Source organism: Electrona antarctica (genome assembly GCF_951216825.1).
Source record: "Electrona antarctica genome assembly, chromosome: 13".
NCBI classification, from domain to species: Eukaryota; Metazoa; Chordata; class Actinopteri; order Myctophiformes; family Myctophidae; genus Electrona; species Electrona antarctica.
In genome coordinates, this window is record NC_136794.1 from 22,731,465 (window position 1) to 22,803,553 (window position 72,089).

At 42.0% G+C, this 72,089-nt stretch overlaps 3 protein-coding genes across 3 annotated transcripts in view; 2 read left to right on the plus strand and 1 right to left on the minus strand.

The window, feature by feature from the left end:
* ttc21b (tetratricopeptide repeat domain 21B) overlaps positions 1-16,241 on the plus strand; it is a 22,544-nt gene extending 6,303 nt beyond the window's left edge. The window contains exons 11-29 of the mRNA XM_079517519.1: positions 424-624; positions 1,977-2,106; positions 2,853-3,010; positions 3,601-3,825; positions 4,276-4,514; positions 5,484-5,556; positions 5,752-5,862; positions 6,591-6,729; positions 8,396-8,502; positions 9,445-9,633; positions 10,210-10,320; positions 10,558-10,639; positions 11,039-11,189; positions 11,687-11,848; positions 12,031-12,226; positions 14,976-15,200; positions 15,354-15,474; positions 15,589-15,656; positions 15,934-16,241. Of these exons, the coding sequence (XP_079373645.1) occupies positions 424-624; positions 1,977-2,106; positions 2,853-3,010; positions 3,601-3,825; positions 4,276-4,514; positions 5,484-5,556; positions 5,752-5,862; positions 6,591-6,729; positions 8,396-8,502; positions 9,445-9,633; positions 10,210-10,320; positions 10,558-10,639; positions 11,039-11,189; positions 11,687-11,848; positions 12,031-12,226; positions 14,976-15,200; positions 15,354-15,474; positions 15,589-15,656; positions 15,934-16,011 (2,766 nt within the window). The 3' untranslated portion in view covers positions 16,012-16,241. The remainder of the gene's footprint in view (positions 1-423; positions 625-1,976; positions 2,107-2,852; positions 3,011-3,600; positions 3,826-4,275; positions 4,515-5,483; positions 5,557-5,751; positions 5,863-6,590; positions 6,730-8,395; positions 8,503-9,444; positions 9,634-10,209; positions 10,321-10,557; positions 10,640-11,038; positions 11,190-11,686; positions 11,849-12,030; positions 12,227-14,975; positions 15,201-15,353; positions 15,475-15,588; positions 15,657-15,933) is intronic.
* A 2,108-nt stretch (positions 16,242-18,349) lies between these two features.
* Positions 18,350-27,586, plus strand: galnt3 (UDP-N-acetyl-alpha-D-galactosamine:polypeptide N-acetylgalactosaminyltransferase 3 (GalNAc-T3)). The gene is made up of 11 exons (XM_079518313.1): positions 18,350-18,466; positions 18,892-19,436; positions 20,340-20,512; positions 21,248-21,397; positions 21,846-22,080; positions 22,231-22,348; positions 22,488-22,688; positions 25,124-25,255; positions 25,831-25,932; positions 26,333-26,485; positions 26,581-27,586. Exons 1-11 carry the CDS (start codon positions 18,464-18,466, stop codon positions 26,692-26,694), a joined length of 1,926 nt encoding a protein of 641 aa, XP_079374439.1. The 5' UTR covers positions 18,350-18,463; the 3' UTR covers positions 26,695-27,586.
* A 1,781-nt stretch (positions 27,587-29,367) lies between these two features.
* csrnp3 (cysteine-serine-rich nuclear protein 3) lies at positions 29,368-49,415 on the minus strand. Its single transcript, XM_079518482.1, has 5 exons — positions 49,279-49,415; positions 40,014-40,182; positions 35,598-35,857; positions 34,970-35,266; positions 29,368-33,122 (listed from the first exon to the last, which is right to left on the minus strand). The coding sequence occupies exons 2-5, from the start codon at positions 40,174-40,176 to the stop codon at positions 31,962-31,964; spliced, it is 1,881 nt and encodes a 626-aa protein (XP_079374608.1). The 5' UTR covers positions 40,177-40,182; positions 49,279-49,415; the 3' UTR covers positions 29,368-31,961.
* Between the last annotated feature and the right edge of the window lie 22,674 nt (positions 49,416-72,089).

Below are 72,089 nucleotides of genomic sequence, written 5' to 3' on the forward strand. Positions count from 1 at the left end.
ATGAGCAACAGCTGGTTCTGTAGGTCTTCAGTGTTATGGCTTTAGCTTTCCTTCCTTGGAGAATTGTCACAGTCACTGTGTGTTGGTGTCCTATCTCTGGTATAAGTACTTCAGTCAACGTCCTACCCTCACCCACCCTTTTGTTCCTCTGTCCATCCCCTGTCCGTCCATTACTGTACTGTACTCCTTTTACCCCTCCAATTTCCAAAGCAGTTACACAAACACACAAATAGAAACAGACAAACAAAAACAGAACAGACACTCTTGCTCTCATACTCTCCCAGCACAAATCGTGCCCTTTTCTCTTAATCCCTGTGTTTCCTTAAACAACCATATTATGATAGATTGCTATTGCTAGATTGCTAGATCTTGAGAAGTACAAGCATTTTTTCTATCTTAACTGGTTCACATTCGCTCTGTTAGGAGCTGTTGTACTTGCGTGCGGTGCTTGCAGTGAAAAGGCGGCGGCCCCAGGAGGACATCGCCAACCTACTGAACGATGCCGTGGACACCCACTTCTCGGCCCTGCAGGGTCTGCCTCTGGGTGTGGAGTACTTTGAGAAACTCAACGCTGACTTCCTCCTGGAGATCACAAAAGAGTACCTGGCACTGTGCCCAGCTAAGGTCTCATTAGACTGTTGTTGTGATGCATCAGTTCTCTATCGATCATTTATTTTAAAAAATCGGATTCCAATCTGGATGTGGCACAGATCTGAATTCAGGCTGGATTTGGCTGCTAGTGTAACATCAGTTTGAACACAGATCTGTAACAGATCCGCTCTGGTCACTTGCAAATCGGATTTGGCTGGATGTGACTGCAGTCTAAATGGGGCATTATACTGTAGGTTCAGGTGCTTTTACAAAAAGTCTGAAGCATGTTTAAGCTACTGTATGATGTGGGATTTTCAGCATGATTCTTTTAAGCACTTAAAAACTCTATCGTCCCTATTCTTGTGCGAACATTCTGTGAAAATGGCCGAGCTACAAGCTCACAACGGCGAAGAGATTTGGTGAATTGGTGTAGAGAGGGTAAAAAAGCACCTAGTAATTATAGAAACCTGGTATATACAGTACTATATAGGGTTTAAATTGATATTTTCATTTGCTGTTTTAATTTATTTTTAAATAATTATTTTAGATTTTTTTTACTCTCTTGCGTGGACACCTGGAGGAGAAGCCTTTCCAGAAAAAAATATTTAGAAAATAAATGAAAACCGTAAATGAAAAACCACAGCCTCTCATGTATTAGAAGGACAGTATCAGTCACCAGAAAAAAGGTTTTTTTTTTTTTATGAATCTATCATGATTAAAATGGAGTTTGAAGTTACAATGGGTTTGTATATTAAGAGGGCGGGGCAACTAAAATGAATATCAAATATCGAAATAGTAAATGAAGCAACTTAAAAACTGTATTGGGGTGTTCACATAAGCCTGACTAGACCAAAAAACAAAGTTTTTTTTAAAAAGTGAAATATCCTGTTAGATCATGTTTGCCAGTAAAGTTACATCTTATCAAAGTCCACTGTGCCCCCCCAACCCCCGACATAGTTTTTATGTCTTCTACAAAGTACTATGGGGAATGATTGATTACATTTTAAAAGTAATTACTGTCTGATAGCATTTATGTTCAGTGGGGATTAGTACGTCGTTGGGGGGTCGGGAAGTAATTTATATCTTCATGCAAGTGCATTGAAGCAGTCTAGAATGCGCCGCGTTGTGAGCTTGTAGATCAGCTATTTTCACTACTTCTTAAACATTTGTTTTATTTATTTATGACATTACTGAAAAATAATTGAATTTAGTTTTTAATTCATGAACATTTGAGCTTTTTTGGGAATGTTTTTTTGAAAATATTTTGAAATAATAATTAAAAACAATAAAGGGACCCATAAAAATGTGTCCGCGACCCAGCGTTTGGGAAACAGTGGTGTAGAACCTCCGCAGTCATCATCATCGGCATCATTTTTCTGTTCCAGCCTCCAGCCCAGGGGCAGCCGCCCGCTCCCCTGCTCCAGCGCTGTGCCTCCGTGTTGGACACCGTGGTCAAGATTGTGCCAGGTCTCCTGCAAGGCGTATTTCTGTTGGCCAAAGTAAAATTTCTGTCTGGTGAGCATTGCATTTAAATGTTAGAGAAAGTGTGTATGGTTTTGTTTTGTGTTTTGTACAGAAGCCAGAATCCTGAAACTGGGGGGAACTAGATCATAAGAACATACTCTGGTTGAGTACCCATGAGCATCCCTCACTCTGGGCAGGTAGCCCAGCAGGTACTTAGGAACAGAGGCATCTAGGATCTTGAAGACCAGACACAATGAGAGCTGAGATACTCTCTCCTCCACTCTTAGCCACCCCAGGCTACTAAAGTGGGCGGAGGTAAAATGTGACCTGGGGTTTCATTTTAGTAGTAACCTCACAAGCTTGTTTTGGGATGTACAGATGCCTCTGTACCATGAAGTACAAGCATAGTCAAAGTGACACTGAATGAGGGCACCAGCCAAGGTCCTCATAGCACTGCTGTTGACATAGCTAGGGTTGTAGGCAGTTGATCGAACTAATGGATTTAATCTTTAATCTCTTTTATTGTATAAAAAAAGATTTCAAACCTTTTCAAAAAGAGCGACAATAGCAGATCTACAAGCAGTTTGTAGATAATTATTTTCGTTTTTCTTGCATGTTGATTGTAAATATGTGATTCTTTTTTTTTCACATCGAATCATTGATATAAAAAAACAAAGACAATTATTAGACAAATGTGAGATTATTTGATTAATAAAAAAGGCAATCTATAGAATAATTGCTAAGACAATAATCAATAGTTGAAGCCCTATTTGAGCTGTAAAGTGGATGTGTTGCAGGTGACATTGATGCTGCTCAGAGCAGTCTCCAACATTGCCTGAACCAATGTCCTTCTCACGCCGATGCTCACCTACTCATGGCCCAGATTCACCTGCAACAAGGAAACTTTAAACAGTGCTCCCAGTCTCTTGAACTCTGCCTCAGCTACAACTTTGAGGTAAGAGAAATCCAAGTGACACTTCATGGCAATATAACAGTGGCTCCCACACACGTCGTGATGTGACGTGTTGTGATCTAGTTAATTTTGAGCATGTAGATTGGCATTTTGGGAACTTTTGATAATTTGTATGGAATAGCACATAAGTGGTTAAACTTTTATTTAGCAAATAAAATATAAGTTTACAGAGAGTGCTAATATAGTTTGCATGGATATGGATACAGGTGTGTTTTGAGATTTTGACAAGTCAAACAGTTTGAAAACTACTGGAATTAGAGTGATAAGAAATCCATAAGATAGTAAACCACTGAGAGAACAGTTTGAAAACCACTGGAAGTGGTTAAACTTATTACGTTATTGCATGGATATGAATACAGGTTACAGGTTTTGACTTGCCCTTTGAGCACTTTGGGCAAGTCAAACAGAACTGTTTGAAAACCACTGGAATTAGAGTGCAGTATTATCTGCAGTGTATGAGTGTCATGTCAACCCAGGAGGTGGATTGAAAACACAAAACTTGTTTTCCTTTCCCTTTTCCTCAGTATTAATTGGCTGTGAAAAAGGGATAATCATGTGTTCTTCCACCCCAGGTTCGAGAACACCCCTTGTACCACCTGATCAAGGCCCAGGCCCAGAAGAAGATGGGTGAACTGCCGGGGGCCATACAGACCTTGCAGATGGTCATGAGTCTCCCAGGGGTCCGTAGAGCTGGATCCTCATCGAAGTCCAAGAGCAAGAAGCTTGAGCTGAGCCACGCCGACTGTGTGTCTGTCTTTTTGGAGTTAGCCGAGGCCCTCTGGCTCAATGGAGAACAGGTACAGTATGAGAGCTGTACCTGATACACAGGCCTGTGGTCAAATAGTACACTCCTAAAATAAAAGCGGGTATCCGACCATATTTATATACATAGATTAGAGGGGCCTGCGCCACAAAACTAAGCTGTACTCATAATAACTACCGGTATAATAAATACCAGACCAGCATCTTGGAATATTCAGACTTCTAGGACACACTGTATCAATAGGACAAGGATAAATAATGTCTTCAGGTCAAGAAAGATCACTCCTCAGTCCTCACATAGCCTAGTGTAAGACAGAAAGGCCATACCTAACAATATAAGAACTGATTCCACAAACCCCCAGAGGTTTAGCTCATACAGGTATGCTGAGTTAAGACCGGTTTAGGCCATGTGTCCACTAGATGTCTTTTTTCAAAAAGCGCTGAGAGGCTCATAAATTGAATTAACACTAAGAATTATATTTCAGCATGAAGCAGCCAAGGTGATGCAGGATGCCATCAACGAGTTCTCAGGCACCCCTGAGGAACTGCGCGTGACCATTGCCAACGCCGATCTGGCCCTGCTGCGCAGTGACACAGAGCTAGCGCTGACTATGCTCAGAAACATCACTCCAGAGCAGCCCTATTACATACAAGCCAAGGAGAAAATGGCAGAGATTTATCTGAATCACAGGAAAGAGAAACGCCTCTATGCCAGCTGTTACAGGTGAGCGGGAATCTTTAAACTCAGGCCCGTCCATTTCATAGTCACTAACAAATGATGCGGACGAGTGTCCGCAGGTCCCGCACAGACATATGATGTCATTGCAGACCTAAAGTGGGCCCTGAGCAGACGTCCTGTCATTGTGTCTATAACTGTTAGCGTACCCTGTGTCACAAAATATGGTTCTGTTTGTAAGTTTAAGTCTGCACACTGCAAAGTAGCTCCTAAAGAATCACATTTTAGCACTCATGCCTATTTCACACCGACTTGTATTTCATGTTGCACCACTAGCATCAACAGGTGACCTTCCCAGGTGGCTAAGCTACCCGGCAGAACCCAACCCCCCCTTCATGTCACCCGTATGTGGTCTCATGTACAGTACCACCTCATCACTTTCCAATGGCATTGTTGTTTCCAATTTGCGTGCAAAAACAATGGGAAATGTTGTCTATAAAATGTGGTTGGTACACTTTTTGAGTATTCTTGAAGTAGGCCACGGATCATCTATGTGTGTACTTGTCTGAATCCTGTTTTCAACACTGCATGCAGCTTTAATCTTACCCGGGGCCCTGGCATAATGCCAGGTGGCAGTCAAATGATACTCGCAGCCATTTATCTTTTCCTAGCGGCTGATCATCCCCTCCACCAGGCCATGCTTTACCTACATCACATCCACAGCCTATAGTATTAAAAGATTGAGAAAGTTCACGATTTTACAGTAAATTTAAGTGAAAAGTTTAACTTGCGATGGTGCCTCTAATGCTGGTAGAAGTGTACAGATAGTCCTCTTCATACTTACAGTATGTTCACAGGCATTCCAACACCGAGACACCACTTAAGTAATCAAGCATCCAGGGAAGATACGTGTCTGTATAATGAAATGGTGCAATGTCATGACTTAACTCATATAGGCCATATTTAGATTGTGGCTATGTGAATGTGGTCAATGCGGTGTGTCATTCTATTCCCCAGAGAAATGGTGGAGAAGCTGCCCAGCCCTCACACATATCTCTTGCTAGGCGATGCTTACATGAACATTCAAGAGGTGAGTGGGAGATTTTGATGAGAGTAGTATAAATGTCTAAATGTAGTATGTTTTTCATAATATTTAGAGTAAGATGAAGCCAACAACATGCTGTGACTTCATCTCCTTACGGGGAAAGGAAGATCCGTTAGAGTTTCTGGTGTTGCAAAAACAAATCACATCAGATTTAAATGAAATAAATTAAATGTCCTTTAGCCGGAGAAGGCCATAGAGATCTATGAGCAAGCTCTGAAGAAGAATCCAATGGATGGTGCTTTAGCCAGCAAGATTGGGAAAGCCCTTGTGAAGACCCACAACTACGTCAAGGTTTGTGATGCATTGCACACCATGTACAGTAAGAGATAAACCTGTTGTAATCCTCCACGACGGAGTAGGAATTTCATGGAGGCCGTGGCTGCCATGCCTCTTCAGTTTGGCCTTATGCCCCTCAAAAACGATATGCTCTAATACGGTTTTTAAAGATCAGAGTCTTTTGTTGAGATTTTGAATTGTTATCGGGCAACAACCATAGGGCAAACAGTGAAAGTGGATCCAAACATATCTTTATTGATTTATTTATGCTGCTATCTACAGTATATGCTGACCGCTTCTGTTATGCACCTTCATGTAGTTAGGTTTTTAATATTGATTTTATTTATGTAGTTAAGTTTTAACACTGATCACATTGAGGGATTTAATGGCCAACATCTTGAGACTGTGAGGTGTGTGAGGTTTAGCGCACAATGCATTTCAATTGCCTTTTAATCTGTGATTGATATTGTTGATAATAAAGTTGAACCTCGAACCATGAACCTTTATTTCATACTACATATTAAAAATAAAATAATCTGTAACACTTAAACTATGTTCATGGACATTTTGTTAATGTAATAAAGTATTGTTTTACTTGACCCTGCTCGTTGCTCTGGTATTTGGCCTCTGATCTCAGAAGATTTACAGCACCAAAGGCCAAAGTGGCTTTGCCCCTAAAAGACTCCAGGTCTGTCCGCGACGCAGAGCAATGTTGACACAGAGTTGCTGTTGACTTCACACAGGCCATCAATTACTACGAAGCTGCCCTGCGGACTGAGCAGCAGAACTTCCTGCGCTATGACCTCGCTGAGCTGCTGATGAAGTTGAAGCAGTATGAGCGCTGTGAGAGAGTTTTACACGAGGCTCTGGAGCATGACCAAGGTTAACCACTTAAAACCATTCAGACCTGAGGACGCTGCACGCATCTATGTCACCATAGCTTTTAACCACTTTAACCATTATTTTAATCTTTAGCTGTTGAAAAATAGCAGATCCTCACTTTTTAACTCAAATATTGGCTTCTGGGAGGTTCCTGGAACAAATTATTTTCTGATGGGGGTCTGCGGCCAAATGCAGATAATTCTGGCGGTCCTTGACATGAAAAAGTTTGAGAACCACTGACATAGAAAGGTGTCAGAAAACTGTCAGGATTTAGAAGACATTTTGTAGAATCGACCTCAGGTCTAAATATAGGGTTTAACTTAACACCCTATATACTTCATTGAACGGGGTCTCCAAAGGCGCTATCATTGACCCCACTCCTGTTCCCCTTTTACACCAAGGGCTCTATTTCCTTTCGAAGTCCCTAAATCCACTATTTTGGGATTTAGCATTGGGGAAGGGGTGTTCCCCTGCAAAAGTTGCTATTTTGGATACCAGCCTAAATCCCTAAAACAACTCTGCTACCTGTTACATTATGCATAGTTACTGATTATGGGGATTTTTATATTATTGTAATCCATTCATTATTTTCTGCGTAATGGAGTGATGAAACTGAACGAGCGAATGGAATCACGCACAATGCACGGCACAAATCAAATAACTTCTTTGAATAGACAATTATTTAAACACAATGGACACAAGGAATTGCCACTCACTTCTGCTGATTATAGGAAAATTGCAATGACAGAGATGCGTGGAGAATATGGAGAGATGTTGTCCGTTGAAGCAGCCTGACTGCACATGTCCATTGCTGCAGTCACACCGCTCTATACCAAACGGATTTGACATTACGGCTTACGGGTGCTTTTAAACTGCGCTAAGCGCTTTCCCAAATGTATGTGGCCAAAATAGCAATTTTGGGGAAAGTGTGCCAACACGCCCACGGCCACACCTCCAGGCGCAAATAACGGTGTCGGCATAATCGATAGCGGGTAGCGCTGCCCGAAAATACCATTTATGGGCAGTGCAAGCTGCCCTACCCGTAATTTGCGGGCAGCGTCGCGGGTAAGGGCACTGATTAAAATAGAGCCCCAAATCTCTAAGCCAAAATAGCCGTTCTACAAGCTCACAACAAGCTAGGTCTGCTATTTTCACCAAACGATAACCTATTATGACATGCCCGGAAAGAAATGCAAGGGTTCAAAGTGGTTAAATGTTTACAGTGAGCATTCTAGACAGAGCTCTCTGGCTTTAGACGTGGCAAACAAAGTCACGGAACGACTGAGTCACCCGCAATGGCTTTTGCACATTTGTGATGATGCAAATCAAGCATGTATATATACGTATAAACATCTGGATACAAAGACAATGCAATTTCGACCCGAGGCTGAACTACTGTGAATTTTGTAAAACAAATCAAAACATCTGTAATGGCCTTTTAGAAAAATGTGATGTTCCATGCCATACTACTTTATGTTATTCTAATGGTGGTCTTAATACTGTGTATTTTTTTCTTTACACTTACACTTTACCGGTATCACAATCTGTTGTTTGTTTGTACTGTGAGGCAGTATGAGCTTGTAGATCTGCCATTTAAGTGCGCACCGCGATGCACAACAAAGTATAACTCCGGCTTAATGTTTGCTTTATGTTTTGATCTATGCAGTGAATGAGCTGCCAGCTCTCACAGATGATTGTCGTTATCTGGTCCTGTCAGCAAAAATCCAAAATAAGGTTGGCAAAAACGAAGAAGCTTTACTTTCTCTCCAAAAAGTAAGTATCTCCAGATTACCCGCTTCTCTGACAGGCTCATATAGTGCTTCTCTGACAGGCTCATATAGTGCTCAAAATGTTCAGATGTGCTCAAATTGTTTGGCAAGAATCACCAGTTGAATCCAGGTTGTGTCTTTGCCATTAACAAAGTATATTTACTGAATACTGTACTTTACTTCTGTAGTATTTACTGCTTTACTTTAGTATTTGTATTTTTTCACTCCACTATGTTTCATCAGACAAATATTGTACTTTTGACTCCACTACATTTCTAGGAAAGACAAAAGTATGAATCATGAACTAACCACTTAAGCCCTATTTCAAATATTGTGATAATGGCAGATTTATACGTTCACAACTGACTTGTGGATGAACTATTTTCACAACTGAGTTTGTGGATGTACTATTTTCACTATTATTGATAATTCTGTTCATGCATTGTACTTTCTACTTCAGACTATTGAATACTTAAGCATTTCTAAAAGCATGTACTTTTGAATATGTAAGGTTTTTTTTTTAAAGCAAGTACTCAAGTACACATTTTACCTTCACCAGGCCTCACTCAGACCTTTAGGCCTCACTCAGACCTTTACTGCATTGCTGTATGCTTGTTGGATGAATGTTGTGTAGTGTCATGGCCGCCACAATGCATTTCCAATGGGAGTCACATGGTTTGACACAACATTTGTGTTGTATGAGGGGGAGGGGCGCAGTCGAAACACAGCCGAAAGCCATACAACAGCTTGTAGTCCAAAATGTGGACTACAAACCATGTGACTTCCATTGGAAATGCATTGGGGCGGCCATGACACTACACAACATTCATCCAACAAGCATACAGCAATGCAGTAAAGGTCTGAGTGAGGCCTTACAGTTTAGTAATATTTGAGCAGGACTGTACTTTGGTACTGTGGTTCAGTATTTGTTCCACCACCACCACAGGCCCGAGACGTGCAGGCCAAGGTACTGAAGCGGGTGCAGTTGGAGCAGCCCGACGCCGTCCCTGTGCAGAGGCAACTCGCCGCCGAGATCTGCGCCGAGATCGCTAAACACTACACGAGTCAGAGGGGCTATGAGAGAGCAGTCAAATTCTACAAAGAAGCTCTTGTGTATTGTGAGAGTGATCGCAAGGTCAGCGCAGCTGAATCAAAAAACATCCTGTGTGTCCGACTGCAGCTGTACTGGACAAGCCCTGGCACCTTTTTAAAAGTCTTATCCCTGTGTTGTGGTTTTTAGTCCTATGTGATTGACGATTCAATTCAGGCAAGAGTCAAGCATGTAAGCTTGCTACAAATACATATCGTCGACGTTGGCCGGAAACCTTTTATGTCCAAATCCGGTACTTTGCAGGAAATGGAAAGAATAATGTGTGTTCCAATGGATCCAATGTAGTTATTATTTAGTCACACACTTTTGTTAATACTTTTCACTGCTTCCACTTTAAAATTGCAGTTCTACAACGCATTGCATCGTGATGCGTTGTGAGCTTATAGATCGGCTAGTTTTTCTATTTTGCACAACACTGCTGTATGAGAAAGTAGGGCATAATTTATGAGAAAACATGGAGATAACAAGGTTTCTGACTGATGAAATTTACGAATTAGGGAAACAAAGCACAGTTAATTTGACCGGAAAACAACACACTGTCTCTGTGATAGTAAACGGAAAACAACGTGTTCTTCAGTTGAATGGATGCCCTGTTTCTAGGTGATGCTGGAACTGGCACGATTGTATCTCACGCTGGACGATGTGGACGCCTGCCAGCAGCAGTGCAGCGTCATTCTGAAGAATGACCAGTTCAATGAAGATGCCACACTGGTTTGTTCTTTGTGTGTGTGTCTCTCTCTCTGCCTCTCTCTGCTGTTTACCTCTCTCTACCTCTCTATCTATTTATCAATCTATTCTATATATTTGTCTGTCAAGTTCTTTGTGTGTGTGTGTCTCTCTCTCTGCCTCTCTCTGCTGTTTACCTCTCTCTACCTCTATTTATCAATCTATTCTATATATTTGTCTGTCAAGTTTTGATTGTTGCTCTTTTGTCATCTATGTCTTTAGATGATGGCTGACCTGATGTTCCGGAAGCAGGACTATGAACAGGCGGTTTTCCATTTCCAGCAGCTCCTGGAGCGCAAACCAGGTGAGACGGGGCCCATGGTTCTCTCATGACAGATAATTTACTACAAAAGAGGACTTGAAAGACTTTTCATTCTCAAACATATTCATGTCAAATGGATGTGTTTTTAGCCACAGACCACATTTTGTTTCAGCAACGCCCATAAGAGAAGCTGTGAGATTGGCTATTTTTGAATAGCCGAAGTATAATTAAAAAGTAAAATTGGGTTAAAGTGATACAACTGACTGTGATACTATATTAATATATATATTAATATTACGTTGGACAGCCTTAACTACCCCTGGACAGCCTTCAAGGACCCCTGGGGGTCCCTGGACCCCACTTTGGGAAACCACTAATATGCACTGCCGATTCGATCTGCCCTGGAAATGAATTGTACCAATTGTAACTTTGTTTTTTCAGACAACTACCAAACACTGTCACGTCTAATCGACCTGCTTAGGAGAGCTGGGAAGCTGGAGGAAGTTTCCAGGTTTCTGGACATGGCGGAAAAACATTGTTCTCGTGCCAAGTTTGATCCCGGCTTTAACTACTGCAGGGGACTTTATCTGTGGTAAAGCCATTAATCCAAAGCAGGTTTGATTCCTCAGAAGGTTATTATGGGCCTATCTGTCTGGCATCCGCTGATTAAGTTGTAACTACCCACAGCACAATTCAAAGCCTGCAGTTGGTCAACTAGATAAAATTAAGTGGCCAACTCAAAACTTATGGGCACCAAGAGTAATAATAATATAAAACAAAAATAATAAAATAAACTGTAGCAAACTCAACGGTACACTGAGGGCGGGAGTGGCTCAGGGGTAGAGTGACTGCGGTTCCCAGTTCGATCCTGGGTTCCCCCAGAGTTGGTGTCAAAGTGTTCTGAAGCAAGACGCTGAACCCCTTATTGTTCCCGATGTGCAGGTTGGTGCCTTGCACGGTTTCCTCTGCCATCAGAGTATGAATGTGTGTATGAATGGGTGAATGTAATGCACAATCTATTTAATGCGCTTTGGATAAAAGCGCTATTATTGCACCATTTACCAAACGCACCATTTACTCACTGTTTAGGTATACAGGAGAGCCTAATGATGGCCTGCGACACTTCAACAAGGCCCGGAAAGACAATGACTGGGGCCAGAATGCGGTGTACAACATGATTGAAATCTGCCTAAACCCCGACAATGACACTGTGGGAGGAGAAGTATTTGAGAACTTAGACGGTGACATTGGGTGAGTTTCAGCACATCGGCCAATATCCAGTTATTTTACGTTATTTACATTTATTTGGGCCATTTATATGCAGTCCTGTAGACTTGAGCAAAAGACGGAAAAACACAAAATATACTTAAAGCTCTGTGTTCTAGGTGATGCTGTGAAGTTGCGTCTAATGCCTCATGTTTGCCTCTGCATAGGAACTCCACAGAGAAGCAGGAGTCAGAACAGCTCGCTGTCAGGACTGCGGAGAAGCTTCTGAAGGAGTTAAAGCCGCAGACGCCCGGCGGACATGTCCAGCTCCGCATCCTGGAGAACTACTGCTTGCTGGCCACTAAGCAGAAGGCAAACGTGGAAAAAGCCCTCAATGTTTTCACAGAGATCGCAAACAATGAGGTAAGTAGGCTACACTCCAGATGGCGCACGTGATTACATCACATTCTTCTGTGCAAATTGTCACTCTCGAGCTGAAACCTTGTATGTCCATTGTCCACATAGTTACTTTTCAAGTTTTCATGGAAATAGAAAAAATAACCTGTGTTCAAGATGGAATGCAGAGCTTTTTGTATTTTTCTTTTTTGTATGTGTCTATGGCGTTAACATTACTCTAACAGACCCCCAGGTGAGGTTAGAATATTGAAATATGTCTTCCCTGTGTATTTTTGGTTTCTTCCTGAAAGCTGAAAGCCTTTGAGTCAAAAGGCCCAATCGAAATACACCACGTTCGTGACATCACAATATCATCCCCTCCACTAACCCCTCCCCTTTTATCATACAAAAACAGCTGTGGGTTCGGCCACCCACCTGAAAACCAGGCATACTTAATGAACTGGTGGGTGTAGCCACATAAACATATTTTTAACACTTTCTGTACACTTTTTTGAAAAAAATATTTCTCCTAGTTAGTATAATCATAGTACTACACTACATAAGTGCTATCTAAGGGGGCTAGGGTAATTGCTACGGGCCATGATGGAGTCTGAAAAGGTGGGTTTTCAGACTATGACGGAAGATTGGGTGTGAGGCTGTAGTTCTGATTGTAATGGGAAGTGCATTCCATAGTTTTGGAGCCAAGAGCCAAGAGACGTGTGGAGCGTTGTCCCAGCGTTTTTAGTGAAGGTACTTCCAACTTCCCTGCGTTGGCTGATCTGAGTGCGCGGGAGGGTTTGTAGGGTTTGATCATACTTGCAAGATATGGGGGAGCCATACCTTTGGTTGCTTTGAAGGCCAGCATCAGAGTTTTGTATTCTGTTCCGACCGGGAGCCAATGGAGGGAGCGGAGAAGGGGGGAGACATGTGAGAATTTTGGCTGGTTGAAGACCAAGCGAGCTGCGGCATTTTGGATAATTTGGAGAGGCTTAAGTGCACATGCCGGTAGGCCAGTAAGGAGGGAGTTACAATAGTCAAGTTTTGACAAGACTGTTGTCTGGATTAGGAGCTGGGCTGACTCCTGGGTGAGGAACAGTCTAATTGTCTGGATTAGGAGCTGGGCTGACTCCTGGGTGAGGAACAGTCTAATGTCTGGATTAGGAGCTGGGCTGACTCCTGGGTGAGGAACAGTCTAATGTCTGGATTAGGAGCTGGGCTGACTCCTGGGTGAGGAACGGTCTAACTCAGACTGTTGTCTGGATTAGGAGCTGAGCTGACTCCTGGGTGAGGAACGGTCTAATTCAGACTGTTGTCTGGATTAGGAGCTGGGCTGACTCCTGGGTGAGGAACGGTCTAATTCAAGACTGTTGTCTGGATTAGGAGCTGGGCTGACTCCTGGGTGAGGAACAGTCTAATTCAAGACTGTTGTCTGGATTAGGAGCTGGGCTGACTCCTGGGTGAGGAACAGTCTATGGATTAGGAGCTGGGCTGACTCCTGGGTGAGGAACGGTCTATGGATTAGGAGCTGGGCTGACTCCTGGGTGAGGAACAGTCTAATTAGGAGCTGGGCTGACTCCTGGGTGAGGAACGGTCTATGGATTAGGAGCTGGGCTGACTCCTGGGTGAGGAACAGTCTAATTCAGTCAGCTGGGCTGACTCCTGGGTGAGGAACAGTCTATGGATTAGGAGCTGGGCTGACTCCTGGGTGAGGAACAGTCTATGGATTAGGAGCTGGGCTGACTCCTGGGTGAGGAACAGTCTATGGATTAGGAGCTGGGCTGACTCCTGGGTGAGGAACAGTCTATGGATTAGGAGCTGGGCTGACTCCTGGGTGAGCAACGTCGTATGTTATAGAGTGTAAACCTACAGGATCGGGTAACAGCTGTGATGTGTGTTTTCCCTCCCATCCAATGTTGTTATTATTTTGTCACAAGCCCTTGTTGTTATTTTCATTAGACAATCATTTCATCATCATCAATCATGATCAATCGTCATTTCATTCAGACAGATTTAACCATTTTCAACTAGCGTCTTGGAGAGTTTTCTTTGCAATGAGTTGTGAGCTTGTAGATCAGCTATTTTACTTTGTTTGTTTTTACACAACATGGTCATACAACAAAATATGAAATAGGGCATTAGAGGAGTAGTTCACCCAAACATTTACTTATTTTCTATCAATTACACACCCAATGAAGCCTTGAATTCATACAGATATTTCTGTTTTTGTTGCTTTCCTAAGCCAATAATTTGATGACTGACGGAAGGCTTCATTGGGTGTGTAATTGATGTAATTTGGCGGTACAAGGTTTCTACCCGACAGTGATGAAATATTACAGGATTATTATCCCAGACCCTGTTGGTTGAGCTGTCCTAATTGATTTCAGAAGCTCCCAACTGGAAAGCTCTTTGTATCATGCCAAACATTGCTATAATGTAACGTTACATAGTTACATTACAATCTCTTATTTCATTTCAAATATATTACAAACTGTACAGGGGGGTCCCGCCGCGCCTCAAGCCTGTTATAGGCTGGTCCGGTGCATCTCAGGGGCAGGACTGGTAACAGGTAGAAGGAAGGCACTGGAGCAAACCCGGACAGTTAAAGCCTTTATTCAGCAGGGCGAAAGTAAAAACAACGTTGTTTTTTACTTCACCCTGCTGGATAAAGGCTATAACTGTCTCCAGTGCCTTCATTCTACATATTACATGTCTACAATGTTGCTGTCATGTGTGTTCTACATGACAGCAGATCTAACCAGAGTTGTTTTCACTTCAGAAAGACCATGTGCCAGCGCTACTGGCTATGGCGACCGCTTACATGATTCTGAAACAGACTCCTAGAGCCAGGAACCAGCTGAAGCGCATAGCTAAGATGAACTGGAGCATAGTTGACGCGGATGAGTTTGAGAAGAGCTGGCTGCTCCTGGCAGACATTTACATCCATTCAGGGAAATATGACATGGCTGGGGACCTCTTAAAGAGATGCCTCCGTCATAACAAGGTGAATAAATACATTGTGGTAACTTAAGGCTGAATATCTGTTGTGCAAGTGTATGGTTATTTGTTATGCAATATAACACATACTTTATGTACATACATACATACATACATACATACATACATACAGTATGACACATTTGTCCTCTTTTCCCAGTCATGCTGTAAAGCCTATGAATATATGGGCTACATAATGGAAAAGGAGCAGGCATTCAGAGATGCTGCACTCAATTATGAAATGGCATGGAAATACGGTAATCGGACAAACCCAACCATTGGTATGTCAAAAAACAAAATAATCTGAAATGCTTAGCATGTCCAAATCTATGAAATTTAAAAATGATTATCATTGATCATGCATTTCTAATACACAACATGTATATTTATTTCAGGGTACAAACTTGCTTTTAATTACTTGAAAGCAAAAAGGCATGTTGATGCCATAGATGTGTGTCACAAGGTGAGTGAAACAAACGTTCTCAAACATTGTAATAAAATTATAAAATATATGCGTGGCCTATGCATTAGGCCACAGGCCACAATAACTGAGAGTGTAACTCTAAGAGTTAAAGTCCTGTAAGGGTCCATTTGGTTAACAATATTGTCAGCCATTTTCCTTGGAGAACCCCTGGAACACCCTGGACCCCAGTTTGAGAACCACTGTGATTATAGATTAAGTGTATTGTCTTGCATGTATGTTTTTCTTCATACTGTGTATTATGTGTTTCTCTTTGAAGGTTTTGGATGCTCACCCAAATTATCCAAGGATGAGGAAAGACATATTGGACAAAGCACGTGGTGCTCTACGGTCTTAAACTTGAAGAGAGGGAGGGAAGGAGAGAGAAAGAGAGATTTGATTGAATACTTTATTGGTTGGAAATGTAAACAGCACATTGTACATTCAGACATTAAGGCTAAAAGGAAAACCATCCTGTGTGTGTGTGTGTGTGTGTGTGTGTGTGTGTGTGTGTGTGTGTTTCTGTACCAAATTAATTTTTTTATTGACAAATTAAAATAATCTGTTTTACAATGAAATTAATAAACAATGAATTAATGTAGTCATCAAAAATATTTGCATTTGGTCTTTGACACTCGTGGTCTTTTTAATGCATTTCTAGGATTTTAGATTTGAGGGGTTCCAATGCTTGGCCAGACATTATGGCTCCGGGGACATGCCCTTCAAAACCAGACATTTGTATTATTATTTTTAGTGATTTGGGCAGTTTATATAGACCATTTTATACTTTATCGTAATTAAGACAATTATTTTGAGAATACCTATTTTACATTATAAGATATTCTAAAAGAAGCAATATGTCCGTATACGGACATGGCAAAGAGTGGCAAATTCTAGATTTAGTTTTTACACCGTTCGCCTATTATGTTCTTATTTTGATCATAGACCCAATTATTGAAAGTAAAGTCTCCAGGTTTTCTTCACAATATGTATGACACTAATACTATTGTCACTATGGCACATTAGGAGTCTAACTAGTGGTTCTCAAATGTTTTATTTGCAATTAGGACCCCCTCTCTGAGAGTATGGTCCATTTGGTTCCATCTGTACACTCAGAGTTCTGGACCTGGTTAGCTAGTGATATGGTGAGTTGGTGACATTTGTGCACTTGCTCATTCTATGGTCACCAATAAATTATCTGTCAATGAGCCTATAGGGCCTAGGCATACATTTGAAAACAGTAAGATATGTTGGTCTTTTTATGTTGTGTGCATCAGCCCATTTATGTCAGCCTCATTCATTAAACACGTCACGTTCGACACACTCCAGTTGGCAAAAGTGTGAACACGTGCAGGAGTGGACACGATCAGAATAATTAATGTCCATATAATGCTCGTTTGAAAACGGTAGTCTGTTGGACATTAGATTGCTCCCTTGCGCTGATGGTATGGTACAAAAAAGAGAGGGTGGGAAAAAAAGGAAGATTTTCCTGACATGGAGAATGACTTGTGGAGAGCACAGTCGCTGCGTGCACATGGTCATGGAGTCATTGTGTAAACCCTTGGCTAGAGGGACTTCAAACTGGGCACCCGAGCAGGCTTCACCCGAATGTCTTCAGACTCCACGTCTTTTCTTTACCCCCTCAACTGCCTCAAGCACCGAACTCCTTATGAATACCATTTGGCACCGCACCTTGGCCGACCTGACGATGGGATAAAAACTTGACTGGTCCAATGTGAGTGTCAGCTTTTCTTACTTCAATAATAGGCTAATTAATGAACAAACGCGATAACTTGAATAGAACGGCATTTTGGCATAGTTAACTTTCTTTATTATGGCAGTTATCATTCCACTGAAATGACGCTCGACTTGGATTAAACTTTTGTTAGACCGTGACTTTTATCCACATAATTTTATAAAACTTGCTTGCTGTTAAACTTACACTAATCACCGTCAGACGAGTTAGGCTATATACTTTTATTTAGTTTGGAGATTATAGTCTTCGCTTAAGCCTGATTGCATACCGTGTGTGAGGTAGGCTATAGGGTGCGTTCCTCTGCTATTTGTAACCCAGCAACTGTCCCAGTGAATGGCTGGGTGCACAAATCCTATTATTTAAAGAATCGACACTCTTATTGGATCAGACATCCCGCGGAGAACACAGTTTCTAATATCAGGCTGCCCCAGACAACCTCCAGGTCATTTTAGTAGTTAAATTATCAAACTTGGACATTTGGACAATGAAAACGAACGAAATTTAACTACCAACTACCAAGACTGGCTTGTGGATAATTGTCTACAATTTGTCTTAACGTTCTTGAAGTTGACTCACTCATACATGTTCGAGATAAGTTACGGTTACGGGTCTGTATAACTGAGAGAGTGCACATGATGGAACCAAATGGACCCTTATGGGTGCATTTTGGGATTTGTACGCTAGTTATTATCCTGGATCCTTGACATGAAAAGGTTTGAAAGCCACTGTGCGTAAATGCGTAAATAACGCTTCCACAATGCCTGCCTCATTTTGACAAGCAGAGAGACCCTTTGTACGCACGCGCGCCAGAGGGTCTCCTGTCTGTCTCCTCCTCCCTGTGAGGTACCTGAGAGAGAGAGAGGAGCGCACCTGGATCCACACAGACGGAAGTCTTCTCTGCACAGATTTGAGCACTGCAGCGCAAAGCGACACGGACGCTCTGGAATCCATGAAAGGGAGAGTTACTTAATAAGTTGCCCAAAATAAAGCAGCCAGGATGTTATTCTTTGGATTTTTAAACAACCCTACGTTTCCTGCGTCATTATGAAGTCTAATGGTATGTGGTCTTCCTCCTTTTGTCACTACATGATTAGGCTATAGAACTTGTTGACTGGATAGAACTGTACAACTACTACTACCACAACAAAACAAAAGTGATTACCTCCTTTGAGTTCTCACCGGAGGTGTCCTTGACTGTACAACTCAATTTATTGTTTTGAATGTTTATCTTGAATGTGTAACTGAGGTTTTGCGTGACACAGTATTCTCAATGGCATCCTGTCTTGAATGTGTAACTGAGGTTTTGCGTGACACCGTATTCTCAATGGCATCCTGTCTCTCTCGCTGAACTTAATTTTAGTTTGTGTGCGTGTGTGTGTGTGTGTGTGTGTGTGTGTGTGTGTGTCTATATGTGTATATGTGTATATGTGTGTCTACGTATAGCTGTTAGTAAAGACCTGATAATTTGTCAATTTATTGCAGGTGAAATCAAGTCTTGATGAAAAACAACCTCCACTCATTGCAAGAAGAATGACTACTCTTCGCAGAGTCTTCCGAAGGCGCTTGCACCCACTCAAACTGGCGGTGGTGGCCATCGTCTTTGTCACTTTTTTGTTCTTCATACAACGCGAGGTGGGAAGCCAAAGCCCACAGGAGGAGCCGTGGCTGAAAGAGATGGCCGTCAAGAGGGATGCCGTGGTGGGCATGGTGATGGGAGCGGTCAATAACCTAAGGGACGCAATGCCAAAGATGCAGATCAGAGCCCCGGTGCGTCAGCAGGACAATGCAGAGGGCCTGTCCTGTGTGCCGGGCCACTATACCGCCGCTGAGCTCAGGCCGGCCCTGGTGCGTCCGCCTCAGAACCCCCGTGACCCCGGGGCTTCTGGGAAGCCATTCCACACGGACTCCCTGACTCCTACTGAGCAGAAGGAGAAGGAGAGGGGTGAAGAGAAGCACTGCTTCAACCTGTATGCCAGTGACCGCATCTCCCTAAGCAGAGACCTGGGTCCCGACACCAGACCACCAGAGTATGTCCTTGATAAAAAAACAAATAACAATAACGCGCCACAAAATCCTTAGTGTGTTAATTGAATCCTTGAGAGTATAGAAATTGTAATGCAAGGGTCCAGTGTTCATTTAATTTTAACATTCACGGTTTTGCTGTGAACAGTTTGCCATACCTTCCTAGACGTAACTTGAGAATACCACTTATTCAACATGAATAAGATTAGAACAGGGGATTCATGCCATCCAGTGAATGTTGTCACCTTTCAATTACCATATGAATCTGTGGCTCCTGTGCACCAATAAATCAAGAATATTTTCAATTCTTGATTTATTGGTGCACAGGAGCCACAGATTTGCTCCACCTAGTGGAGTTAAATATAGCTTCAGTGAGTATAGGGTGAATCAGTTTCCTTTTTTATATGCGCTTAAAACTGTCTTACTGGCTCAAAATGTAACCACAGCTACATATGGAAAAACCACAGAAGGAAAAGGAGATATGGTATAGATTGTTTCCAACAGAAATGCCTGTCTAACCAAAACAAGTCTATAATATTTGCTATTGGTTACTGGGGGAAAATTTCACTCAAAAACCACAGGGAGCTTTTTTTCTCTCACTGAAACATTGTTTCAGTATGCCTGCCCAGTTGATGCGGCCAGTTCAAGAAGAAGTACAGTTATGTTTGGCTAATTAACCCAGTCTGTCCATGTTCCGACTATTTTAATAGGGTAATTTACAAAGTCTCCCACCGTTAATATGGCTGGGCATTTCAAAGGCTGCCACACATGCCGTGTCACAGCTGAAATGGACACCCCACATGGGAGGGGACCTCTGATGTAATAACCGCAGGCTATTGTGCTGCTCGGGGAACTATAAAGGACACTGGATCTTTGTGCTCACTCTCTGTGTCCCCTTCTCCCCGCAGATGTATTGAGCAAACGTTCAAGCGATGCCCCCCTTTGCCAACCACCAGTGTGATAATTGTGTTTCACAATGAAGCGTGGAGTACCCTCCTACGGACGGTCTACAGTGTCCTGCACACCTCCCCTGCCGTGCTCCTCAAGGAGATCATCTTAGTGGACGACGCCAGTGTGGACGGTAATACTCTGCAGGGCCCGTCCAGGACCACCCTGCTCTCCGCTGGATTTAATTTCAGACAGCCGGTTTGGGGCGGCCGGGCGGCCCTTCTTGGAGTGCCATGAAATGTGCCGAACGGAGCTCCAGCTCTGTGGCTCGTGAAGAGGGTTACAGCAGGAAACAAGAGGGCCGCTAGTGAATACTTTCCTGAGAGGAGCTAGCCGCGGTCATGCTAAGAAATGAGTCAGAATTAAGTTGGCTCCTGGAAATGGGTCACAGGTCACGAGTGGGGGGGGGGGGGGGGGGGGGTTAACAAAATGCAGGAGAGCAGAGGTTTCAGGGAATGAAGTCGGTCTGACACTCAACTGTGTGTTTGTGGTAGTAGGGTGCTATTAGAGCTCTGCTGAGCAACCGACTCCCTGGCTGTGTAGTCCAGGAGCCGGTCAGATGGACTTGGCAGCCTGCCATGCTGAGGATACAAGCCAGACGGCTCTTTCTCTGTAGCTCTGTGCAATTGTTAGCGTCCAGGCTGAGTGCTATGAATGAATCACATTCACACAATACTGTATTCATGACAAAAAAAATCAGTCAGTGGTTTTGATCAAAATGTTCTCCTTTTTTATTTGTTATTATTGTCGCCTGCTGTAATTCAGTAAAATGGTTATATGCTTAATTATCAACATACTGATTGTATCACATTGTGGTCATTGGTGACTGAGTGTCCATAATTAACCCTGTGATTTCCTATACTTCCAGATGTGTTGAAGGATGAACTGGATGAATATTTAAAGCGTCTGGATATTGTCCGGGTTGTCCGCCAGCGAGAGAGAAAGGGACTCATCACTGCTCGCCTGCTGGGTGCTTCTGTGGCCACCGGCGATACACTCACCTTTCTGGATGCCCACTGTTAGTTGACACCGGTGATGTCAAACCACCTGGTTATTCACATATCCTGAATAGACAGAGACACAGTCCTCGGACACACCCATTCACACATGCACCCACTCACTAATCCACAACACCACAATGTATGCCTTGTGTTGCAAGTCACCTGGCATGCTGGGCTCACTTAAAATGACTTGCAGTGTATTTAATTTAAGCATGTCAACAGGTATTTAGGGCTGATTTATAGTCAGTTGTATGCCAGTGTTGCACATCGTAAATGGCAGATCTACAAGCTGTCAACCCGTTGCAGTGTGGCACATTGTGAGCTTGTAGATCGACTATTTTCAGTGTCCAATACCGCAACTAAGTATAACTCAGGCATAAGTCTTTTTTATTATTGTACCCCATGTTCTAAATGATGGTGGATATTATCAAGGCTCATGTTGTGACACAATGTACTGCTTGGCAGGCGAATGCTTTAATGGTTGGTTGGAGCCTCTTCTGGCCAGGATAGCAGAGAACCACACAGTTGTAGTGAGTCCCGACATCACCACGATTGACCTCAACACCTTTGAGTTCATGAAGCCATCCCCCTATGGCCAGAATCACAACCGGGGCAACTTTGACTGGAGCTTGTCCTTTGGCTGGGAAAGTCTGCCCGATCAAGAAAAACGAAAAAGAGAAGATGAAACATATCCTATAAAGTGAGAAAACAATCAGTACAGTGTGTACTTTTATTATTGATTAGTATTTCGTATTATTCAGTTTGAAGACCATTGCAAACTTTGCTCTACCAAGTGATCCAAATGTCCCTGTTGAATGTAAATTGTACCTTTTTTTTTCTTTTTCTACAGGACACCAACATTTGCCGGTGGCCTCTTCTCAATTTCAAAAGAATATTTCTATCATATTGGAAGCTATGATGAAGAAATGGAAATCTGGGGTGGAGAGAACATCGAAATGTCATTCAGAGTAAGAAGTCACCAGGTTGTCATTCTGGTTCAGTTGCATTTTACTTCCTCATTGGATTTTCTCCTGGTGTGTCTTTACAATATCCAAAAAGTAGCCTGTGACACTAATTATAGATGTGTTTCATTGCCTCTTGTTGCAGGTGTGGCAGTGCGGAGGTCAGCTTGAGATCATACCCTGCTCTATTGTAGGCCATGTGTTCAGGAACAAGAGTCCTCACACCTTCCCTAAGGGCACGCAGGTCATCGCACGCAACCTGGTGCGCCTGGCCGAGGTCTGGATGGACGACTTCAGGGAGATCTTCTACAGACGAAACCAGCAAGCCACGCAGATGGCTAAAGATGTACGTACTGCTCCAGATGCTAGTGCGCCTCAGTCATTTATTCAGTGTGTTACTCATCACTATACTCAAACAAAAAGAAATGTATTCCTGCCTTAAACGGCAGGGGTTTCCTCTGGAATGTTTTAATTCAATACTGTCACGCGTAGCAATATGATTTTCTTTTCTTTCTTTTTTTCCTCACATTATCGACTCATGAGGCAAGTTGGGGCAACCCAATGCTGAGCGGCCTGTTGTTTTTATACAGTCAGGACTAAGTCTGAACATGTGTCACATGTAACATCGTTCTGTATGGAGAAACCTGGAATTACACATGTGTGTAGGGACTAGGGAACCACAGTGTTTTGCTGTTGTGATTCTCAGTGCACGAAATCCCTGGATATGAGAAGTATTCTTTGACAGAGAGAAATAGATTATTGACTTAGAAACCCTCCGCCTGAGGCTGTTAGAGGTTCAAAGCTGTTAGGAGACAGAGAGCGGGGGCCCAGGGGAAGTCTACTCTGGTAAATGACACAGACTTGCAGCGTTTCCCAATACAGGCCCTCATCTTTGTGCCATAAACAGGTCTCCTGGGGCTATACCTCAGAGAGTGCTAGGCCAGCGGGCCTTTCCTGCTGCCTTCAAACAGACACACTGTCTTTAACAGCCTCAAGGAATCTGCCATAATAGTCGTGTGTGTGTGTGTGTGTGTGTGTGTGTGTGTGTGTGTGTGTGTGTGTGTGTGTGTGTGTGTGTGTGTGTGTGTGTGTGTGTGTGTGTGTGTGTGTGTGTGTGTGTGTGTGTGTGTGTGTGTGTGTGTGTGTGTGTGTGTGTGTGTGTGTGTGTGTGTGTGTGTGTGTGTGTGTGTGTGTGTGTGTGTGTGTGTGTGAGCGAGCATGTGCGGTGTTTATCCACATCATTATAGTAAGTACTCTCATTATTCCAGAGCTGGTGGTGCCCCAAATCCTTTCAAATGTACTACACATAGAACTATGAAAGGAACACTGATTGAATACTGGTGATTTTGTGTTGCCTTTAGGGCATTGGACAGCAACTGCAGTTTGAAAACAGCAGTAATCATATGAGATGTCCCCTCAACGAATAATCGGTCAGTTTGGTCTTAGTTAAGCTAGACTTTGTTTATTGAATAGACGTGTCTTCTTTCTTGAAAACAATTGACCAATAGCCATTGTGAAATCAACATTAGAATGTTCAGTTCTCAACCTGTGGTGTATGTGGCAAACACACATTTTTCAATTCTAGATTGTATTTAGTATTTAGTCGAGGGTAGCCCAAGTTAAATGAGGAAAGTAAGAAACTACAAAATCTGAGTATTCTTGATTGTCTCCACCAGGCCGAAGGCATGGGGAGAGTATGTTTTGCACTCCGTCCGTGTGTGTGTGTCCGTGTGTCCGTCCGTCTGTTACCAGCTAATCTCCGACACCGTTAAACCCGGTCGATGCCAAATTTTGCACACACACTCCCTGGATGCCATGATGAACCTCTGCCCCAAACTTTCCAGAACGGCCTGTTATAGCACCACCAGGAGGCCGACTTTTGAAAAACAAATTTTTTGATATTACTCCTCCAGATTCTGTCCAAAAATCCCGCAAATAGTTACACACTATCTCTATAGTCATGTGTTCAAGACGGATCTGTCCGATATTTCATATTCCATCCTAATTGGCCAACATTGGCTTTCAAAGTTTGCAGGATTGGCCCGTTTTGAACAAAAAGCCTCAAATCATGAACGCAGCGTGCAAGTTACGTTAAATCTTTCACAGATCTTCCTACTAGGCTGAGGAATATATCCCACCCTTTTCACATTGGCTTGTTATAGCGCCACCAACAGGTGGATTTTTGCAAAACACATTTTTGGAACAAAATGCCTCAAATCATCCAATTGCCATCCAAGGCGTAAGAAGAAATGGCACCCTTTTCACATTGGCCTATTATAGCGCCACCAGGAGGGCACAACCTGATCTGCCCTGGTGGAGACCTGTGCCCCGAGGGGCACTTTATCTAGTTTCATACTGTATTCTTTTTGTTCATGCTTGTCTTTATACTATATGAATTAACAACAGTTTTGTATGTACTATATATGCAATTTGATTAAATCAGATGAGGGTTTAATAGAATCGTGCCATTTTAACTGTTTATGTAGTTATTAAGCCTTCTTCATGAACCACCTCTGCACAGTGTAAGATGACCGACAGGAAGTGTAATTTGAGTACTCTGGTAGTCTGATTCATACTTGGTTTCTCTTCATGTCTCACACGGAAAATAGCCGATTCATTCTCCAAGCTTGCTGTGACATGTTGTGAGCTTGTAGAACTGCTACTGTCGGCGCGAGACACCGGTGTGCAACTAAGTATAAATCAGGCTTTAGCCTGGCCAGTGTTAAGAAAACGATTAAAAGTTCCCCTGCTGTAATGGCTGCCTGGAATTGTTTCCCACAGAGAACCTTTGGAGATGTCTCCAAACGCATCGAACTGCGCGAACGGCTGCAGTGTAAGAGCTTCTCCTGGTATTTAAACAACGTCTATCCAGAGGCCTTCATTCCTGATCTCAACCCACTCCACTTTGGCTCGGTAAGACCACATATACCGCACCACTGCCTCCTCCGTTTCTTTCACAACCTCACAACTGTCTGGCCACTGTGGGTTTAACCACAGCGTGGACTGAGGCCGTCCAGAATGAGCTGTTCCAGTTGGCCACGGCCAGTGGTGGAAAGTAACCTAGTACATCTAGTGCTGTACTGAAGTACAATTTTGAGGTACTTTACTTCAGTATGACAATTTTTCAATACTTACTGCAATTATTTGAAGACTGTAGTTACAAGTTACTTTAAAGATGTTGATTATTATTTCCAAAACATACATTAACCAATTCATTCCAATAGCAGGTCTAAAAGTTCAGAGCTCAAGCTGCAGAATGAGAACCTTTACTTTTGGTACTTAATATATTTTGACGTCAATACTTTGGTAATTTTACTCGAGTAACATGTTAAATACAGGACCTTGTAACAGAGTATTTTTACCTTGTGGTACCGAGTACTTCTTCCACCACTGGACAGTGCTAAAAGAATGCAAGCAGCAAGATGTCGTTGATGTTTGAACAGCTTGCGTTACTGAATTACTTGTGTGTTTTGTCATCCACACCACAGGTGAAAAACGTTGGTAAAGACTCATGTCTGGACACCGGGGAAAACAATGAGGGTGGGAAACAATTGATCATGTACCCCTGTCACGGTCTCGGAGGAAATCAGGTAGGATGGAGAGTTAATTTATCTTATCCGATTGCAGCTGTCAGCAGATACCTTGTATCTCCAAATTTCAACATTTAGTTTTCATAAATGTATGGCCTACTTTGTCATACAATTGTCATGCAAAAATAGCTTATCTACAAACTCACAATGTGTGTGAGTGAATGGTGTGTCACCATTTCTGAGTTTATCTAACCAATGAAAAGTATTATCAAGAGCTTGTGACTAAAATAACTACATTGGGTCCATTGGAAAACTGGTTAATCTTTTCCATATCCTGAAAAGTAATGGTTTTGGACATACAAGGTTTCTACCTGACAGTGACAAAATAAATGAGTAATACAGATGTTTCAATCAGAGAGTAGATGGTCGGTACTAGTGATGGTTTTCTTATTCTTTTCAGTATTTTGAGTTCTCCACACATCATGAGATCAGACACAACATTCAGAAGGAGCTATGCTTACACGGGGCAGAGGGGGTCGTGAAACTGGAGGACTGCCAATATAAGGGCAAGAACACGTTTGTCGGAGCCCAGCAAAAGTGGGAGTTGAAGGAGGTGAGACTGCCATTCCTTTCGTCCACACTTTTTGACTTTGCGTGTCGGACAAACGTTTGACATTAATTGTATTGTCTGTCTTCTGTCCATGATAGAACCAGTTATTCTACATGCCAGGATGGAACATGTGTTTGACTTCTCGATATGAGCACCCATCACTGACTGCCTGCAATCCATCAGACAGATTCCAGCTCTGGTTCTTCCACTGATCAACCTGATGGACTTCTTTACCAATGAACACACACTGTATGCATGTGCATACTAGGAGGACCGTGGCTATAAAGCAGCAACATACTTTCATTTTTTAGATTCATGACTGCATCAAGTTTTTATTTATTCTTTTTATAATAGAAGAACTGAACTGCTGCTGGAAAGTTTGGACTTTTGAAGATATTGCCTGCAACCGCCGGAAGGAAGCAGTCAATCTTCTTCAGACTGTGTATGTTTGCTATTCAAGCTTTCTTACCAAGCAAAGCCACAAATGAAGACGCCTCCAATATTATTTTAATTTTTTATCTAAGTTGTATCTTTTACAACAACTTGTTTTTTCATAGGTGCAATTTAGACATTCTGAAGTCCACAAATGATGCACCAAAGACACTGACCAGGAAGGCTTGAATCATTTTTGTTGGAATTGTGTAGCACTACTTTGTATGTGAAGCCAAACTGGACACTACTTCCTCATTGTTGAGAATATCCAGTGGCAAACATTCATGTAATAATCATGATTACCACTAGAGGGGGGAGGTCTTCCTCTGTGTTGCAGGGTTTGGCTGCAGAATAATAACCCACAACCCTTATTTACAGTCACAGAGTGCCTTCCAACAGAGGTTGGAGTTTAATTCACTTTAACAAACTATTCAAGGAATGAGTTTACTTCCAAAGTCAAGAATGGGACAGCGTTTTTCATACATGATGATACAAATATTGTTAGATTCATACTGTACATAAATAAAACGTAAAGGATATATTTTTAGTGTGCTAGGTATAGTTTCCATTCCCATTTCAGAATTAACCCCTAATATGCTGCAAATACTGTGCAGTGGAGCAAACTGCCTATTTAATTTGTTTGTGTTCACGATTGGATTGGAATTGTAGTGAAAACCCCTGCCCACTTCGACAGGCTGGAATGGCTTAGGGTCGACGACAGAGTACAGCATCTTGCAATGGGTCTGGTCCACAAGATTCGATACACCACCAAGATACCCATGTACCTGTCTAGATACTTCCTTAATGTTAACGAAGTCCACACCCACAACACCAGAGGGAGTGCAACGAACCATGTACAACCCAGATTCGGCACAAACAAGGGACTAAATTCTTTTCGCTCCTATGCCACTAAAATGTGGAACGCCCTACCAACTGTCATTAAGACATGCGAATCCCTTGACTCTTTCAAAACCGCTCTCAAAGGGCACCTACGGACGGCTGCAATTCGAAACTGGCCCCTGTAAAATCGGAATCCCTCAAACACGAACGCAATGACAACACAAGAGACGGTCGCGGCCACACAGCCAACTCAAGGTATGGCCACTGAGCCAACTTGGGGACCCAACGCAAGGACAACACAAGAGATGGTCACGGCCACACAGCCAACTCAAGGTACGGCCACGGAGCCGACTTGGGGACCCAACGCAGCTCCTCCAAGGAAAACAAACAATTTAACGGAGCTGAACGTGAATCCCCCCCCCCCGCCCCCCCCTTTTTTTCCCCTCACTGTATATTTTTCTTTTCCCTTTTTACCTCCTTTTTGATGAATTCTTTTTTGATGAATTCCTGTTCTGTCTATAGAAGTGTCTATTTGTACGTCTCTAAATGTTTTGATGATTTGAACATGGTGGACCCTGTTGGAAACAAGTGTAATGCTTAATTGGGTCGTCCACTCACAGTTAACAGCCTTTGTATTGAGTTTGTGCTTGAAATGTACTGTAATTCTGCAAACTGTTAATAAATTCTTCAATCAATCAATCAATCAAACAAATGTATTTGGCCACACCATTTTGTGTTCGAATTAAATAATGTATTTGAAAATATTGAGTGACCTTTAATTCCTTTAGTCTAGTTATAACCTCAAAGTATTGATGGAATTGGGATTGCCATGTTTTCAGTTAAATGATAGTTGCCAGATTGGTATAAAATGAATGCTTCAGTGACTGAGAAGATTTTCTATTCATGTAGAAACTATGATTATATGTAATGAATATAATAGGAGAGTATAGGACTGGGCGATATGACTTCAATATCACGATTGTTTCAAACTTTTCCCTCGATTCCAAATAATGATTATTTAAAAAGGTGAAAATAGTCAAGCTGTTATCTTGTAGAGCGTCTATCTTTGCTATTTGTACACGCCACCAGTGTACAACTAATACAGGCCATGGTTAATCAGACTAAACTAGTTAGTCAATTGAATTGATGTATAAGAAAATTATGTAAAAAAAGTGTCTTTCTCAATTATTCAGCTATAAGTCTGTTATTGGTCCTAAATATCGGTTTCGACATATTTTCGATTAATTGCCCAGCCTGTATAGGACAGATTTAATCCACATAGGGCAGACATGTTTTGCAGAAGGCAATCTGAGAAATGGCTCTAACATGCATTTCCCTGAATGAATAACAATTTATTTTTGCTCTATAAGCAGTGTTTAATATTAAGATGCATTATCTATCTTGATTGAATTGCATCCATTGCTGCTTAAAGCCACATTGTCTCATTCCCCACTGTTCTCAGCAGAGGGCACTTCCGCACTTTGCACTGAAAAGATCCCCAAGCTGTTGAATAACCTAAACAAGGTTGTTCAACAAATATCAGACTGCCTCGATGACGGGTAATTACATTTATAATTTGTTTTACTTCATTGGTGATAGATAAAAAGGACACATGATTTCAATTCAATTTATTTCAAAATCATGTTCAAAAGGAAACAACCCAACATAACATGAACTCTTTATCTACAGTTATAAACCAAACACATTGAAACATTTATACCATTTTGTGCAAAACTTATCCTGTTTCACAGAATATGAAATATAATTGAAATAAGGAAATCAGGCACATGAAGCTGTACAACTCACAACCAGCATGAAACATAGGACAGTTTTAAGACAGATAAGCAATTTACTCAATACAGACCGTTTCAGTAAACCACAATAAATACACATTTCAATATATCATTCATAATAAATACTGGAAAAAAATCAAATACAGAAATACTTAACTGGATGCAATGTCACTGTATTTACCCTTCTCATATGCTTTGGCACACTGATTCTGTATTCTAAGGCTAGGCTATGTTGATGGCACTGATTGCCTGGAAACAGTCTGCACACTTTATTTGAGCTCTACATGACATGAGAGGAGGAAGCTTACTGGGCATTCACTAGGGCTGCAATTATCCATTACTGTTTTGGTTTAAAAATAAAATTATCGATAAACGCTTTTTGGATATGTGTTATATCAACAAATCAACATCAATTGATTAGTTTGATTATTGTCGCATCCCCAGCTTTAGACAGTACTGACAAAACACTCCAGTACTGACCGTTGTGATTACAGTGCCTGGGCAGGAAAACAGCAGGCTTGCAATAGGGGCAGAATGGCAGATATTGTTATTCATGCAGCATAAAATGGCTCAAGGTACTGTAGAGCTTCAGCAAGGTATTTCAGTAGTAAATATATGCACTGAATTATTGCCGTCCCTAAATTTTGATATCTGAGGCCTTGATAAGGTCACAAGCATTCACTTTCCTCTTTATATCACTCATTTCATAAAGAGGTGTTAAACGGTTATTTATAATTTTTTGGCAGATCATATACTGTCATTTGTTTTGATCTGTTTATTTGGACATACAGTTATCAATTCCTGATCTGAATTGCATTTAAAATTGATTGTCAGTCTCAAATGTTTTTACTCCTTTACATATTATTAACAAGAACCCATTTTTGGTTTCTTGCATTCAATCTTGGTGGTACTACAATACCAAGTATAGAGTAGTACTTACAGGATGTACCACAGAGTCTATAGGATGTTTGCATTTGCTTTGATGATTCTTCTATGAGAGAAAAGCCATTGAATAGCCTTCAAATTATTGCACTTAACACTTAACACCAACCAAAATCATCGGAATAGATACAAATCTCAAATGCTGAGATTTTAATAATATTGTATGGAATGTGTATGTTGTGTTCCCTGTCCTACACAGCACTCAAATAACTGCCATAACCATTGACTTAATTTATTAAATACTGAAACACATTAAGTTAGGTTATTCAAATTATATCTACAGTTAATACGGTAATTCAATGGAGACAGTTTGTTGCATGGTGACGCCCCATGTAGTTAAGAATAGTAGATGGTAGATTCCCATAGTAGATGGAGGCAAGGTTCGATATGTAAAAAATAAATCATAATACAAATTTGAAATATGTGTGTCAGGGTTTATGTAGTTAGCATAATTTATTTTATATTAAATTATTCAATTGTGATATTATCAAACATAAATTCCCAGCAAACTGAACCCTGGATGGTACAGAATAACCTTGAGTATATGATATTGGCATTTGGAGTTATGTCAAAGTGCTACTTTAGTATATCCCTGTATACACCATCAATGAATATTTCTCAAGAATAAAGTTTTTTGTGGCACTGGTGACATTACCAAACCACCACATTATTCTAAGAGTAAACTAAAAAAAAAAGGGACATATGAGAGGGGCTGCATTATTTCCTATGTATTAGTATGTATAAAGTAAAAACAACTGCCATGTCATCAGACCCCTCCCCTACACAAAAGTGCAACATGTTATGAATTATTTTTGAATAGATGTGTGAAACCGCTATATGCTCTTGAAATTGTATTCCAAAGATACAAATAGCAAGTGCTTTTCAGATCATAGAAAAGCATGGGTTAGTGACAAAGTGGAGAAAAGTGAACGGTGCGTATGCTGATTAGTTTGTTTTACAAACCAATGGTCCGTTTTTCATGAATGCCACTGAGATCCCCAAAACAGCATGCTTATCATTATCAAAACATTTACAGTATATAAGTATACACGTAGTTCAGAACCAATAAATAAACTGTGACAATAAACCTTTTTTTGCACATTTGACACATATAGTAGACATAGAAAAGTTCCATCTACAGTACAATATCTGCTTAAAACTAGAACTTTACATCTGAAATTACAAGATACATTGCACAGCGTATATTTTTTGATGTTTCCACCTTGTGGCTTAAAATACTGTAGTGGAGAAAAGAGCGAGAGAGAAAGTGGATGAATCCTCAGACATTTCCATCATGAACTTGAGGCTTAATAGTTATTGATGGAAATGTACTGTGGTTTTGTAAATTGCTTTGAAATGTAAGGTCAGGTACTGTAAAAGGCCATGAATATGTTCCCTTAAAATACCACTTTGTCAGGATTCTTCTCAGGTAAAGACACAGAATGAAAGAACACTTAAAAGAGTGAGGCCCTTTAAATGGCCGTGACCTCGGGGCAATGGTCTGATAATGGAAGGGTCTTAGTACTGTCTGCTAATGAAGGTACTTCAGAAAAACCATTAACACTTGACTCTTCCTGTGGCTGCTCTGCCACTAAACAGGGGCTATGGTCGTAGGAACCCTGGGCGTTATTGTTAAGGTAGTTCTGAAAGTCTATCTGGTTCGGCACAACAGGCGGCTCCACAAATGTTGCTTTGGAGAGGGCTTTCTTCTCTTGTTCAGGTGTGCAGCAGGCCACTGGGGTTGTTGACGTGCCATTGGTCAGAGCGAAATGGTGACTAGCTCTGTATTGTTCCTCGGCTTGTTTAGGGTAGTCTGTGTACTGCTCGGCAGCCATGTTAAACGGTCCTTGGGGCATGTTGCCATTGGTAGTGCTTACCGTGTCCTGGAATGCTAAGGCGTCTCCGTAGGGTTCACTGGGCTGGCTGCTCGGCCCATTGGCCGAGACCACGCTGGAGCTGTCCAGCTGGTAGTACTCAGCCGGAGAAGAGTTGATTAAATAAGCGTTTCCATTCATGTGGCTTTCGTGTGTCACGGGGGCATCTGGGTAACACAGCACTGAAGACAGAGGGACCACCTCGGTGTGGGACACGGGCGGAGTTGCCACTACGTCCTCAAAGTCCTTCTCTTCATCAACCTCATCCTCATCCTCTTCTTCGTCAGAGTCACTGTTCCCTAAGCTCTGAGTGCTCGAGTCAGACAGCCCACTGCAAACACTGCTACTGTCCTCTTCATCTTCTTCATCTTCATCGTTCTCCTCATCATCATCATCATCATCGTCATCATCATCGTCATCATCTTCTTCATCCTCGTCATCATCTTCATCGTCTAATGGTTCCTCCATCTCGCCTGTGGTCTGCAGGTGCATGATGGCGGTCTGCGGCACAGGCTCTGACAGGGAGTATTCTAAGTTGTGCTGTGTTTGGACAAGAGGGTTGCCGTTGCCCAGGCTATTGGTCTCACTATGGTAACCGTTGGTAGGGGATGTCTGCTGCTCACGACTCTTCTCCAGCTCCAGTTTCATGATGGTATGCAGGAAATGGGTCCGTACACGGATAGGGTTGAACTCTACCCTTCCTGCCGAGTTGCTGCAGCCCTCCTTCGTACAGCCACAGGGAAATGACATTCGGTCCACCTAAAGAGAACAAAAATACCTGTTGGTTAATCTGCAATACATTAATGTTTGCAAATGTTGCGCTAGTTTGACAATAAGGTAAAAATTTGGTCAAAGCCCAAAGGCCCCCAAAATGTTTTATTGGGTGCTGTTGGTCACCCAATACTAGAACACATAAAGTTTTTTTTATTTTTATAATATTTATTTTATTTGGAAAAAGCAGTACAATAACAGCATTTCTATGTATACATAGGACACAAGTGCAGTTCCCAGGATTCTTTTTTTTCACCCCTCTTCCCTCCCTCCCCCCTCCAAGTGACTCCATCTCCAGTGTCTCTGTAACATCCTAGCTTTCTTCAGGACTACATGTGGCATCAAGTCAACACTTAAAGGGGCATTCCACTCATTTTCAACATTTTACTATGTCATTAATGTACCTTAGAGCTGTTGTGTGGAAATTATAAAAAAGTTCCCCCATTCTGTGTTTCCTAGAACTAGAGGTCTGAAAAAAACCATTAACATGGTGAAACACATCTTGATGATGTCATCAAGATGTGTTTCACCATGTTAATGATTTTTTTCATAATTACAGTTCTAGGAAATCCAAAATGGGGGGACTTTTTTATTATTTCCACACAACAGCTCTAGGGTATATTAATGACATAGTAAAATGTTGAAAATGGGTGGTTTTCCCCTTTAACAGGGGCAAAGGGCAATATCGCTTCAGAGTGTACATTTCAGAAGGAGAAAAAGAAGAAAGAGTGGGCATACAAAAGAAAAAGACAAAGACAAAAAAACAACAGAAAACATAAAGTTATTATAAATCTTTGACTTCCTCAAACTCCTGGCCAGATATATTGTAGTCTAAACGAATTTAAGTGTAGCAACAGTGAAAACAAAGCATTTTTCAAAAAGAAATGCATATTACAATATCACTCTTATTTTGAATTACTACCGGGTTCACAAATGGGCAACAGTGAAAACTAGATAAAGTGCCCCTCGGGGCACAGGTCTCCACCAGGGCAGGTCAGGTTGTGGCCTCCTGGTGGCGCTATAATAGGCCAATGTGAAAAGGGTGCCATTTATTCTTACGCCTTGGATGGCAATTGGATGATTTGAGGCATTTTGTTCCAAAAATGTGTTTTGCAAAAATCCACCTGTTGGTAGTGCTATAACAGGCCAATGTGAAAAGGGAGGGATATATTCTTCAGCCTAGTAGTAAAGTCTGTGAAAGATTTCATGTAAATTGCACACTGTCACTGCGTTCATGATTTGTGGTTTTTTGGTTCATCGTTGGCATCCAGGGAGTGTGCGTGCAAAATTTGGCATCGTCCGGGTTAGCGGTGCCAGGTTAACGGTGCCGGAGATTATCTAGTAACAGACAGACGGACGCACGCATGCACGCACGCACGCACGCACACGCACACACACACACTCAAACAGTCACACACACACACGGACAGAGTGCAAAACATACTCTCTCCCCATGCCTTCGGGCTGGTGGAGACAACTAAGCAATAAGCATTCTTCAAAAAGTAGCACATATGCTCGTACAGTATGCTTGTATTTTTGCATGAGCAATATGAGACAAGAGGGCAAGCTCATCTCATGCATATGTATACCAGTCCCTTGCTAGAACGGTCTTTGACTTTTTCTGCGCAAGACGCACAGAAACGGGAGATTTCCTTTGACGCTGGCTAAAACAAATGGATGTTTGTTATCGACTGGCTTTAGCTAGCCTACAGCAGGAGTAAATTGATATTGTCCATCTCGTTGCCTTTTGGGATATTAATATTCTGCATGTTCGTATATCTAGAGAGAAGAACATCAAAGGCATATATTATTATATGCGTGTGGTGGGGATTTACCTGGCACTTGATTCCTGCTACGCTGCAGGCACAGGTCTCTGGGTCGCAGAAGACTCGACAGTCACAGCCACAGTCCTCCCTGGACATCCGGATGGCCCTCAGCTCATGTTTCTCCTCCACGTCGATCTTCTTCACTCCCGAGGTGCGCAGCAGTGCTCGCCTTTTCTTCGTGGTGAGGGGCTGTAGGAAGAAATACTCGTCCACCTCTGTATTGTCCAGGTCAATGTCGTCGTCGGAAATGTCCTCTGCTGTGAGCGCGTTGGCTTCCTCGGACTCCACTGTACCATTCTTAGTCAGCTGAGAAAACAAGGAGACATCACATTCAGGCTAGTTTGAAAAGTAAGCCTATTCTAATACATTATTTCAGTGGAGGGACATGCACTTTGTCACAGATGCATAGGTAGCAAGAGAAGCCCTGTGACAAACCACTGCTGGGAACACAGAACCAGAGTCGGGCATTCTTAACAAAACCATTGAAATGCTTTCTTCATACTGATTTCTATTTAATAGCAACCTTGGTGGAACTATGCATGCCTCCCTTCGGGCTATTCAAATAAACGCAGCACGATGATGATGGTGAAGTGTTATTTGGGAATCAATGGTGTGACCTCGATCGGAAAGCGGGTACCTTGAGTTTAATGGAGTTGAGTTTCTCTTCCTTCAGGTGGTCTCTCAGCATGTCCCTGTGGAGTCTCTCTTGTTCCAGGGCGAACTCGCCCAGGGAGTACTGTCTAACCCAGCTGTGTCTGTTGGACATGCCAAGCGTGCTGCCACCCTGACTGGGCACACTGGTGAAGCCCTGCCGTCGGCTGAAGTAGTACACCGTCACATTCTCAAAGTGCACCCTCCTGGTCCGCAGGCGTTTCTCCCTCTTCAATATAGAGTCAGCTTCATGGGAAAATAGACATGGGAGTTGTTAGAACAAATATATACATTTAAAATGGAAATAAAACCCCTAGGCCAATTCTTTGAGTTTGGTTCAAAATCATAAAAAGGCTAGGCTGACCTTAGCTTTGAATAGTCAGACAATCAGAGATCTCCGCCTGTCTGGGGAAATCTAAATTCAATGTATGGTTAGTGATGCTGTTATTAAAAATATTTTTTGTTAACTGTTTCTGCCCAGTTTTTCTGCCCAGATATTCATTGAATTTAGGTGTCATCAGACGTTTTTTCATTGCCGAGTCTGCCATTGTCTTGTAGGTGCAAACGCAAGTATCAGCGAGCTGATTAGGCGGAGCAGGGAAGAGGCAAATGCCTGAAATCTGTGTCCAATTCATCAAAGTGAAATTAGACATTTATATGATAGCAACAAGCTCATAGCATTGGCCTACTACGGTTTAGTTCCCCTTTACTATTATTTTTTATTTTTGTAGAAGGCTGCATCAGTCAAAGTTAAATTAAAATGTATGCTCCTTGTCGAATACAGTGTGTGAAGAAAATAACTTTGTTGATACAAAACAAATGAGATGCAGGATAGTGACCTTTAGGCATTTAGCAGACGATTTAATCCAGAGCGATTTGCAGTACGTGACAAACATTTGTATATGGCCTGAATTTATATAATTTAAATGTTAAATGTTTAAAATATTCTTTAGTAGTACTTTAGTAGCCTTTTTACCTTCACGTGAAGCTTATCAAAAGCATCAAAGGAATGCTTAATTTGGTGAAGAAAAGTGTTTTTTGTTGGAACAGTAATGCCTGAAACATGAGTCTAGTTTTTGCTCGTCAGCCTTTTAGCACGCTTCAGGATAATGCTTAACTCAACCCAGCTTGGTAGGAAAGGATTTCATCATGTATCTTTGCTGCCACTTGGCATGCAAGCCCTCCTTGGAGTGGCTTTTTAAGGACAGTTCTTCACGAGGGAGGGGCAAGGAGGAGGGCAACGGTTGAGCATAAATAATCCCTTGCCTGGCCCAGAAATGTAGAGTCCTGGTTCACAGACGCAGTGCTCCCAGCATTCACCCCATATCAGACAGACAGGACAAATAGAAACCATCTGCTTCCAACAGCTGAGAGTGAACAAATGGAACCAAATGGACCCTTTTCCATTAGTACACACTCAGTGTTACAAATGGGTATTCGTACATTTGTACATGAGAATATATCACTCAGGAATATACAGTTATAAAACAGCTTTGTTACAGGTACCAAACAGTGATTTATTTCATTCAATCAGCTTCCTTTCCCTTTCCCTCTCAAAGCCATATAAAATGGAAGCATTTGCTTGGAGCATTATATTAAAGCCCAAAAAAACATATCTGACAGACAGGTCTTAAAACAAATGACAAGTGGATATCTTTTACCCTTCTACCTCTAATGCCAAACAAAGCATGGTTGTTTAAGATCTCAGTGCCAACACCCAGTCAATCTCTGTCTACATTTGACACCTCTCTGTTCAAGCTCAAATGTATACTTGTCTTTTGTTGCATGACCGTAACGCACACTTGCATAGTCCCCTTATCTTTTCAACCACAAAAATGTACTGAATTGTTTGGAAAATAGCCAATCTTGCATAGTGACACATTGTGTGAGTTGGTATATGTGCTATTTTCAAAATATCTTTGAAATCGTCGTGAATTTCACTTTTTGTTTTTAGCTATAATGACATGCCCCAAAAATGGGATGGCAGGGTTAAAGTGGTTAAGCTGACCTCCAGCCCCCAGCTACTAGCAGCTGCAGCTGACACAGAGGCCACACTCAGCCTCCCTTAGGGACACAACACCCTGCTTATATGTCCCCCTGTGCCTCTACAGAATGAAGCCCAGTCACCTGCTGCCTGTTACCTATAAAAACAAAAGATACAGCATAATATATACACCTAAATATGTTGAGGGTAGATCAATCCGGGTACCCATTGGCAAAACAAAGGAAAAACAGCACCCTCTTTTCCTTTGAATTGAAAAAGGCAGATTGAATTATTAACACCGTGTGGCAGAGAAAGCATTTTGGCCAAATATGGTCATTTTCACTTCCGTTTTCCCGGCTCACAGACCGTCATTGTAAGAAATGGCTTATGTTAGCATAGCTCACGTGGTTTATCTTTCACCAGAAACGTTAATATGTTGTGCACGATGCGATGAAAAATCACAGATCAGATCCGAACCTCGGATGTACGATCATCACCACGGACAGTGCCGTATTTTTCAGAGGAAAGAGCCAAAGAAGATCCTACTTTTAATGGGACCCTATAGGATGCGCGCATGTTTCCTGATGCTGGGGGTATGCAAGGCGTTGCCTAGCAACCGGGCCAGTGTTAAAAGTAGATTTTCAGCTAAACCGTTTCATGTTTGATATAAAGCTTTATCTATGAGAATTCTCGTAGTTGACATACAACTGATGTAGAGGGAAAGTACGAGAATTCTCGTAGTTGGCATAGAAAGAATTAACTAAGCTGCTGATTTTAACGATTCTAAACGAACCAACTTCTTCGACCTGTATCTGTCTCTCTTCTCCTACTATTATTTTCTATTTACAAAATATTTTCCCATTTCAGGTTATAAGGCACTTCACACCAAGCACCACAATAACTATAAAGATAGTTTAAATAAAGGTTCTAACTCAGTCAAGTGGATGGCACAGTTCACACCACAACTGTAAGAAAGACAATGGTGAATGAAATGTACGTAGTTCATGTGAGTGGACCTTCATGAACCATTTTACTGTGGATCTAATTATTATGCTTTACTTATCTTTCAGCCATTAAAAAGACATCCCAAAGACTTGCAGGAAAAAAACAGCTTGATTAAAATGTGTCATCTTTTGGAAACTAAATAAATTCAAATAAATCATTGGAATTATGTGGATCTCGGCATCCACATGGGTATGGCGTGGCTCCAATGTGGACCTCGGTTTTCATGTGGCCAGCCTGTGACATCAGTGACATACGTATCTATGATGACAAAAGAATTGGGCCAGTCTGTCATTTACTTCTATTATACAATTATTAAAGTTAAATATTAAAATAATTATAAAATATTTGACACATAGACTGACCCATAGATGGCTAACTGAACAGCAATAAAACAAGTGGGGCTGGGAACCATGTGTTGCAGACTTATTTTTCTAGCTGCCTATAGAGCCACACTGTAAAATAACCTTTCATAGAACATCTACTGTATATCGTATTGCTATCATATTAGGCCAGTATACAGTAGATGCCTGAATGAGCAACAGGGTGCAGATATGTATATCGTATGTGGCTGACTGAGGTCTTTCTTAGAGCATAGTTCTATGGTACATTTAATATGACCCTGTGGTGTTGCACACACACATCGAGAGACTGCATCAGCTCATTCATCTGGCTGAGCCTGTCTGCTGACGTGCTTCCTAATGAGAGAGTCTGCCTGTGCATTCTTCCTCTTTATTACAGCACTGGCTTCTCTCTGCACCAGCTCTCCTCTCCTCTGCACTCTGTGCAGCAGCATTGAAATAATAATCACCATCTACGAATGTAAACCTATGTACCTGTCCGCTGGTGTTATTGTGAACTATGCTGCCCTACAAAGCCACAGTGCAGTAACAACAGTTTCATTCACAGAGACATTCACTTATTTCTTTGTCTAAGGTCAATTCAGCCTTCATGATTTTGGGGGATAAACAATTTTCCATATGAACCGATACAATTAGTGCAACATCACATACATATATACCGATAACCGATACCTAATCTAGCCAGTTGAAACAACAAAATAATATAATAGTAGTTTATGTTTTTACCTGTGAACTACGGATAGGTTGATTGTTCATGTGTCCACTGTTCGACTCAGGATTTTGATGGCATATATTGCACATACTGTATTGTGTCTGCCTTGCAAGACAATAACTATTTTAGCCTGGCTTTCTCTGAGATGAAAATTGGCTGTTAAAACCTTTTGGTTTTAACTGTTTAACCAGCCTATTAAAACCTGTTGGTAACACTAATTGGTGTTGTGCTAGCCGTGCGCGTGTGTGTGCACGTGTGCGCGTGTGTGTGCACGTGTGCGCGCGCGTGCATGCATATGTGTTTGTGCGTCTGTGTGTGTTTTGTCAGGAGGCAGACACTCACGCATGAAGGGGCCTGAGGCAGAGGGGTTGACACTGTCACTGCTGTCCCCACTCTCACTGCAGGAGACCTCATCGTCAGACTCCCGCAAGGAGGAGCACGGGGAGGAGGAGGCCTCCACCTCCTCGAACTTCCTCTTCAGTATTCCGCTCATCGCACTCCGCATCTACACCTGGAACAGACAGACAGACAGCAGAAGGGCCACACACATTATCTAATAGCCAACTTAGGGCCCTCCACAATCCTCAACACACTCAATTAGCTATGGGACCCAGACCCCAACATACCTGCCACAGTCCACACACACACACACACACACACACACACACAAGCATACGTGCGCGCTCGTGTCGTGTGAACACACACTCTCCCATGCCGCCATCCCAGATCCCAGGTGTCCCCTGGGCGATTGATCACCTTGGCACAAAGGAGCTGAGATGGAAGGAGAAAGCTGCTAATTGCGTAATGCCTACTACGTGTGCCTCATTCTCCTGTCTTTGATTGACTGACTGCAGAAAAAAAGAGACTCTGACAACTTGTCTCGTCTGCTACTGGTCACAGTGGCCTTCATGTAGACAAAAGGTAAATGACAGCCGACTGTTTGGCAAAACACTTAAGAATCTGTTAATTGCAAATGGCAGAATGCCTGAATTGAAAATGAAAGTATATGAAAAATGCCCAGAGCAGCTTGATATCAGCCTGTAGCAAATAAACAGAGGAATTATGTGACTACACTTAATTGCTGTTTCACCTAGAAAACACAATGCATAAAAAAACATCCATAGGCTTCAAAATTAATTAACTAGCATCTTAGGGGAAATTAAAAAAAAACCCCATATAGCTTATTCAAGGCATTGCAAAGAATTCAAACATGCGTGCGTGGCACGTGCCATGCGTGTGTGCGTGCTGTGCGTGCGTGTGTGTGTGGGTGGGGGGGGGGGGGGGGCTACTTGAATTCAATATGTGCAGTATATAATGTACGTTACCTTAAGTTGTACATATGTTATCATATATTTAAAAGCTTGAAATATATGTGACAACCACTTGAATCACAAAATCATAAAATGATTAGTGAATAAATCACACCATTCAGTGCCAGAGGAAGAATAGAAGACGCAGCTGTGGCTGGGAAATAATAAAATATTATTATTATACATTTGTGGGTCTGCATGTTGTTGGTTGGTCGTGGTACAGAGGAACTGTTACAGATCATTTGTGGGTCTGCATGTTGTTGGTCGTGGTACAGAGGAACTGTTACAGATCATTTGTGGGTCTGCATGTTGTTGGTCGTGGTACAGAGGAACTGTTACAGATCATTTGTGGGTCTGCATGTTGTTGGTCGTGGTACAGAGGAACTGTTACAGATCATTTGTGGGTCTGCATGTTGTTGGTCGTGGTACAGAGGAACTGTTACAGATCATTTGTGGGTCTGCATGTTGTTGGTCGTGGTACAGAGGAACTGTTACAGATCATTTGTGGGTCTTATGTTGTTGGTCGTGGTACAGAGGAACTGTTACAGATCATTTGTGGGTCTGCATGTTGTTGGTCGTGGTACAGAGGAACTGTTACAGATCATTTGTGGGTCTTATGTTGTTGGTCGTGGTACAGAGGAACTGTTACAGATCATTTGTGGGTCTGCATGTTGTTGGTCGTGGTACAGAGGAACTGTTACAGATCATTTGTGGGTCTGCATGTTGTTGGTCGTGGTACAGAGGAACTGTTACAGATCATTTGTGGGTCTGCATGTTGTTGGTCGTGGTACAGAGGAACTGTTACAGATCATTTGTGGGTCTGCATGTTGTTGGTCGTGGTACAGAGGAACTGTTACAGATCATTTGTGGGTCTGCATGTTGTTGGTCGTGGTACAGAGGAACTGTTACAGATCATTTGTGGGTCTGCATGTTGTTGGTCGTGGTACAGAGGAACTGTTACAGATCATCATGTTGTTGGTCTGCATGTTGTTGGTCGTGGTACAGAGGAACTGTTACAGATCATCATGTTGTTGGTCTGCATGTTGTTGGTTGTGGTACAGAGGAACTGTTAAAGATCATCATGTTGTTGGTCTGCATGTTGTTGGTCGTGGTACAGAGGAACTGTTACAGATCATTTGTGGGTCTGCATGTTGTTGGTCGTGGTACAGAGGAACTGTTACAGATCATTTGTGGGTCTGCATGTTGTTGGTCGTGGTACAGAGGAACTGTTACAGATCATTTAAAAGTCAATCGAGAGTGGTCATTAATTAATGCCACTGCAGTCACATCCAGTCAAATCCGATTCAAATCTGATTTATTTCTCAAATCTGATCTTTTGGCCCGACTGTTCACACTGCATTTGCAAGTGACAAGATCGGATCTGTCACAGAACTGTGTGTTCAGACTGGCAGTCAAATCCAGCCTGAATCAGATCTGTGCCACATCCTGATTGGAATCTGATTAGTTTAAACTAAAGTGAAATAGTAGTATTCTTTTTTTTTTCATTTGCTGCTTTCTTTTTAGTTTTTTAGTTAGGGCTGGGCCATACGAACATGGGGCTAAATATGTAGTTCTTTCCAAAAAATTATGGTGATTTATTTTGTATTATTTACTATAGCCCTACTAGAGAATAAATTACATCTGGGCACGAAATATCACGGGATCTATTGAATGTGAAGGGGGAGGTGATTGAGCCTACACACAGGGCTCCATCTTGTGCCACCCTTATCCCCAAGGTGACTCCAGACCCAGGAAACTTGTCCAGGCCAGTCAAAGACTACTTAAAACTCTTATATTGCAACAGACTAGCATTTTTTATCTGCACAAAGACAGTCTGCCGACAAAAGATTATTTTCCACCATGCAAATTGCAGAAAGCACTGGTTTGCTTTATAGTTTGGGCTTATTTCTGAAGTGTAGTTGCTTATTTGGGCTTGCTTTCATGATTCCTTTAAAAAATAGCTGATGTAATAGGGCTCAAGTAGTGAAACTGGTTGCTTCTTTTAGATTTGTTTTCAAAGACCTGGTCGCTTGTTTCACTCACAGAATCTGGCAACACAGCGCTTCACACCAAAACAAACAAAGATAGCATTATTTTCGCTAGTCTTGCTTTGGAGTTGATTTGGAGACTGGAGTTGATTGATTGGTATTATATATATTAATTGAGAGTTGATATTGAGAATATGGTATCTAGTTCACACACTACACCAGTATAGTCAGCCCTGAAGTCCACTCTACAGTCCACTCTACTACTCTACAATAATTTACCCCCTCATCACTACAACATGGATAGCGTCGCTCCCGACATCGGCAAACGACCGGACATTCCGACGCGTCGATAAGGCGCTAGGGACGGCAAGCGACGGGAGCTTCTCGTCGGGGAGTCTCCTGCGGACAGTCTCGCGACTGGAGACTGCCGATCGTCGGTCCAGTGTGGACCTGCCTTTACATCTACACGTTGTGAGCTTGTAGATCAGCTATTTGATTAAAAGGTTATTTTAAATAGTAAAAAATGGCAAATAAGTTTATGGATAAGGGTTAAGGGGTGGCGCAAGATATAGCCCACAGTATGGGAGCCCCCTAGTACCTCCCCCTTCACATGCAGTAGATCCTGTGATCTTTTGTGGCCAGATGTAATATCCTGGGGTCTAGTAGGACTATAGTAAATAAGAAAAAGCCGTCAAATTTTGTAAAAAAAAAACATATTTAGCCCCATGTTCGAATGCTAAAATTGCTAAAACGAAAGAAAGCAGCAAATGAAAAAAAAAAGAACACTCATCTTTTATACTTTCTATAATAACAACCTAAAACCTGAACCTTGGTTGAAAAAACCAACGTTGTCCTTTTAAAATAAAATAAGTCTAAACACAAACAAGTGATTGATTGATTGATTGAAGAATTTATTAACAGTTTGCAGAATTACAGTACATTTCAAGCACAAACTCAATACAAAGGCTGTTAACTGTGAGTGGACGACCCAATTAAGCATTACACTTGTTTCCAACAGGGTCCACCATGTTCAAATCATCAAAACATTTAGAGACGTACAAATAGACACTTCTATAGACAGAACAGGAATTCATCAAAAAAGAATTCATCAAAAAGGAGGTAAAAAGGGAAAAGAAATATATACAGTGAGGGGAAAAAAGGGGGGGGCGGGGGGGGGGATTCAGATTTTACGGGGGCCAGTTTCGAATTGCAGCCATCCGTAGGTGCCCTTTGAGAGCGGTTTTGAAGGAGTCAAGGGATTCGCATGTCTTAATGACAGTTGGTAGGGCGTTCCACATTTTGGTGGCATAGGAGCGAAAAGAATTTAGTCCCTTGTTTGTGCCGAATCTGGGTTGTACATGGTTCGTTGCACTCCCTCTGGTGTTGTGGGTGTGGACTTCGTTAACATTAAGGAAGTATCTAGACAGGTACATGGGTATCTTGGTGGTGTATCGAATCTTGTGGACCAGACCCATTGCAAGATGCTGTACTCTGTCGTCGACCCTAAGCCATTCCAGCCTGTCGAAGTGGGCAGGGGTGAGGTGGGTTCGGGGGGCTAGATCAAGTAGGAGCCTGACCAGTTTGTTTTGGGAAGTCTGGAGCCTGGTTTTAAGGGCCTTTGAGGTGCTGTGGTACCAGGAGGTGCATGCATAGTCAAAGAAACCCTGTACAAGGGCTCCTGTTAAGGTCTTCAAGGTGTTTTTGTTGACCAGTGAGGAGATCCTGTAGAGGAATCTTGTTCTATGGTTGACTTTTTTGATTACGTTGGTGGCCATTTTATCACCGGAAAGATTAGCCTCCAGGATGGAACCTAGGTAGGTAATTTCATCTTTACGTGTGATAACATTGTCACCCACTCTAACCAAGAAGCCATTTGCCTTGCTGAGATTACTAATAGAGCCAAAGAGAATGGATTCAGTTTTTCCCAGGTGTAAAGATAGTTTGTTATCAGCGAGCCAGGTGCAGATTCTACCGAGTTCAGAGCTGAGGGCATTTTCAACCTGCAGTTTGTCCCTGTCCGAGACCAGCAGTGCTGAGTCATCTGCGAACAGGAACAAGTTGCAGTCACAGGCTGAAGTCATGTCGTTTACATATATTAGGAACAGTAGAGGCCCTAGTATGCTTCCTTGTGGAACGCCACAGCTCACTGGGAGGGGGGGGGACAGTGTTCCGTTCACTTCCACCATCTGTTCTCTCCCCTCCAGGTAGGATTGCATCCAGCTCACTGATGTGCTATCGAAACCAATTGCTTTTAGCTTGTTAACCAGTATGGAGTGGTTCACGGTGTCAAAAGCCTTTTGGAGGTCCAGCATGACCATGCCGCAGTATTTGCCAGCGTCCACCTCTTGTTTGATGTGGTCGCTCAAATAGAGGAGGCATGTGTCAGTGGAGTGGGATGTTCTGAAGCCAGATTGGAACTCGTACAATAATTTATTAGTGGCAAGATACTTTTCAACCTGTTCATAGACTATTTTTTCCATCACTTTCGAGATGGAACTAAGAATAGAAATAGGGCGGTAGTTGCCGGGGTCTAATTTACTCCCTTTCTTGTGCAAGGGGGTTACTTTGGCCAGTTTGAAATCTTGGGGGACCTGTCCCTGTTTGATGGAGAGGTTTACTATGTGGGTGATGATTGGAGCTATAGAGATGGCTGAGTCTCTGAGAAATTTGGAGGGAATGTTGTCATGGCCTGTGGCCTTGTGGGGTTGGAGGGCACTCAGTTTCTTAATTACCTCATCAGTTGTTACCATAACTAGTTTAAAATCGTCTTTACAAACACCTAGGTTTTTGTAGAAGGTTGTAATGTGCTCTACACCAAAGAGCCCAGAGTGGGAGGGCAGTTTGTTAACCAGAGTTGTTGATATGTTTGTAAAGAAGATATTCAAGTAGTTGGCCACATCAAGGTTGTCAGTGATGAGAGTGTTGTCAGATTTGATGTTTATGTTCGAAAATCTGGTTTTTAGTTTCTGACCATAGCTTAGTTGATTGTTTAGTAGCTTCCAGAGCTCATGAGGATTGTTTTTGTTTTCCTCAGCTTTATCATTAATGAAGTTACTTTTAGCTGATTTGGTCATGGCAGTTACACTGTTTCGTAGTTTGATTCGTTGTGTATTTAGGTTGTTCAAACGAGCTTGGCGAACACTGTCGAAGCGCTTGGCTAGCTTTGACTTGCATTTTAGAACTTCAGAGCATTTTTTGTCTCTGGCTTTCATTGCAGCCAGTATGTCCGGATTCATCCATGGTTCCGAGCGGGTTTTGCCCCTGGTGGTTCTCAAAGGAGCCATGTTGTTCAGTACTGATGTAAATTTGGTTTTGAAGCCAAGCCAAGCTTCTTCGACATGTGTGCATTTAAGCTCATCGGACCAATCCAGACTCTCCAATACTTGGTTAAAGACCTCACTAGAGTAGGTTTTGAGGTCCCTTGATATGACTGTTTTGTGGCAGCCGGTCTTAAGTTTTTGTATTTTGCGGGTACAGAATATCATAAAATGATCACTAAGCCCACATACAATAACCCCTTTCTTGGAGATTCTGGATTTGTCCGAGGACAGAATGAGATCAATGACAGTTTGAGTAGAATCACACACTCTAGTGGGTTGGGTAATTAGCTGACTGACACTATGTAGATCACAGAACTTACTGAATGACTTAAACACAGGTGCTTCCTTTCGTTGCATGTCTGTATTGTAGTCGCCAATCAGGATTTTCTCTACACATTCCTCCTCAGCTAAGCACCCCTCAAGTATATCATAGAACCCATGTTGGTCAGGCGGTCTGTAGACGGTGCCCACTAATACTGTGTGACATCATGGAATCCGATTTAGATCAGGTTACTGCATTCAGACTGAGGTGGATCTCCTGAAATCAGATTTGAATCAGATTTGAAACCACCTCTGAATGTGGCTAAAGTCACATTTGTAAAAATCTGATTCCATTTGACGTGTTTGTGTTTAGACTTATTTAAATGATTACAATCTGGATGTGGCACCGATCTGATTCAGGCTGGATTTGGCTGCCAGTGTAATAAAGGGGGCTCCAAGTCCTCTGACTGATGGTGCAATTAGACGTATAAACAAGTACAAGCTCATCAGTCAACCACTAATACTAATCATCATTATACTGGAACTGACTTGAATGAGTGATGCATTGTAACTGTCAAACAATGTATTACTTTGATTGCTGCCTCTCCCCCCTGAATAATATCCTGTAATTATTCCTGCAACAATTATTTTGATGTTAATCACCCCTCCCCCCCCAGTGTTAGGCATCAATGAACATATGCAGTGTAAATGTTTTTGCTGAAATGTGTTTAGTTCATGTTTATTAAGTCCATTACTTAATACTTAGTGTTCTTTTTTATGTGACAGCAGCAGTTGGACCCTCATGTCACATTCTGAAATAAACCCATAACCATAACAGTGCCAATGGAGCAGAGCACGGAATGCTAGGAGCCTGGCAGACCTCCCGCCCCCACGCACGCACGCACGCACGCACGCACGCACGCACGCATGCACGCACACACGCACGCACGCCCCCACACACACACACACACACACACACACACACACACACACACACACACACACACACACACACACACACACACACACACACAATCCTTTTTTTCTTTAGGAAACCGAAATCAGGAAAGGCTGCATACAATTTCAACCAGTCCCAGTCTGTCTGTCTATCTGCCAGAGCAGCTTGTGGGCGAGTTCCCATTCAGAAAGAGCCATGCTGTTTCATCTAGAGCGGCAGGCTCTGCTATCAACTCATTACAGATGCAAATGCTGCCTGAGAGACGAGGCGGTGTGTGGAGCTCAAGGGAGGATTGGTGCTGCCTGCCAGCCAGAGGGTCATTGTTCCCAGGAGGCTGTTGCTTGTTCAGTACTGTGACATGGCACTGTGAGCGCTTGGAGAAGCTCCAGTGTCAGCCTCCGGTGTCAGTAGCTTCACCTAGAACTGAGGAATGTGGGAAACAGTGGAGGAGAGAGGTCTCCGTCAGGACAAACCCATTGTAATGGCTTTCCCTCCAAATGAATAGTAACCCCTTCTGACCCTAAAGCTCCCCATCTGGCTGAGCAACGATCTCTCCGCCAAAGCCAATAAATGGGCTGACTGACAGGGAACAGATGATGTGCCAAATATAGATTATGAATAATGATGATGACGAGGCAAAGCAACATTGAACATTTCACTGACATTGTTACATATATTCATTAAATATATAGGAAATTAAATTGAAACCCCAAATGTGCTCCAATGCAGTTATTGCTCATCTTTCTTTTCTTTTGTCCCATTTGCTATTTTCTAGCATGGATGGCAATTTCCACATGGAAATTACTTGTGCAATTGTAGTCTAGTTCCTTGGATCCTAATTAGGTAACATTGTTGGAAACCCATGGATATACTTAGACCTCAGCAGATGCTGCACTAGGCTTTGATTTCCAAAAGCGGTTTCCATGGAGATTCTAAAGTATCTCAACTACTGTTCCACATCGTTTATAAAGACCCTATACATACTAGCACCAACATAAGGGTGAATTAAGCCATACAGATGATAAACAAATAGATATCTTAAATACATTATATTTGTGGACATTACTGTATAATGGCATACTGTATTCAGTCGTAAGCTTTTTATATGGATCCTATCTAAAGAAAACACTGAACTAATTTGAAAAGCTATAACGTCTCCCTGACACTGAGTGGGCATGACATCATGTGCAACAGCACTGTGGGTAATGTAGGCCGGGTCTACTATGCTCAGGGCTTAATAGAAGCCAGAGATCAGAGATTGTTCCTCCTCTCCACCATACAGCTCGTTCTTTGTCTTCTTCAACGTCGCCTTACCACTAATCATGGCTGGGCAGCACACACCACGGTGCGAGAGAGAAAGTCCTGGGCAAAAAATAATGCAGCAAAAGCCTGCTTTAGGAAAGCCCCTCCCTGTGTTGGCTTCACTGAGCACACACAGACATGCACTGGGGAAACCAACTCCAGTCCTTAATCAACAGCATTCACACACACAGACACAGCAGCACTCCAGTACACTTAGAATTCTGAGTCAAAATCCTCCTTTTTCCTCCGCATTCATTCACTTGGCAGCCTCCCACAATCACAATGAACTGCTGTGACAACACAAACTTCATGCTGCAGACAGACCTGTTTATAGAGTAGACAACCACAATAGAAAAATACTCATCGCAAGTGATGCCAACGAGGCCATGGCATCTACTGCGAGTCATGACACATCATCATGACACCTAATCCATTACACTGCTCTGTGTGTCAGCCCGTACAACTGACCTGTGTGTGTGTCCACTGGCAGAGTGCGACTCCTTTCACCTCTCCTCACAACAGCCCCGGCAAATAATACTCAATTGTCACTAAAAAATCAAATAAAAGATGAAACATGATGAATAAATTGCTTTAGTCCACTGACTTGCTGGGACCCCAGTGCATCAGGGGCTTACAATGAAAACGGGTGCAGGAGTGTGGGAGAGACTTTAAAAATGTTCCTGCTCAGACTCCACTGCCGGTACCATATGATTTATTGTTGCATAGCGATGGAGTCTCTCTCTCTCTCTCTCTCTCTCTCTCTCTCTCTCTCTCTGGCCACACAAAGGCTCATTAGCTGTAGCCAGCTGAAAGGCAGGAGCCTGACTGGAGCGGGAGTGGAGTGGAGTGGAGCAGAGGCAGCCTGTGAGATCACATGGGTGGGATGTCTGAGAGAGAGAGAGAGAGAGAGAGTTCAGGCGTGCCTCTGCTCCTGCTGTCTGCAGATATTTTTACCAGCATGAGCAAGGGAGGGGGGAGGCAGGAGGAGGGAGAGGTGTGTGTGTGTGTGTGTGTGTGTGTGTGGGGGGGGGGGGGGGGGGGGGGGGTCAGAAAGAGAAAGTGAGGGAGCATGAGAACAGTGGAGAAATAGATAGAGGGCATATGAGAGATGCAGGGTGGGGGAAGGGGGTGTATGAGAGAGATGCAGAGAGGAATGGATTCAGAAGGGAATAGTAAGGGGAGGGGGAGGATGAGAAAAAGGTGGGGGACTCGGGGAGAGAGGGAGAGGGAGAGGGAGAGGGAGAGGGAGAGGGAGAGAGAGAGAGGGAGAGGGAGAGAGAGAGAGAGAGAGAGAGAGAGAGAATGAGGAAGTAGAAAGGGTAGAGAGGGGCATGGGGAAGGAAAGAGAGAGAGAGATCTGATGCCAAGCACAACACAATAAGCCAGGAATATTAATAGGCAGAGGGCATAAAACTGCAGGAGGAACAGCAAGATGACTTATATACCAACTGGGAGCAGAAACTCCAAGAACTGTCAGATGCAGCAGGAGAATATTATACATTGTTTGTATTCCAGAAATGTTGGCAAAATTGGCAATGATTCATTGTCAGCTGCAGTGTGGCTTTGCAGAGAAAAGGAGGGATTACCCAGAACATATTGCATATGTCTGTCAACAGGCAAATAAATACTGGTATATTTTTTGTATCAGCACATGTATATTCATAATCTCAGTAAAAGCTAGTGTTAATCAGTCATATAGCTATCACAGTAACATTTGTCAGCAGTGGTCCCAACACTTCCTGTGCCAGGAAGGTCTGCTGAGAGTTAGTGAGACCACAGCCTGTGGACTCAAAGAGCTATGATATCATTGTCGCTCTCAACTGGACAATAAATCAACATAAAGGTCCTGAACTTCCTTGTATAGGTCAGCTTAAAACCAAGAGGCTTTTCCACCACCAGCACTCAGTAGTACATATTAAGTAAACAAGTAGCATTGCCGAGCCATGAGGCCCACAGGTCAGGAGTTTATCTCCTGCCACTGTGTAGAGTGAGGCGGGTTGAGTACATCCCCCAGCAATGATGTACAAGTACACCCCCTGGACAGGACGCTAATTTGCAGGGACTTACCCCCAATTCAACCCTTGATGCTCAATGCCAAGCAGGGAGGCATAGAGCACCGAAGTCTGACGTCAATATCGGTAGAGGGCGCAAATCCACGGGTTCATGTACTTTTTATTTGCATTGTAATCCCCATAGGGGGATTTTAGATCGCCTCATATAAGAACTGTGTTGTAAACACAGTTTTCACTCATATGGATATGAAGAATCAACTTACTGAGAGAAAACGATATTGTTACTGCTACTGAATTAGTTACAATTTTGCTAGAAACAGACTGTATCATATACAGTATGAGTGACTGACTGTCGCAAACGATACAGAGACACCTCCCTGACAATAATGCAGAGACAGCTTGTTTTTTGGACCACAATGCTTATATGAAAAGATTTTAAAGGACAACTTTAGTTTTTTTCGACCAAGGTTCGTGTTTTAGGTTGTTATTAGAGAAAGTAAAATGTGAGTGTAATTTTTTTTTCATTTGCTCCCTTTTTTTGTTTTAGGGATTTTAGCTGTTTTTGACAGGGGGGCGGGGGCATTCGAGCATGGGGCTAAATATGTATTTCTTTACAAAATGTTATAGCGATTTCTTTTTTATTCTTTACTATAGTCCTTCTAGACCCCAAGAAATTACATCTGGCCACAAAAGATCACGGGATCTACTGAATGTGTCAAAGTGACATATTGAGCCTATGACACACAGTGTGGCTTCCCCCCAGTAGGCTACCTTCACATACAGTAGATCCTGTGATCTTTTGTTGCCAGATGTCATTTCTTGGGATCTAGTAGGACTATAGTAAATAATAAAAAAATAAATCGCTATAAAATGTTGTAAAGAAATAAATATTTAGCCCCATGCTCGAATGCCCCCGCCCCCTGTCAAAAACAGCTAAAATCCCTAAAACGAAAGAAAGCAGCAAATGAAAAAAAAGAACACATCTTTTACTTTCTCTAATAACAACCTAAAACATGAACCTTGGTTGAAAAAAACTAAAGTTGTCCTTTAATATGACTCCATGTTATTCTCCATAGAGAAATTAAAATATTCAGCCACTACTACTGGATATTTTCAGTGTTATTGATACTCTTCATCCCCTATTATAAATAATGTATTATATAAATAAATAATACATTGTGGAATCACATCACAATTTACAATTATAATTTACGATTTAGACATTTAGGCTTTATCCAGAGCAACTTGTTATAAGCAAGGATAAACACACACACACACACATCAAATGCATAGTGTGTAGTGTGCGTGCGTGCGTGCGTGCGTGCGTGCGTGCGTGCGTGCGTGCGTGCGTGCGTGCGTGCGTCCGTGTGTGTCAGATGTAGTTATAAATAAACATAATTAGCTGCGGCTGTCCTATTACCCTGTCTGTGAAAAGGGTATATTTGTTAATAATATGAATAACAGGCAGGAGCATACATAATAGTCATACTGTAGCCTGTTAATGGTTACACATTGTGTCCAATTAAATAGAACATCTTTGCCTTCTGTGTACTGTGTACCACTACCTACAGTACCTACCCAGCACATCATAAATGATAACACGCATAGCCTGACTTTGGCCGCATCTCAAATCTTGCACACATTCTCCCACTTCCTCCAAAAGCAATAATAATGAAATTTGTTTTCTTTTCTTTTGTTTCTTCTTTTTTTTAGCTGGAAAAACAAACCAAGCATCATGGAGAATGAGGAAGTTGTTGAAACTTGTCTACAACTTTTAAACAAGTGCTGCTTGTGCAACAAAAGAGAGTCTTGTGGGGGATGGCTGGTTTATTTATTTATTTTTCCCGACCGCTGCTGCATGCTTGCCTCTCGCTGCAATGACCATTCTGGCTGTAGTTAGTAGTCTAGTCTACAACATGCAACAAATGCAGCTCTCTCAGTCTTATCAAAGTGTCAGACAAGCTAATACACAATTCATCGTTATTTGTATGCTGGCTGTATGTGTGAGCTGCGCCTGCTATGTCATGACCCCCCCTAAAAATAAATAATAATAATTGTCCCCGCACTTTTTACGCCCTGAGACACTAATGAGGCTAATGTTCCAAGGTACAACTAGCCAATGGTCGTGTTTCCCAAAGCGATTTCAGGTTGTACGTAGCTTAAGCAGCTACATAGGCTAAGAGCCTCCTAAGGTACTGTGTGCGTATAGCAGAAAACCTGTTTCCCGAAAGCCTTCTGAGCTTACACAGTATCTTATTAGTTGCAGCTGGTTCTCAAGTGCACAGCGTTACGTGCTACCTGGCAGTGGCTTCGGGAAACACTATACTTGAGTTGGTTCTCAATAGCATAGCGTTGCATGTCTTCTTAACTGCCTTCGGGAAACACAAAGGCCTCCTAGGAAGAAGTAACTTAGAAGCAAAACCGTTTCCCGAAAGCCTTGTTACTGTTGTTAGCCTACTGCCGTACGCAGCAGTTTGTAAGAGGGACCTGGGGTACTCGTAACACCCTTCGTGTTACCCAGATAAACAACGCATAAGGTGCCACACCTCCCCAAAAAACAGACATACAAGCTATCAACGCACTGCGGCATGGTGTGTCAACAGGTTATAGATCGGCCTGGGCCATGGCTTAGTGGTCCAGGCACCTTGGCTGGTAATCCAGTCTGGCAGTGTGCCGTGGGTTCGACTCCCGATCCCGACGGCCTTTACTGCATGTCTTCCCCCCATCTCTCTCCCCATTTCCTGTCAGCCTACTGTCTGTCCCTCCATAAAAAATATAAAATAAAAAGGCGAAAGCCACAAAAAAAACAGGTTATAGATCTGTTCTTTTGGGCACATAGAGGCACGATGGCACTAGGCACAACATGAACCCGACATTTACAAAATGTACTGTCACAGACTCACGGATGATCCGATCATCTTATAAAAATATTAAGCATATGCCAATTTAGCTGAAGTTATAGATGAGGATGTCATTTTCATATTTAAACTATGAAAGTCCCCACACAGTGACAGCAGCTGTTGTACATTTTTACGCACAGACAGATAGATGTCTAGACTGAGCAGTGTGGTTTCATACAGTATCAAAGGTCCATTGTGTGACCTGCTAATACTGTAGGTGGCATTGCCTATACCGTCATATGTCCTGAAGCATACAACCTTTGGATAATGGATTACAGAGGTGTGGTGACGTCTGCAAGGTAAATGTATATGAAACACTGGAAAACACATTAAATAGAATAACATTCGATTGTGGATTAATAAATAGGCCTACATATTAAAGAGGCTATAATCGGTGCATCAGTCTCAGCTCTGCTGCAACCAGTCCAACTCACCGTTGTGACCGTCCCTCTCTCAATCATGAATGGCCCTGTTCTCTCTCTGTCTGTCTGTAGGGTAGAGCGAGCTCTCTTTAATACGGAGAGAGAGCGCACACTCTGCACACCACAAAACACTATATAACGAGCAAGTTGATAATAATGAAAGATACGTTTGGAGTGGAATGAGGAGATTGTAGGTTGCAGGAGCAGCTCTGTTAACCCCTGCATCCCTGCGATAATGATGATAGATAGAATAGCCTATTTTAAAAAAAAACAAAAGAACATAGGCTTTAGAAAGGGGAAGTCATATAGTTTAAAAATTAAAACAAGGGTATTGTGCAGTCACAGCAAGAGCGCTTAAAGCTTGTTTATTTTCAGCATTATTTTATTGATGTGCCGAGTACAATTCCACCAGCCAAATTTAATTTGCGAGCATGTACTTAGGAAGTTGCGTGGAACAATCGGTTCCTAGGTCGGACAGCTCCGACCGGTTAAAGGACCACTTCACCTTTTTTCAACCTACCTTCATATAATTGGTCCTCACAAATGTTCATGATAAAAAAATAATTCTACTCAGTCTGTCTCATAGGAGGGCTGTTGAAACCAGTCCACCAGTGACATCATCGATGGGGAATCCAAGCTAATAGAAATTGCAGGCTTTCTATTCCTGAAAAGTTGCAATGCGATTATGGAAGCCATCGTGATTATGGAAGCCTCACGATAATAATAATCTAAATATAAAATATAAAAAATCTTGTTTAAAAAATAAATCTGCCTAACGATGATGTCACTGGTGGACGGATTTCTGAACTGCCCACAGCCCTCCTATGAGACACAGATTCAAACCTACATTATTCATATTGAATATAGATTATTGCGTGAGCTCATTTCGAAATGCACCACCACATTAACACATTTAGCAGTTAAAAGGCCAATTACTTGTGGAGCAGACCCCCAGAACGCCCTACTGAGGACTTGTTGACTCTCACTTTGCTCTAATGTCCTTAATCTAGAAAATAATAAGGAAAATCAGCTATCTACACAGTCTCATTTTACAGTATAGGTTAGACTTCACCCATACCTCTGCCAGGCTAACTGGCAGGCGGATATGTCTAATAGAATACATGATTGAAATTCCCTATCAGTCCAATGGGCAGACTCATGAGTCCTATTTGACAGATAGGCCTATATGTACAGTACAGGCACAAGGGGATTTGGGTTTTCACTGATGCAGTTAAAAACTGAATTACTATATTAGGCTAACCAGGTAATGTATATTCTGTTCTCCTTCAGTATCCTCGCTGCACCTTTCCTTGAGAGCGTTTCTGTCCTACAATCCTGTCTTCTCATAATATTGTTTACACTGCAAATCTGACTATGATGATAACATAATTCACAGCCACAAGGGTCAGGGGACCTTAGTATAATTGCCTTATTTGAATCTGAATCCAACATATAAAAAACATATTTGTGATTTGTGTTTGTTTAATTTGATTCCAGCAAACAGAAATTTGCTAGTTTTTCCTTTTTTTGTTCAGAATTGAAAAATGGGAAAACGTAACCGAAAAATCACAAAAATGGTGGTGCCTTAGTATAATTCTGTTTGAGTCCAGCAAATAGAAATTTTCTATTTTTTCCTTTTTTTGTTCAGAATTGAAAAATGGGAAAACGTAACCGAAAAATCACAAAAATGGTGGTGCCTTAGTATAATTCTGTTTGAGTCCAGCAAATGGAAATTTTCGTTTTTTTCATTTTTTTGTTCAGAATTGAAAAATGGGAAAACGCTAAACAAAAAATCACAAAAACTGGTCAAGGGACCTTAGTATAAGTATGTTTGTTCAATTTAATCCAGCAAAAAGAAATTAGCTTCCTTGGTGTTAACGCGGCTTAAGTCTGATTATGCCTTTGGGTTTTTTGCACTACTGATTGTTACCCGTTTCCTTTCTTGTCAGTTAAAATCATCATTCATCATCACTTCCATCTTGTCCATCACCTAACCCTAACCCTAACCCTAGTTGTCTGGTACCAGATTGGTTACCATATGGTACCAGAACAAAACAAACAAAAAAGCAGTTGAGTTGTCTGGAACCAGTGGCGCAGTTTGTTAGTTTGTCAAACCCCACTCAAGTATTTACTTTCAAGACCGATTTCAGAAGAAGAAAACCAACAAGAAAGCAGTGTGAATTGTCTGGACCCAGTGGCTCAATGTGTTATGACGCTGCCACATGATCAGGAGATGGTGGGTTCAAACCCCACTCAAGTTCAAACAAAAAAATAAAGGTCCAGGGTGCAATCCCACCCCAGTCTTTACTGTGACACTTTGCTTTCCACACTGACATCAAGTAGCACAGAAAAGCTGTGTTGTAGTAACCATCAGTTAGCTCAGTGTGATGAGAGGCTGTCCTTGGGAGCCACAGGTCCAGGGTTCAAATCCCACATTAGGCATAACTGTGACACTTTGCTTTGCACACTGATTTCCAGAAGGACAACTTTAAAGCAGCCCAGAAATTCACCATGATTGTGTGCCGGTAAGTGGCCCAGCGGATAAGTCAGATGATATCCGTAGTATACCTAGTAGAAGTGTGCCGGTTCAAACCCGACATACTCCTAGTAGGCGGTGATGGTTCAAATTACCGACACCTAGAGTAGGAGTGGCCTAGTGGATAAATCAGATGATATCAGTAGAATACCTAGTAGAAGTGTGCCGGTTCAAACCCAACATACTCCTAGTAGGCGGTGATGGTTAAAATCACCGACACCTAGAGTAGGAGTGTCCCAGTGGATAAATCAGATGATATCCGTAGAATACCTAGTAGAAGTGTGCCGGTTCAAAACCCGACATAGGATGGTGCTGGTTCAAATCACCATCACCTAGAGTAGGTGTGGCCCAAAGGATAAATCAGATGATATCTGTAGAATACCTAGTAGGAAGGTGCTGGTTCAAATCACCAACACCTAGAGTAGGCGTGGCCCAGCGGATAAATCAGATGATATCTGTAGAATACCTAGTAGGGTGGTGCTGGTTCAAATCACCAACACCTAGAGTAGGTGTGGCCCAGTGGATAAATCAAATAATAACTGTAGAATACCTAGTAGGAAGGTGCTGGTTCAAATCACCAACACCTAGAGTAGGCGTGGCCCAGCGGATTAATCAGATGATATCCGTAGAATACCTAATGACTAGTAGGATGGTGCTGGTTCAAATCTCCAACACCTACAGTAGGGGCAGACCAGGTTAGATAGGGGGAGAATAGTTCAAGGGTCAGCTAAAGTGGGCTCAGGTTGGGGAGGTAGTTGAGGTGGTCAGGTAGAGTAGGTCAGAGTGTGGGTGGGGGTCAGGTAGGAGGAGAGTAGGGTGGTCTGGTAGGAGGAGAGTAGGGTGGGCAGGTAGGAGGAGAGTAGGGTGGGCAGGTAGGAGGAGAGCAGTGGGGTCAGGTAGGAGGAGAGTAGGCAGAGTTCAGTCAGGGGGAGTGTAGGGGGTGTTCAGGTAGGAGAAGAGTAGGGTGGGGTCAGGCAGGGGGAGAGTAGGTGGGGGGTGGGGCAGGCAGGGGGAGAGTAGGTAGGGGAGAGGGCAGGCAGGGGGAGAGTATGTAGGGGAGGAGGCAGAGCAGGCAGAGGGTGGTCTTCCTGATTTTTTTTATAATTTTTTTAATTTAAATTTGATTTTAATTTTAAAAATATATATATTTTTAAAAAAATCTAATTTTCTAATTTTTTCAATTTTTTTAATTTAATTATAATAATAATATTTAAATTATTTTAAAAAAAAATCAGGAAGACCCCCTCTGCCTGCTTTGCACCTGCCTCCTCCCTACTCTCCCCCTGCATGCCCCCTCCCCTACCTACTCTCCCCCTACCTACTCTACCCCTGCCTGCCCCCCCTACTCTGCCTGCCCCACCTACTCTTCTCCTACCTGACCACCACCCCTACCAGACCCCTACTCTCCTCCTACATGACCCCCCAACCCACTCTGACCTACTCTACCTGACCACCTCAACTACCCTCACCAACCTGACCCCACTTTAGCTGGCCCTTGAACTATTCTCCCCCTATCTAACCTGGTCTGCCCCTACTCTAGGTGTTGGAGATTTGAACCAGCACCATCCTACTAGTCATTCTACGGATATCATCTGATTTATTCGCTGGGCCACGCCTACTCTAGGTGTTGGTGATTTGAACCAGCACCTTCCTACTAGGTATTCTATGGATATTATTTGATTTATCCGCTGGGCCACACCTACTCTAGGTGTTGGTGATTTGAACAAGCACCACCCTACTAGGTATTCTACAGATATCATCTGATTTATCGGCTGGGCCACGCCTACTCTAGGTGTTGGTGATTTGAACCAGCACACTTCTACTATGGATTCTACGGATATCATCTGATTTATCCACTGGGCCACTCCTACTCTAGGTGTTGGTAATTTGAACCATCACCGCCTACTAGGAGTATGTCGGGTTTGAACCGGCACACTTCTACTAGGTATACTACGGATGTCATCTGACTTATCCGCTGGGCCAATTACCAGCACACAATCATGGGGAATTTCTGGGCTGCTTTAAAGTTGTCCTTCTGGAAATCAGTGTCCAAAGCAAAGTGGCACAGTTATGCCTAATGTGGGATTTGAACACTGGACCTGTGGCTCCCAAGGACAGCCTCTCATCACACTGAGCTAACTGATGGTTACTACAATATAGCTTTTCTGTGCTACTTGATGTCAGTGTGGAAAGCAAAGTGTCACAGTAAAGACTAGGGTGGGATTGCACCCTGGACCTTTATTTTTTTGTTTGAACTTGAGTGGGGTTTGAACCCACCATCTCCTGATCATGTGGCAGCGTCCTAACAAACTGCGCCACTGGTTCCAGACAGTTCAACTGCTTTTTTATTGGTTTACTTCTTCTGAAATAGGTCTTGAAAGTAAAGACTTGAGTGGGGTTTGAACTCACCATCTCCCAATCATGTGGCAGCGTCCTAACACACTGCGCCACTGGTTCCAGACAATTCAACTGCTTTTTTGTTGGTTTTATTCTTCTGAAATCGGTCTTGAAAGTAAAGACTTGAGTGGGGTTTGAACTCACCATCTCCCGATCATGTGGGAGCGTTCTAACACACTGCGCCACTGGTTCCAGACAATTCACAATGCTTTTTTGTTGGTTTTCTTCTTCTGAAATCGGTCTTGAAAGTAAAGACTTGAGTGGGGTTTGAACTCACCATCTCCTGATGATTTGGCAGCGTCATAACACACTGCGCCACTGGTTCCAGACAATTCAACTGCTTTTTGGTTGGTTTTCTTCTTCTGAAATCGGTCTTGAAAGTAAAGACTTGAGTGGGGTTTGAACCCACCATCTCCCGATGATGTGGCAGCGTTCTAACACACTGCGCCACAGGTTCAAGACAATTCACACTGCTTTTTTGTTTGTTTTGTTCTGGTACCATATGGTAACCAATCTGGTACCAGACAACTAGGGTTAGGGTTAGGGTTAGGGCTAGTGTACGTTGGGGGTAATTGGGTGATTTAACATGGAATTGATGAGAAACCGTGAAACACCCAACCCACCCTCAACAAAATCCGGGGTGCCTTCAACTTGATAAGAAAACGGATTAATGGGATTGATATGCCTTTGAATGTGTTGGTTTTCTTCTTCTGAAATCGGTCTTGAAAGTAAAGACTTGAGTGGGGTTAGAACTCACCATCACTCGATCATGTGGCAGCGTCCTAACACACTGCGTCACTGGTTCCAGACAATTCAACTGCTTTTTTGTTGGTTTTCTTCTTCTGAAATCGGTCTTGAAAGTAAAGACTACAGTGGGGTTTGAACTCACCATCTCCCGATCATGTGGCAGCTTTCTAACACACTGCGCCACTGGTTCCAGACAATTCACACTGCTTTATTGTTGGTTTGGTTCTGGTACCATATGGTAACCAATCTGTTACCAGACAACTAGGGTTAGGGTTAGGTTTCTGGTTTAAGGACTTTTAAGGACAGTGTTTTGTACCAAACTATTGTATGAGTACCGAACAAAGAATGTTTGCTTTCGCCATCTTGGTTGAAGAAGAGTCTGGGCAATTACGTTTTAGTCTTAAAAAATGTCTCAATCTTATATTTAGTTTTAGTCCGGCTTAATCCCAGTCGTATAACTCTGAGGTCAACGATTAAAGTGTTTTTTCAGATTCAGATTCAAATAAGGCAATTATACTAAGGTCCCATGACCCACAAGCCACAGTCAAACTAAAAATTAGAAATTAGAAATTAGAAATTAGAAATTTAAAATGAAAAATTTAAATTTAAAATTCAAATTCAAATTTGTATTCATTTATTTGTTTGTTTGTTTGTTTGTTTTGTTTTTTACACCCACAAAAAACGTAACTTTGAAGATTCGGTGCGTTTTCTGAATAATTAGGCTCAGAAACGTGCTGTGATTGGGCTGTGGACTTTGATGTCAAAGTCCATTGATCCCATCCCCTCTCCTCCCCTTTATAGGCTTAAAATAATTGATTGCAATCTTCAGGTTTTTTTGTGGAACCACAAAATGTCTGTCACTGCTATGCTCTATCCTGTATCTGATAGTGTACGCCTGGCTATCACATGATTGGATAAAATTGCATGGTATCCCGACATGAAAATGTATTTTCTTTTCTTACTAAAAACAACACTCTATAGCAATGATTGCTATCCTATCAGAATATTGAACTATTAAACACTTTAACACTCACGCACGCACACACACACACACACTTACTGCACCTTTGATGTGTCTGCATTCAGTTTAGTTTGTGAGGGCTAATGCCAATCTGGCCCTTCAAATGCTTAATATTGTTCCTGTCAGGCAGAAACCTTGTATCTCCATATTTTAACTTTTAAGCTCAAAATGCGATTGGCTATTTTTGCTTGCTTCGAGTTTGGATCCTAAAAAACAGTTTTGGACATATGAGGTTTTCACGGTTCCACCGACTGTGACTATGCAATTTATGTACAGGAAATGCAAAAGCGAAGAGGTTATTTATATTGATAATGATCTGTACACTGCTGAGCTCTCAAGATGGGAGTTAATCAACTACAGATAAACCAGAAGGACCAGAGGACCTGCATGGATAATGTCACTGCTGCACTGCAAGATGTGTAATTAAATTAATATAAATGTAAATGTATACATTTTAAACTGGGCTCTACTGTATATGGTGCATGGTTATTAAGTACTCTGTTTTGGCCCTAACTGGTCTACGTAGGTCGAGTCTAAGAAGCTAACTACCACTAATGAAATTCATATTACTTCTATAAGCCATGCTAGTGGCACTACTAGCCTAGCGTAGGTTGCAAGGTTTGTTAATAATCATGGACAAAAGCACTATGTGCTTAGGTCCGGGTAGCTCAGTCGGACTTGGTAGAGCTAGAGCTCTCACCTTTGTACCACAAAGTCATGGGTTCAATCGCGGGCACCGCCAACTCAGCGTATGAGTAGCGCGGCTTGAGTGCGGTAAATCATGTAAGTAAGGTGTGGTGCTCCACATCCACCACATTGTAACAGGTTATCGGCTGATACCGACAATAAGCCTCTCCCAATAAGCCTCTCCTCTCCCAATGCATAATGGTACAGCAGTACATCATGCATACATGAGAATATAATATAGTTTGTTGAACCTTCTTTTTGTTTTTTACCTTTGATGTAAGCTGCTGTACTGGAAGATCTGCACTCTTTTTATGCTTCTCCTAGGACTGAGTATCGCACATGCAGCTCTATTATATAAAAATGCAAAACACAAGCAGGAGAGATGGCATAAATTACACAAAACGCCATCGAACCAGTGATGGTGATCTACGTTTATTTGCTCTGAATTTCACATGGATTTCTTATTTCAAGAGCTCATGTGCATTTACCCCCTACACTTGTATCCTTTTTAAGAGCCACTGTAATTAGGTTGTCATGACTTGAACTCTGACATATGGCCGACCTAATAAAAGAAACAAGGATCTGCCACAGTAAACGTTCCCTAGACCCCTCGATCCCAGCTGTGAAATGGATGGACTAGAAAAGAAGTGGGCAGGTGGGGGTCGAATTGAGGAAAAGCAGAGGGGCTGAATCAGGACAGATTTCGGAAACCACTATAGCTTGAATTCCCTAAAGACAATCTGGGCCATGTCTGCTTCTGCCAAAATGCCTATGCCACTCAATATGGCTGGGCTCGTCACAAAATACAACAGTCATGCAGCACTCATTTACACAGCCCAGATGGCTTTGAGGATCTTTGTTATAATTGTTGTTGTTGTTTTTGAAGCGGGATAACTCGTTTGGTGCCAATACACCCAGACTGTCTGTCTGTCTGAGCGAATGGGGGTGCATTCCAGTGTAACTGAGTGATGGGATCTCACAGCAAAGGCAAACCCTGAAACCACGAAGATTCTGGGCCGCGCAAAACAGTCTGAGGTTGCGCTCAACCTCATCCATCACCGGTGTCACACACTCGGCCATAAACGGCAACCTTGAGAGTGAACAAGGGAGGAAAAGAGTGAATGAGCAAGGTAGAGCAAGAGGAGGAGTGTGTGTGTGCGTGTGTGTGTGTGTGTGTGTGTGTGGGGGGGGGGGGGGGGGGGGGGGGGTTAGAAGGGAGGGGGCTAGGTCTCAGCTGGGCTCCCCTGAGAGGCTGCAGCCTGGATGATTATACAGCTACATACGTATGATGTCAATGGAGTATCCCTGCCACCGAGAGAACACAAACACTGCTCATATATTCATTGACACTGTTTTGTAGAGAGGGATGAGACAGACCCCTAAATTATACATGAAAGGACCACAGAGGGATATGTTTTGTGAAATTGTGAGAGGTCAGGGAGCGTATTTTCGAGTATGCTTTCTCCCTGTGTTTCTATGCACCATTGTCACCATAATGTTCGGGATTACCACAATGCATGTGACAATTTGCATCTTCTCGTCCCTAGGGAAGGCGTGGTCACATGTGCCACCCTCGACCAAACACAAATCGATGGGCAGGATGATTCAAATCAAACAGTTATTGATTACTTCTGCATCCTAATAGAAAACAATGATGAGAACAAAATGTGGTAACATGAGTACAGTTAACCAGAAGGCCTTACTAATGTTAGAAAATGGAATTGACCACAATGAGATCAACTGTAAGTGTAAACTCAGTATGTTCCACACAATTGGTATGTTTTTTGCAATGCCTCATGTTAATCTAAATATTCTTACTCATAAATGAATGCATTTTCTGAGGTGCAGAATGTCCTTTTGGCCAGTGTTGCTGGACAAAAATGACTTGCTCCTCAGTATCATATGAAATAAATAGAAGATGGCCAATTTATAGACGATCGTCAAATGTGATTATTTTAATTTTGAATCAACTTCGGGAGAATTACACAATACACATGTGTGAGGGGGAAAAACACTCCACAATTAAACACAAAGGAATCCATTTAAGGAAATGTAGCGACATCTACAGATTTTATGCAAATGAGGCTTCACATGCGCTCTGTACATTTGTTAACTTGCTCTTGCCTGAGGCTGCAGACAGATCTGCTCCACACACATGAAAGAGAGGGAGGGAGGATGGGAGGGAATGGGGGGTGGTGGTGGTGGGGGGGTAAAGAGAGGGAAGGAGGGAGGGGGTCCAGCCCACTGCTCAGCACTCAGTACACGGAGGAGCCTGGTGATGCCTACTGCAGCCTCCCTCCCGCAGCTAGAGTATAGCCTTGCACTGGCAACCATTGATCTCTTCTTCCTCCTCACAGAACAATAGAGGAAACACATCTACCCTATTAACCACATGGGTGCAGGGAGAGGACAGACCCACGCAGGGTAACTAGAGAGAGACCCATCTAATGCGGTGCACTACATATGTCCTGGACTTGTGTCATTGTTTGTTTTATTGCACCTGAGAGTGGATACCCCTAATTACTAATATTATGAATGGCACAACCATTGCATGAATTGTATGTGTATTTTAAGGTATACTTGTACTGGAATTTGCTTACAATACTTCTGATGACATTTATCCAGTGCTGCTTGATACAGTCACATGTTTGAATTGAGTCTTAATGCATGTGAGGAAATTCACATATCTCATTCAGCTTCTCTATTAAGAAAAGAAAACAGTTGAGGGAAGCTGTGATCAAAACATACTGAAGCAGATATGTAAGCACAGAACTTAGCAGCCCCACATTCCAACTTTGTTTTGATTTGCTGTAATTCGAGTCACACACTGGAGGCATAATCAGGTACTTTCACCCTCGTGTCAATCACAATGCTCACCTGAATAATTCATAGCTCTATATTTTATTTATGACTGAATTTTCCCATGCCACCTGAAAGTTCGCAGAAGCCCGTTTGCTGGCAGAAACAGAGCTGCCAAAGCATCTCAGTCTGAGACGGGTTTGCTTTCATCTCATACAGGCTGGGGAAGCTGTGGGATGTGGGATTCACATTCTGCAGACAAGACTTATCATTTATATATAGCCAGTATCTGTTGAGATCTAGACACATTTCATATGCGAAACATTAGCACCATTATCTGAGAACATTCACCAAGTAGGCCAGACCTAGATATGGTTGTAAGGAGAATTACACTGATGTTAAAACAACAAAGTGACACACGATACTTTGTCAGAAAAATGATGGAGGGGGATCAGTGAGTAATTCAGTTTGCACACTAAAACTAATTTACATTACGTAGTCTCGATTGTCGAAATGAACTGATTTAGTTATTTTCTGCAGCTGACACTACCATTACTACCATTATAATACCATTACAGTACTGCCGTTGCGAAACTATGCTAATGTACTCCAGTTCTCTTTAAAGATGTATGGTTCTTCAGACATCTTTTTATGGTTTAGGATTACAAAGTATGGACAACTGCTTTATCCCATATTCTGGCCCCAATCATGGTCAAGAATATTTTTCTTATAAGAAATGGGTTGTTTTAAATGCTCCAATTCTGTGACTGTCCTTGCTTCAAATATACAGTAGGTCATTTTACTATAACCATGTACATCAACTTTACAGCACCAATTCAATTAAACATGTTTGGATGTTACATAATAGCACAAATCAGTATTGCATTTTATATATTATACAGATTATTAATATTGACTATTTTGGGATGTAAAGCCATTAAGATGTAAATAGGTCAGGAATATTGGTTATTATTTTATGAAACAAATAAACAATATGTCTCTGAGGCTTTTTGTTCATTGTTTAGTCCAGTGGTTTTCAAACAGTGTTCCAGGGACCACCAGTGGTACTTGAGGGGGTTCCAGGTGGTACCCAGCTAAATGATAAGAGTTGGTTGGTAACCAAATGGACCCTTATTAGATCATTAACTTTTGAGAGTGTAACATTTCATTTTATGCTCTCAAGAGTTACATTATTGTTAAACATCTGCATTACTTAATTTACAAGAAGTCTACACAATTAGAGAATGTAGAATAATTGCTATTTTGATCAACGCCTGCTATTTCTCCTAATGGTAGCCTACCTACCACATCAATAGAGCATGGAATTGTGGATAAAATCTTATCCAACGACAACAAAATATTCCAAGTCTTTGGTCTGAGAGGCCAAATCTCATCAAATGCATGGTGGTCCGTGTCTCAAATGCCAAATACATAATATAACTTGATATGGAAAGTGTTGAAAACCACTGGTCTAGTCTGAGACTAGAATATTACGATTCACAGGCTGTCACTTAATCACTCTCTCTGGTCAAATAATAGCCTGCTCTGACCCCATTAACCCCCTTTGGAAGTGCTTTTAATGCATAGTATACCTTGTGGAAATACCTGTTTCAGGTTTACTGTGCATTAAATTATGCAGGACTGCAACTATTGATTATTTACTTATCAATTATTCTACAAATAAGTTTTGCGAATAATCAAATAAGCATTTCATACTTAGCCAGCCGTATAACGGTGTTGTGCACAAATAGTGAAAATAGCAGATCTACAAGCTCACAACGCACATACGTGCTTGTAAATAGGCTATTTTTCACTATATATTTAATATCTATTATTGTATTAACGTATTCATTACCGTACTGGTATTGGTTTTTTTACTGCAAGCACGAACGCACGCACACACGCACCGTTTACATACATTTTGCACCTGTATAATAGTCCAATACAGTTAACTTGACATTTAATGTAGAGATGCAACAGTAAAAAAAAAATAAAAAGAAAGGCGTGCATGCGTCGTGCACTGGTGTTTGGTATATGTGGGAAGCCTTGTCTTGGCTTGAGTGATTTGATCCAAAGGTCCCGGTAGTGATTACTGTAGAATGTTCCCAACATTAAAACTGGTTACCATAGTGATCGCACTCATGGCAAGCAGTGCCATTATGGGAATCACTGTTTGAGAAAATACTTTATATTCTGATCGAAGCCAAAATGAAAAGAGTGATGCTACAACATACTAATTTAGATTCTGTCCCTGCATTGTCCACATGAAATATACATTTTCTTTAATTATTTTCTATCAAGGAATGATTGAATGAATAAATTAATGAAATAATAATAAAAATACATATACTGTACACATACGCACATGCACACGCGCGCGCGCACACACACACACACACACACACACACACACACACACACACACACACACACACACACACACACACACACACATTGCATACTATATTTCTTCATATATGAAGAAAAATACTTTATACTTTACGCGTGTGTGCGTGCGTGCATGTGATATATATATATATATATATATATATACTGTATATATATATATACTGTATATATATATATATATATATATATATACACTAAGATATATGAAGATGTATTTGAAGAGAAATAATATGTACATTTTGTTTCTCAGCAGTTAATTAGCTAGAGCCACACAGAACATTCCAACTAGATGTCATGGCAACATCTCCTGAGAGTCTGATCCTACACTATGAAAGCCCAGAGCTCAGCCAGCAATGAGCCACACACAAACCCAGTCACATCTAAAGCATCTAAATGGGACCATGATTCCTACTGAGACACACAGACAAAGTTGCTCTGTAATTGCAAAAGCGGATATTAGTTCATACTACCCTGCAATATTTAATTGATGCCATAATTTTAATTCAGTGTTGCAAAGGGAAAATATAATTTAGAACATGTAGAATGGGAATTGTGGGGAACTAAAATTGCCATTGCTGTTTTCTCTCGTGTCCGTGCTTTACAGTGCTACTGATGCAAAGTATTATATAAAGCAGCACATTCAAGATGATCAAAGAAATATATGAACCCACAATGTAAAGCATGGTCCATTTACTTATCTCCACAAAGAACTTAGCATTTTGACCTTTAGAGGGAATCTGACCGGACCTCCAGGTCACGTTTAAAGCCATGAATCCTTGTCATTCCCACATAAAAGGAAAGTAAATTGATTTGGCTCTGGATGTGAACCTCTGTGTGCAGACTAGTCACCCGCGCTGGAGTCACGCAGTGAGACTCTAACCTGTGCTGTTAAGCCATGCCACCTCTCGTGTGAATCTTTAATGGACCACATTCATTGTTATAGAGCCTCAGCCATCTGTGCTACAGTACCAAAGCACGGCAGATTCATTCATTCAAATAAACCTGCTTAATGATCCTGTTCTGCACCCAGTAAATAATTCACTTAATGTCTTGATGTCCTTTAACTCTAAGCCACATGTACTAATTAAATCCTATTCCTATGAGGACAGAGTGCTGATAAATTGGATAGGAAAACAGACGGATTGACGAAGACAAAATAAACTGCTACAATAAGAGAGGTAATCCCGCCGCCACCACAGCTCTCCCCTTCCCCCTTCACCTTTCAGATCTCAATCACAAAGATGGAACGGGCTGTGTGAGTGTGTGCACACGTGTGTGCAGTGCATGTGTGCATGCTTGTGCACAGCACAAGAACTGTCCTCCTTCCTATGTGACAAAAGAGACTGGTAGAGGAACAACAAAAGAAGCCAGTGCTGGATAATGACACATGCTGCCATATTCAAATGGTGCCGTGTCGTTAGTCAGAAGGTTCCTTGTTCCGAAATTACTATCCCTATCTCTAATCCTAACCTAAACATAACCGCAAGCACGGGAGCAGTGCATGTTCGGACTAACGGGACTTCGGATCTATGGGCAGTTCCCATTAAAATATACATAGTAAAATCCAGAATGTTCATTTAACTCTGTAAAAATGAACCCAGGATTTTTTTGTGTGTGTAATATCACCACTTTAATGGCACAGCATGGCTTCCCCACTCTAGCCAAGTAAAAGAGACTGACATCAAATTACATGACCTATTTGCCATGTAAACATTTTATGATTGATCAGAAAGTATAATCTATCTATCTATCTATCTATCTATCTATCTATCTATCTATCTATCTATCTATCTATCTATCTATCTATTACATTTACAACTCCAATAGACTCCACATTAACTTTGTTTTGCTGTGTATCTGCACCATGTTCAAACATTACTGCATGGAGTGGCAGAATAACTATTTATCTATAAACTGTCAATTTGATTCTGATTTCCATAACCAAGTTCATTGGGATTAGATATATGCTAAATTGATGGTTTATGTCATCAGCCACAATTAAAACATTTAAGGCACAGCATCAACAGTGCTTAAAATCAGATCCTTTTTCAGTGGAGAAAAGTGAGTTTTATTGACTTCCTTGTAAAATTAAAGAGTACTGTATATCTTACATTATATTGACATAAATTATAGATTGACATAAAATTCTAAATCCTGAGTATTCTAGCATTGGTTGCTGTCTTTTTCTTATCACTGAGATATGAAAGGTATCTATTATGTAGTATAATTCAGTATGACTAGAGTATTGCCAGAACTGTTTGTTGACTCAACAATGTTGTCTGCATCCAGATCAAATCATATCTTGTTATCAGAGGATCTTTTGTGGCAGTGCCACAACCAGCTCTGTATAGCTGTTAAATCTGTCTGTCTCCCAGTCACAAATTCAATATATCAGTGCTTTACAAAGACAGACAGTGTCATACCATGGTGTTTAAAACAAGGCGTTGTAGCTGCAACGCGTCGTTAACTTCTAGATCTGCTATTTTCCGAGTGCGACACCGCCGTACAACGGACCAAGATTTTGACACAAGGCATTAAATGTCTTACCTGAAGTTAAAGATGTTACGCTGCACCAAAACTCTCTCTATTCTGTAACAAAAGAGAACAATATTTGTTGTTATTTCTGCAGCCAATGACACAGTATATACTTAACAGCTACCAATAATTAGGACTGTGCAATATTGATATTGTGAGATCTCATCTCTGATAAGGATATTCTAATGTATATGACATAAGTGTTGTCCTTTAAAGGCTGCATTACAGTAAAGTGATGTAATTTTCTCAACTTACATGACTCTGTTCTAGCATTTGCCTTTACCCAGGGCTTGACATTAAGGCGTGTCCGCTTGTCTAGGACAAGTAATAAGTGCATCAAAGTTTTACTTGTCCGTTGGACAAGTGACTCTTGGTTTTTTGTTTTATTGTCTGGCTTTCCAAATAATCACCTTTCCAATATTGGTAATAGCCCTAAAATGTCTGTGATCTTACATACATTTCATGTATTCCAAATACACAGCAATAGATTGGTCCTATATCCATGCATGGTTATAGCAGACTGACCATGTCTGCATTTAAACTTGTAGCACTGTGTGTGTGTACTACTGCGTTTGTACCCACCCAGTAATTAATTCCTAAGACTTGGAGTCAGATATTGTGCTCTAGTTTCATATCCATTTGAAAGTTCTGGCAGAAAACGTGTTTAAGTAAAATATCACCACTTTTTCACGAGGAAAACCTGGACTGAAAATATGAGGGAACAGTTGATGTTTGAGAAGTACAAACGTATGGGGCACACAATTGACAGGTGGTAATTGATCACACCACCTATTTTTATGTGGCCCATACATTTGTGCTTCCTAAAGGAAGTTTTGATATGTTCAGTCCTGCACTCATTCCGGGCCCCTCGCCGGAGAGAATGATGTCCGTATTTTACTAAATATACATTTTCTATATGAAACTAGTCCCCAAAACGACTCCAAGCCATAATTTATTATTGGGTGAGTGCACACGCAGTGATACAAGTTTAAATGCCGACGAGGTCAGTCTGCTAACCATGCATAGAAACGATCTGTGTATTTGGAAGATTAGATCACAGACATTCTAGGGCTATTAACTTGTAAACTGAGAATATTCAACTAATATTCAAACATGTATTCCCCAAAACCAACTTACAGTTAGTTAATTTAAAATGTATTTGTGTGTGCTCGTGCTCCGGACAAGTGACGTTTGTGTCCGGACAAGTGAATGGGAAATTTACTTGTCAATGTCAAGCCCTGCTTTACCCACTTAGTTATTGAGGGGCCTATATCCATCTATAGTGTACTGTAGATTTTTGGCCTAACACAAATATGAAATGCCAATTTGACTAGGGATGTCCCGATCCCGTTTTTATGCTCCCAATCAGATTCCAATCGTTTGATGATTGAGATCTGCCGATACCGATGTTTCCCGATCCGATATTTATATTTTTATAGACGTAAATTAAACATCAAAACATTAAACGCCATTGACATTGAAGGGAAAACTTACGTCATATGTAAACGAGCAAATCGGCTAACCAATCACATGTTGGTGGGAGCGCTTGGCCAATTTCACACGGGCATAATTTTGATATTATATACAGCATTATATGATTATTTATCATTTTTAATCTCATCTATCTATAAAGGCGCCAGAACCGTTCGCCCCACTGACTTCAAATTCGACACACACGTTCCACACCACAGGGAGTGCAGTGCCAGGCCTTGAGTCAGTCGGACCCACGATTGTCCAGAACCGCCACAAAAGGTCTGGACAGGGTCCCTATAGAGGCTCCATATATGGAGCTGGCCTGTTCTGACATCACAATGATGTTCTGACATTTGCATAGACTCCATATTTGGGCATGCCTGACAAAGAACTCTATATGGGCATAAAAGGGACACAGACATAATAACTGGGTGGAGCATGCATTTGACACACACGTCCCACACCACCACAATGATGCGCAACCTCGCCCTTTATTAGCCAATTGATCACACCTGATCACCCCCCATAGGGCAATGTTCTAGTTGGGTAAATATTGTGTGAATTGTCATCCCCACAATATCGATATGGTGATATTTTGTCCACAAACATCGTGATTTGTTTTGGTCCATATCACCAAGTCCTGCCGAATATAGCCTAACCGTGCACTGTTCTCGAAGTAATCAACATTGTACTGTTATGATAATGAAGGGAACATGCTAACTTCATCAGGGACATGTCTTTTATCAGTGCAGTTCACGATACATGGATTATTGACAGAGCATTTCCTAAGTCTCTATCTCTGTAGAAGATTTATCCAGCCCCAGGGGAGTCAGCAGCCAGCAGCCAGCCAGGCAGGCAGCAGGAGAGCATGCACTATCCCTGACACAGCTGCCTGGTCTCCAGGAGGGATCTGCATGAAGCAGCCACAGTACACACATTGTGTTTCAAAATGTATAGCTAGTTGGCTTCTATACCAAATGACATAACAGAATGCACATGTGCATCTTCAGTTAAAATACACAAAGGCATATGAGGAGGACTCTCTCTAGCTCTCTAGCTCTCTCTCTCTCTCTCTCTCTCTCTCTCTCTCGAACACACGCACACACTGTGTGCGCGCGTCACACACACACACACACACACACACACACACACACACACACACACACACTGGTGTAGAATTCTCAAGAGGCATTTGTGAGAATATAGTGCTTGATCAACAAAATGAAATCCTTGGACAAGTATAGAAAAAATGCATCTGCATCAATGCCCAATGAGCACTTTGTTGGACATATATCAGCACTGGGTGCATGACTGTTGGAGGGTTACTATAACTAAGAGAGA

Coding starts and splice junctions, on each gene's coding strand:
- csrnp3 (XM_079518482.1), bottom strand. CDS start 40,176: ATGCGGAGTGCGATGAGCGGAATACTGAAGAGGAAGTTCGAGGAGGTG. Junction 35,858..40,013: donor TGCCTCAGGCCCCTTCATGC/GTGAGTGTCTGC, acceptor TTTCCCATGAAG/CTGACTCTATATTGAAGAGG. Junction 33,123..34,969: donor TAGCAGGAATCAAGTGCCAG/GTAAATCCCCAC, acceptor TGTTCTCTTTAG/GTGGACCGAATGTCATTTCC.
- galnt3 (XM_079518313.1), top strand. Junction 22,689..25,123: donor CCACGCAGATGGCTAAAGAT/GTACGTACTGCT, acceptor TGTTTCCCACAG/AGAACCTTTGGAGATGTCTC. Junction 26,486..26,580: donor AAAAGTGGGAGTTGAAGGAG/GTGAGACTGCCA, acceptor TGTCCATGATAG/AACCAGTTATTCTACATGCC.